The sequence below is a fragment of the Ranitomeya imitator genome, chromosome 4, assembly GCF_032444005.1.
Source record: "Ranitomeya imitator isolate aRanImi1 chromosome 4, aRanImi1.pri, whole genome shotgun sequence".
In the NCBI taxonomy this organism is placed as follows: Eukaryota; Metazoa; Chordata; class Amphibia; order Anura; family Dendrobatidae; genus Ranitomeya; species Ranitomeya imitator.
The window spans coordinates 649605929-649678017 of NC_091285.1; the positions used below are offsets into that span (position 1 = coordinate 649605929).

The following is a 72089-nucleotide window of genomic DNA, read 5'->3' on the forward strand; positions in this document are numbered from 1 at the left end:
TGTCGTCTTCTTTGGGGTGGTCTTCAGGGTCGTCGTCTCCAGGGTCGTCGTCGTCTTCAGGGTCAGGATCGTCGTCTTTAGGGTCTACGTCAGGGAGATCCAGAGTGATTACCAAAAATCATTTCAATATACCTAATAGGAATATACTCACCCTCGGACGCGCCCTGCTTCTTTCCGGCAGCCTTCCTTCCTAAGAATCAGCGCTTGCAGGACCTTGCGGTGACGTCGCGGCTTGTGATTGGTCGCGCGAGCGGTCACATGGGCGGTCGCGCAACCAATCACAAGCCGCGACGTCACCGCAAGGTCCTGCAAGCGCTGATTCGAAGGAAGGAAGGTTCCCGGTTAGTACCAGGGCGCGTCCGAGGGTGAGTATAGCGATATTTTTTATTTTAATTCTTTATTTTACACTTAAATATGGATTCCGATACCGATTTCCGATATTGCAAACATATCGGAACTCGGGATCGGAATTCCGATACCAGATTCAGAAGATCGCCGACTTCATGGCCGACCCCACACAGGGGTCGGGTTTCATGAAACCCGACTTTGCCAAAAGTCGGCGACTTCTGAAAATGGCCGACCTGTTTCGCTCAACCCTAGCGTAGAATAATAAAGCCACATGTACTAATAATTCTGGAATTCTAGTGATTCATCAGCGCAGAAATTTACCACAAATATCCCAATCTGTATCTATATGGAGATTAAGTCTTTGGTGACATTTGACTTAATATTCACTTTGATTTTGTGGTTGTGATTTTCTTCTTAACCCTTTTTATCCTACCTATAGCTATCTACATGGCAGGATTTTATGGGACTATATAATACCCATCAAGTCATCTTTCTATCGAATGACCTGTTTAAGCTCTATCTGAGATTGGTATTCTTAATTGCCATTCATTAAAAGCTATGCCAAAATATTTCCATTTGAGCTTTATTGACAGTGATTATTCCTCAAGGGACAACAAACCCTAGAGGGTTATAACATTACATAAGCAGGCTATTTCAGGTTTCACACGATGAGTGAAACCAAAGGATACTGATATTGAGGTATGTGGACTGCATAAAATTTTATCTCTTAAACTCATATTTTATGTAGATTATTAAAATGTTTTTCTTTTGTTTGTAGAATTTTAACTTGCGGTTCTTTCCTGATGACGGACTTTGCTCAGATCTGTAATGCATTGATCAACAAAACTACTCTTGGTTCAACACATCATCTCCATTGGATATCTTCCTGACCAGCAGCACTGCGGAATTATCCGTATATCCCCTTCTACTATTGGATTTACTGCTGATTATATACAGGATCTATACCTGCACAGAAGTGTCCCTGAGACAACCCAGCCAGGTGAGCAATAAATACCACACTATCTACAACATTTAATGCCGGGTGTTGCCCTATTGGGCTCTCATTGTCATTTTTACCTAAATCTAAAATTGAACTCAACATTAGCTGGGTTATAAATTATCTTGAAATGGAACATAGTTGAAAATCTGTGATGTTTTCCATTTCTACTTGACTTTTAAAAGAGCCAAAACCTACAAGAAACAAAATGAGCAAAAACCATGCTGTAACTAAAAAAGTAAAAAAGCAAAAGTGCATCAAAATAACACAGGGTTCTTAGTAATACTGTTTTTGATCAAAAATAGCATAAAAGCCATCCCACCATCGACAAGGTGACTCTGATCGGGACGGTCCTTCGCTGTCTAATATTAAAAACCTTACCATGTGTCAGAGTTGACCTCAGTCTGTGAATAAGGGCAGACAAAAGGACCGAGTCCCAACCAGTGGACACCAGTCTGGGGAAGCCTTTAAATGTAATTACCAGCTCAGGAGAGGGAGGCCACAACCGTTCTTGCACAGAGTACAAAAATACAAAGAAAAAAAACAAAAAAATTTAAATTGGTTTAAGTTGGTATACATACAGCACATAAACGCATGTTCACATTGGCCCATGCATGTATACCAACTTAAACCCACTAAAACTAAGCTCATTTTTTTTTAAAAAAAAAACAGCCAGTTCACCTCTACTGGGTGCACAGGTCATTTCAATAAATAAGGAACTGAAATAAGATTCTAGCAAAGCAAAAGTATACACAAGTATAGACGTAATTTTCCTGAACTCATAAAAGCATACAAATAGCAGTATTAGTGATGAAAGTAGTAGCCACTCTGCTTACAAATGTTGGACAATTTTTAGTTCTCTGTTATGTTTGGAGATGTAGCAGATAGCTTAATAAATGGCCATCTCCATGAGCACCCTACTTTTATTACACTGATATGAGTATAAATACAATAAAAACAATTAAACAGACACAAAAAGCACATCAACAGTTTAAATATGTAATGTCTAAGGATATATAGCATTTTGTATTAGTATCCATACCCATGACTAGTCAAAGCCTTTGGCTTGTCTGCAGACTAGAGTTAGTGTGAATCAGTTTGCAGAATCCGATCAATCTGCCGCATCATAAATATCAGTAATTTGTGGCCTCTGTAAAGGAGCACTGAAAAATGCTTCTTACTTGATGGCATTTGTGGTACTTTGTTTTATTAGCCAGCCAGGCACGCTGTCACTAGTGTTGAGCGATACCTTCCGATATCCAAAAATATCTGATCGGATTGGATCGGACCGATACCCAAAAAATATTGGGTATCGCCGATTCCGATACCGGAAACCAATGCTAGTCAATGGGACATTAATATCTGAATTAAAATAAACCCTTTCTTTCCTTGTAGGCTAATTCTACATGAAGGAAAACAACTAAGAATAATGTATAATGTATAGGGGGAGGTGGAGGAGACATTAAAGGCATAGAGGTTTAGCCCAATCAAATGGAATAGCAGGCACTAAATTTTTTTTTAAGATGTTCGGAGTTACAAAGATATTGACTATGTTAAGCTTTTGTCAGATACTTATGTTTCACTACTTCCATGCTCTTCACCTTCATTTTTACTTCTCCAACACTTTCTCTTTCATCATCCTCAGCAGCAGCATCTTTTTCATCAACTTCTTCTTTTTCACCTTAATGATCTTCTTCACCTTCTTCACCTTCTTCCTATTATTCTTTTTTTTACATTCTTCATATTCTTTTTATTCAACTATTATTCTTCTTCATATTCTACTTCTTCATCTTCATATTCTTCTTCTTCATCATATTCTTATTTGTGACAGGCATTCCTGTTGTTGTTATCTATAAAAGTTTGAAGATTACACCTTCCGTTCTGCCTGTCACAAAAGATTTACAACAGGATTTGTCCGCGTTCAGTTTGGCCTGCAGCAGCAGGTTTTTTCCAGGGGCACCACGAGGAGGAACAGACTCACCCCCTGTTAGGGCTAGCGGAACGCACCAAATAATAAGACAGATAGAGTATGGTGCGTTCGCAGCCCGGGGTCCACCGTGCAGAGATGGAACCTGCTGCCAAGTAATGGCGGACTATATGGCGGTACTCATAAGTATACACACGTGGGTTAAACTTCACCCAGCGTGAAGGAAGCGATCCTGTTGCGTCACAGGACCGAAGTACCGCACATAGAGCGCGAGCAAGTAGTCAGCGAACTCAACCCCAAGTCCGATTAGACCCTTGCTGGCACAAAACCGCAACTGGGTGTGTAAGGAAACTAAATAACCATATTAAGGCACAAGAGTGCATGCGGTGCCGCACTGACGAATGCCACTAACCACCCAGGCTTGGGTAAGGAAAGCACAGAGGAAGTGCACGGCGCCGTACTGGCGGTCACAGCAACTGGACGCTGTAATGTGTGATTCGTGCTGTAGGATAAGTCGGGCTCTAGATAGCAACCATACACCTTCCGCGAACAGACATTCAATAGGGTAGGGGTATCCAAGGACGACTTGCACTCACAACATACACACATTAACAATTGTACACTAGCGCATGGCCGTGCGGTCATGCGCAGTTTATATAGTTGCAGCACAGGAAGTGGCCACAGAAACTTTGCCCTTCCAAGACCTGCCAAGAGGACCAATGGAATGTGCTGCAGAGCCTGAGCACATGACCCTCGATCTCCAACGGGAGATCTTACCCTGGGCATGCTCAGTGTGTGCAGACAAGGACTTAGTCCCAGAGAAGTCCGCTCGCTGCTGACCAGCACTGGCTTTAATGGCAGAAGCTGAAGAAGCAGCAGTAACTCTCTGTACAGAGTGAGACTGAGCAAGACGCTTGGACCGACGTCCCTGCTGAGCAGACTCCACTGCGGCTGGATAAGAATGGGAGACCGCAGCGGAGATGGCTCGAGATTCCCCCTGTGCAGAAGCGGGAACTCGAGACCTAACACCCCCATACACTGCTTAGTCTTCTTCTGCTTATAATTTAGATAATATCTTTTGCTCTGATTTTTAGTCTTATGCTTAATGTTCTTCTGCTTTTTGTTCTGCAGCTTCTTGTTCTTCTGCTTCTTGGTCTTGTTCTTCTGTATCTTGGTGGTTGTCTTCTTGTTCTTTGTCCTTTTGGTCATCTTCTTCAGGGTCATCTTCTTGGTCTATTTCAGGGTGGTCTTCAGGGTCATCGTCTTCAGGGTCGTCATCTTCAGGGTCGTCGTCTTCTGGGTCGTCGTCTCCGGGGTCGTCGTGTCCAGAGTTGTCGTCTTCTTTGGGATGGTCTTCAGGGTCGTCGTCTCCAGGGTCGTCGTCGTCTTCAGGGTCAGGATCGTCGTCTTTAGGGTCTACGTCAGGGAGATCCAGAGTGATTACCAAAAACCATTTCAAAAAGCTTGAACTTGGAAATGTAGCAGAAGGTACAAGAAGGCTGAGGAACTGCCGAGAACCAGCTGACGGTACTGGAACACGGATAGGTAGCCGAAGGTAAAAGAGCCAATGGAACTACCGAGGACCAGCTGATGGAACTGGAACCCGGTTACTAAGCAGGAGGTACTCATGCCAGAAAGCACTACCAAGGACCACCAGATGTTGGTGGAACCCGGATACCAAGAAGGAGGCACCTAAGTCAAAGGTTTCGCCTGGAACCAGCTGATGGTACTGGAACCCAGGGGGCCTATTCAAGACCCCAATAACACTTTAGCATGCATTGACTGTGCAAACGACACTTCTGAGCAGCAACTGGCAGTATTGGAGCCCAGGGATTACTGGAGAAACAAAGTGTAGGCTGAGGCCTAATTGGAGGCAGTTTAATATCTGTAGTAGTGTGAATGTGGAGGGAGCAGGAGAAATTGCCGCACACACAGTAGGGGATCAGCAGACGTTAATGAACCCCAATAACACTGGAGCATGTGTTGACTGTGCAGACGGCAGTTCTAAACAGCAACTGGTGGTGTTGGAGTGCAGGGATTACAGGAGAAGCAGAGTGTAGGCTGAGGCCTAATTGGAGCCAGTTTAATATCTGTAGTGTGAATGTGGAGGGAGCAGGAGAAATTGCCGGATACACAGCAGGGGATCAGCTGACGTTACTGAACCCCAATAACACTGCAGCAAGTGTTGACTGTGCACACGGCACTTCTGAGCAGCAACTAGCAGTGTTGGAGCCCAGGGTCAATGCTAGACACAGAGTGTAGCCAGAGGCCTAATTGGAGCAAGTTTAATATCTGTTGTAGTGTGAGTGTGGACGGAGAAGGAGAAATTGCCAGATACACAGCAGGGGATCAGCTGACGTTACTGAACCCCAATAACATGATGGCAAGTGCTGACTGTGCAGACGGCACTTCTGAGCAGCAACTGGCGGTGTTGGAGCCCAGGAATTACAGATCAGGTGTTAGAAACATGAACACAACAGGAGACCTGGATACTGTTGCCAACCTATTATTTAATCTGGAAGAGGACTGGCAAATTCCTTCGAGATCCATGCCTTGTTCATTTTCAGAAAAGTATGCCAGTCAACGTTATTGTAGGATAGTCGCATGCAATGGTCTGTTATTATACCACCTGCGGCACTAAAGACGCGTTCCGATAATATACTAGCAGCAGGGCAAGCCAGCACCTCTAATGATTACTGGCTAAGCCCTGGCCATGTATCCAGCTTAGAGACCCAAAACTTGAAAGGGGAGGAGCCGTCTGGGAGTACACTGAGAGGGCAAGACATGTAGTCTGTCACCATCTGACGGAAACGTTGCCTCCTGCTGACTGGAGCTGTCTGTGATGGTGTAGACATTTGTGGCGGGGACACAAAACTTTGCCACATTTGGGCCATACTGGTCATGCCTTGTGCTGAGGTACTGCTTCTGCTCCCTCTTTGTGCAGATCTTCCTCCACTGCCTCGACACACTGAGCTGCTTTGTAAAGCACTAGCAACACTGCTCTCGGGTGAAATGGAGAACATGATGGAATGCACCAGTGTGTCTTGGTACTTCCGCATTTTACGCTCCCAGTTCAACGGTGTTATGAGGCTTTGTAAGTTGTCCCGGTAGTGAGGATCTAGGAGGGTGTACACCCATTAATCAGCCATGTTGAGAATGTGGGCGATGCGGCGGTCGTTTCTCAGGCACTGCAGCATGAAATCAACCATGTGCTTCAGACTGCCAACTGGCCAAGAAATGCTGTCCCCGGCTTGAGGCGTCATCTCTGCCTGCTCTGCATCACCCCACCCTCGCTCTACATACTGACTACTAGAGCATTGTTTAACTCCCTCCTCTGGACAGATGTCTTCCTCCTCCATTGACTCCTCCTCATCCTCCTCACAAAGTGTCCCCTGCCTAGGCCTTTGTGAGGAACCACATTGCGCAGACTGTCCAGAAGCAGATGGCATTTATGACTCCTCATCCTCCACCTCTTCCACAACGTCCTCCCCTAGTGCTTGCAGTGTTTTTTCAATCAGGCAGATATGGGGGATAGTCATGCTGACTAGTGCATCATCTGCACTCACCATCTGCGTGGAATCATTGAAGGGACGCAAAACGTGGCAGATGTCCTTCATAGAGGCCCACTCAGTGGTGGTGAAGTGTGAACGGTGCGCAGTGCGACTTGTTTGCGCCTGATGCAGCTGGTACTCCATTACTGCTGCCTGCTGCTCACACAACCACTGCAACATATGTAACGTTGAATTCCATCTGGTGGGTAGGTCACATATGATGAGATGCTCCGGAAGGTGGAATCGGTGCTGCAAAGCTGCAATGCGTGATCTTGCCATGCTGGAATGCCACAAGTGAGCTCACTCTAGGCAGACCTTGTGCAGGAGTGCATCAAGATCCGGATAGTCCTTCAAAAAACTCTGCATGACCAAGTTGTGCACATGTGCCAGACATGGGATGTGAGTGAGGTTGCCTAGGCCCAGAGCTGCCACCAGATTTTGGCCATTATCACACACTACCATGCCTGGCTGGAGATTCACTGGTATAAACCACATGTCGCTCTCCTGCTTGATGGCATTCCAGAGCTCCTGCGCCGTGTGGCTTCGTATCCCCAAAGAAATTAATTTCAATACGGCCTGTTGACGTTTGGCCATGGCTGTGCTCATATCGGTCATAACAGGTAAGCGTTCACGGGTCCATGTAGAGGTAGACTGTGACGGCTCCTGCTGCGCTGATTCAGAGGAGCTGGAGTATGAGGAGGAGTCAATGTGTACAGACTGGATTCCTGCAATCCTTGGAGTTGGCAGAAAACGTACAGCGCCACTCTCAAGATCTGTACCCGGCTCCACAACATTTACTGAATGGGCAGTGAGGGAGAGGTATCGTCCCTGTCCATGGTGACTGGTCCACGCATCGGTGGTGAGGTGGACATAGCTACTGACGGCGTTTAGTAGCACATATTTAATGTTTCCCTCCACATGCTTTTGCAGGGCAAGGACGGCTTGCCTGCTGAAATAAAAGCAGCTGGGCACATTGTATTGTGGGACTACCAATGCCATCAAGTTACGGAAGGTGTCAGTCTCTACCAGCCTGAATGACAGCATTTCAAGGGACAGTAGATTTGCAATACCAGCATTCAGAGCCTGTGCTCGGGGGTGGTTTGCCGAGTATGGCCACCTTTTCTCCCATGCGTGTGCTACCGATGGCTGTAGACTGGCCTGGGAGTGTGAGGATGACAGGGAACATGGTGCTGTGGGTGGAATTACACTGGGTCTCTGTACAACAGTGCCAGAGGTTCTTCCATGGTGATCCTGTGAGGAAGCCGAACCAGCTGTCTGTGAGCTGGAGGAAGAGGCTACAACGCGAGATGAAGAGGTGGTAGGTGGCGCTGTAGGTTGGTGTTATGAAAGGCAATTCAGAATCACAATGGACATGGAGGTCAGAGCACATACAGTGAACTGACAATAACCCAAAATAATCGAACGAGCTCTGAGACGTGGGAACTCTGCAGACCGCAATCCCTAAGCCTATCAAACCACACTAAAGGTAGCCGTGGAGCGCTCCTGACCAGAACCTAGGCGCCTCGTCACAGCCTGAGAAACTAGCTAATCCTGAAGATAGAAAAATAAGCCTACCTTGCCTCAGAGAAATTCCCCAAAGGAAAAGGCAGCCCCCCACATATAATGACTGTGAGTAAGATGAAAACACAAACATAGAGATGAAACAGATTTAGCAAAGTGAGGCCCGACTAGCTGAACAGAACGAGGATAGGGAAGATAACTTTGCGGTCAGCACAAAAACCTATAAAAAACCACGCAGAGGGGACAAAAAGACCCTCCGCACCGACTAACGGTACGGAGGTGGTCCCTCTGTGTCTCAGAGCTTCCAGCAGGCGAGAAAAACCAATAAAGCAAGCTGGACAGAAAAATAGCAACAAAATGACATAAGCAAAACTTAGCTTTGCAGAGCAGCAGGCCACAGGAATGATCCAGGGAAAAAACAAGTCCCACACTGAAACATTGACAGGAAGCATAGATCAAAGCATCAGGTGGAGTTAAGTAGAGAAGAAGCTAACGAGCTCACCAGATCACCTGAGGGAGGAAACTCAGAAGCTGCAGTACCACTTTCCTCCACAAACGGAAGATCCCAGAGAGAATCAGCCGAAGTACCACTTGTGACCACAGGAGTGAACTCTGCCACAGAATTCACAACAGGTTGGCCTAGGTCTTCAGTGTGTTTTTGTAACTCCACCACGTGCTTAGTCCACACATGTTTCCACATATTTGTGGTATTGAGGTTGCTGACACTTTTCCCTCTTTTCACTTTCTGATTACACAGCTTGCATTTGACAAAGCAAATGTCATCTGCAACTGTGTCAAAAAAGGGCCAGGCACTGCAAGTGTTGGGAGTGCCCATTTTGGGATTTGGAAGAGACAGGCTCCTAATGGGTGCCGAAGTGGAGGCTACCTACAGGCAACCCAGTCTGCCCCCTCCTTCTCCATCCTTTTTGGGCCATTCAGGGAATCTCTTCCTCAGAGCTGCTCCCACCACCTTCCTGTACCTCACGCCATGATGGGTCAAGGACCTCATCATCTACACTATCCTCTTCCAACAACTGCTTCTCCTGGGTAGTCTCGGCAGCACAGTACGCACCAGAAAGTGGCACCTGAGTCTCATCATCAGATGCGTACTGAGGTGTGCTGACCGTAGGCACTGGCCCATCCGCCTCTTCAGATTCAGAGAGGCAAAGCAGTTGCCATCACTGCATACTGCCTCTTCTTCCATTTCTCGAATGCTGCTTGGCTGGCCCCCTCTTTCCAAGCCAAGAGATTCAGAGAACAGAAGTAGAGATGGCTCCTGTCCTGGGCTCTCTGACTGCCTGGGCAATTTGGCAGGTGGTGAAGAGACAGATGGGTGCTCTTCAGTGCTCTGGACCTGATAGGATGTGGCACTAATTGAAGTCGATGCGTTAGCTGCCATTCATCCGACAATGGCTTCAATTTTTTCATCCTGCAGCAGTGGGGTACGGCAAGCTCATACAAAGCTGCGCATAAAGGACTGTTCCCTGGTAAAACTGGGGGATGCTGAGTCACTGGTTCCCGCAGCAGGCACAGAATCCCCACGTCCTCTCCCTGCAGAAACTCCATGCCCACGACCACGTGCCTTAATCCCTGCCTTCTTCATCTTGGTAGACTGATAAAGATAGGCAGAAAAGTACTAAGGGCTTAGTGTGCTTATTCCTGAACAGCTGCTAACACATATAAGAAACACTAATTTTATAAAGTGTAGACTAGACTTTAATATAAGCTAATGTGGCCTACATAACTGTAAAGTGGAGTGTTTGGTGAACTTTATTTAGGTTTTTTTTTTACAAAAAAAATGCATGTGTAAAACCAATAGTATCACAAACATTTTGTAGCTATTACAATGCAGGAAGGTAACCTACAATGCAATAGATGAGGCTCCAAAAAATAGGCTAATACTAATCTGGCTGGGGCCGCAAGGCACAAGGCTGCAGAAAGGCTCCTCTATCTACTCCTATATAGTGTTTGCACGCAATCTAGCTGGATACGGATGGAAACACACTAATAGGAGAAATCAGGAAAAATGGGCAGCAGCACTTATGAAAAAAGGACAATGTAACAGTATGAGGCAGTGACGCACGCTGATGAAACTACAACCAGATGTGGCTGCAGAACACACTGCAGCGTGAGCTGCACTCACACATACAGAAACCTTGCAGACAGCCGTGAACAGCGCTGCAAGGCAAAAAAAAGCTTTTCACACAGCGGTTGCTACAGTAGCCTGGGTAAAGCACAATGAAGCAAATTGCTATCTCAAACTGTCCCTCAGTCAGGACAGCAGCATCCTGTCCCTAACTGAATTCACAGCAGAGTGAACCCAAAATGGCGGCGGCGGCTTTTATAGTGCATCATGACATCATTTCAGCAGCCAATCACAGCCATGCCATTAGTTACAGGCCTAACATGCAGAACAGGATGTGCCCACACTTCTTAAGATTCCTCATTGGCTGAATTAAATCAAACTGGCTCATAGCATTATGGGAACTTCCGATTCCGGTATTCGATATTGCAAAAGTATCGGAACTCAGTATCAGAACTCTGATACCTGATACTTGCAGTATCAGAATGCTCAACACTAGCTGTCACACATGACTCACACCATAACAATGACAGTTTGCCAGGCCGGCTAATCAAAAGAAGAGCTGAGAAGGACATAAGGTAGGAGTTGGTTCTCAAGGCTCTTGACCAACAGACAAAGTTTATTGATGTGACCAAAGCACTAGGTCTAAAGGCAGAGACTGGAGGTAAGTCCTTCTCATTGTGAAGGATTTGTTATTTTATTGTAGGATTTTTTTCATAGTTTTTTAAATTTATGGTTGGTTTACAAGGTATTTCGGATATTATTCTTTTTCATATCCTCTACCCTAAAGCCGAAGCCTTCACAAATTTTTTCTATGGTAACCTGTGGAATCTTTGACCTTTTGTCTGGCAGTAGACTTTAAAAGGGTTGTCATATATAAGCAAACCTCTGCCTAAATGAGGACCCACTAGCCCTCCATTTTTTGCTGTAGGTCCGGCATTTGAAACATCTAGTGGTCAACAATTATGGTTGGACAGGGTTTTACAGAGTTGAAAAATAGGTCTGTTCCTTCTAAAGTGTGCTAAAATAAAGTATATTGACATAAGTTGTCCAAAAAGGACAAGCCATTCAAGTTTTATTGATTTATCTAAAGGTATGTCTGAATAGTTCTCTCATCAGCCTACATGTTTGCACTAGTTTTTTGTAATGTTTTTTATGGTTTTCCTTCACTGTACTATTTCAGTCATTTATGGAAATTATCTCTTTAGGAAAAGATAGGAGTTTCTGGGTTTTTTTTTAAGAAAATTGTTTTCTATTTAAAGCATGTAACACCCAAGATGTATGTTTTAGTTGTATTCTAGTCATGCCATGGTCTTGATAAATCCTTTCCAAGTCATAGGGGAGATAGGATAACTTAAAACGTTACATTTTTAATGTGATCATTTAGCTTTGCTTAAGTGCACATGGTCCAACACATCTGAGAATTTCAAACTCAAATTTACATTGCATTTTATGGATTGATGAATTACATGCATTAATTTATAACCAATATAACCTCATGAAGACAACATGGACGAGTGTCCAAATGGAAGCTCCAAACAAGAATTTCACATTGCCACCTTCTCAAAGTCTTCATTGGGCCAACTTGAGCTATTTTTCGGAATTCTGATTATTTATATCATTACTATGTTGGGGAACCTGACAATTATTTTTCTTGTGTGTTTGGTACCAAAATTACACACTCCAATGTATTTCTTCTTGAGTAACCTTGCCGTTGTAGATGTAACATCCATCTCTACTTCTGTCCCTAAACTATTTTTTATCACCCTGACTCAAGATCATAGGATCTCTTTTGGTTCCTGTATGACGCAGTTATTTTTCTACATTCTTTGTGGTGATGGGGAAGTTTTCATGCTGACAATAATGGCCTATGATCGCTATGTGGCGGTATGTAAGCCCTTGCAATATTACTCAATAATGAGAAAGAACGTGTACATTGCAATGGCTGCCTCCTGTTGGCTGTTTAGTGCTTTCAACTCTTTATTGCATACACTGCTTACCGCTCTTCTACAATTTTGTTCTTCTCATGACATTAATGATTTCTTTTGTGACCTTAATTCACTAATTGCTATTACAACTACCGACGTTCATGATCTGAAAATCTTCATGCTCTTCGAACTTTCTGGTAATATTGTACAATGTGCAATCATCATTGTCTCATACGTCTTTATCTTCTCCGCCATACTGAAGATCCGTTCTTCAGCAGGACGTATGAAAGCTTTCTCCAGCTGCACCTCCCATATCATCACTGTTATATTATTCTATGGACCAAGTATGTTTTTGTATTTGAAAACTGACTCAGAAAATTCAAAGGATCAGGATATGTTGCTGTCCATGCTTTATGTTGTAGTAGTTCCAATGTTGAATCCTCTGGTCTACAGTCTTAGAAATAAAGAGGTATGGGGGGCTATGGTAATGTTAGCAAATAAAAACAAATTTACGTATATTCAAAGATAGAACAGGAACAGAACATAACAGAATTGATGCTGTTTTGAAGGCAAAATGTTGTCACCTCAAATATTGATATGATTTAGATTTTTTATGTTCTTTGAATTTACATATTGTTAATTGATAAAATAAACTATTGACACCTCTATTTTTTAAAGCATTCTTGCTTCGAAATATTTTTTCCACACCTGCCCAAAATGTTCTTATATATAGTAGTAAAGCAAGGTAGGCTAGGTTTAAATCCAACAGGCTCTGATTAGGTGCACATGGCTAGCTTTGCATATGACAAGGCTAGGTGTTCAACTTAGTCAGTCAGTTGGGGGAAGTTGAGCAGAGAGGGTTGCGTTGTAGATAAAGAGCGAGAGAGATAAGTTAAGGTACCGTCACACTTAGCGACGCTGCAGCGATACCGACAACGATCCGGATCGCTGCAGCGTCGCTGTTTGGTCGCTGGAGAGCTGTCACACAGACCGCTCTCCAGCGACCAACAATGCCGGTAACCAGGGTAAACATCGGGTAACTAAGCGCAGGGCCGCACTTAGTAACCCGATGTTTACCCTGGTTACCATCCTAAAAGTAAAAAAAAACAAACACTACATACTTACCTACAGACGTCTGTCCTCCAGCGCTGTGCTCTGCACTCCTCCTGTACTGTCTGTGTGAGCACAGCGGCCGGAAAGCAGAGCGGTGACGTCACCGCTCTGCTTTCTGGCTGACCGACGCTCACAGCCAGTACAGGAGGAGTGCAGAGCACAGCGCTGGAGGACAGACGGCTGTAGGTAAGTATGTAGTGTTTATTTTTTTTACTTTTAGGATGGTAACCAGGGTAAACATCGGGTTACTGAGCGCGGCCCTGCGCTTAGTTACCCGATGTTTACCCTGGTTACCAGTGAAGACATCGCTGAATCGGTATCACACACGCCGATTCAGCGATGTCTACGGGGAGTCCAGCGACCAAATAAAGTTCTGGACTTTCTTCCCCGACCAGCGACAGCACAGCAGGGGCCTGATCGCTGCTGCCTGTCACACTGGACGATATCGCTAGCCAGGACATTGCAACGTCACGGATCGCTAGCGATATCGTCTAGTGTGACGGTACCTTTAGTCTTCCTCTGAGAAGAGACTGCACAGGCCATGTGCACCAAACTGCAAGTATTAGTGGTTGATATGGATTATAGTCTTTTTTATTTGGCTGGGACTAGCTCAACTATGTGTGAGTAGCCAGGGTCTATTTTCTTTACTTGACACCTTGACAAGTCTAGGGATTTTGAGTTTATGATTTTGTTTTTGGAGAATCGCAACCTGTAGAAATGAATGTCGCATTGTTTGGAGATAAGAATCTATTGCCAGTGTGAACATTACCTAATTCCTACCAGAGAGAGTTAATCCCTACACATTGGTGTTTAATTTCCTGCTAAAAGTTCCAAAGGGCACAGGGGATTACAGTTTAAAGATTAAGTGTGCTGGGTTAAGGAAACTACAGCACTTTCTGCCAGCCAAAGGGTCGGAATCCAGGCGAGAAGAACAGTATGAGAGGCCTTGCAGAAAATGACTCTAGAGGATGATGTGGGGGCTTTCCTGACTGTCTATGAGAGAGTGGCAAACATGGAGAAACAGTCCCAGAGCAAAGGGCAGAGATCTTACCTCCATACATTACTGGGGAACCACAGAAAGCATACTATGGCCTTGCTCTGCAAGATGCTAAGGAGTATGGCAAACAGAAGGCACATATAATGGCACAACTCTAGCAGTCAGTGCGCAATTTGTACACCTCCAGTGCTACCAAATGGAGAAGCCAACCCAGTCACAGATGTTTGACCTCTTGCAACTGGTGAAAAATATGGCTGCAGCCTGAGACCAACTCTCTAGCACAAATAGTGGAAAGAGTGAAAATGTAAATGCCCCCAGCCAATAGTGTGGAGGAATCAGGTATTATTATTATTATTATTATTATTATTATTAATTTATATAGCAACATTAATTTCATGGGGCTGTACATTAGACGGGGTTACATCAAAATACAAATATCACTGACAGTAAACAAAACTAACAATGGCAGACTGGTACAGCAGGAAGAGGACCCTGCCCTTGCGGGCTTACATTCTACAGGATTATGATGAAGGAGACAGTAGGTTGGGGGTTGCAGTAGCTCCAATGGTGTTGAGGTGACCGTGTGGTTATTACAGGTTGTAAGCTTTTTTGAAGAGATGGGTTTTCAGGTTCCGTTTGAAGGGTCCAAATGTGGTGGATAGGGTTGAGCGAAACGGGTCGTTCATTTTCAAAAGTCGCCGACTTTTGGCAAAGTCGGGTTTCATGAAACCCGATCCGACCCCTGTGCGGGGTCGGCCATGCGGTACGCGACTTTCGCGCCAAAGTCGCGTTTCAATGACGCGAAAAGCGCCATTTCTCAGCCAATGAAGGTAAACGCAGAGTGTGGGCAGCGTGATGACATAGGTCCTGGTCCCCACCATCTTAGAGAAGGGCATTGCAGTGATTGGCTTGCTGTCTGTGGCGTCACAGGGGCTATAAAGGGGAGTTCCCGCCGACCGCCATGTTACTGCTGCTGATCTGAGCTTAGGGAGAGGTTGCTGCCGCTTCGTCAGAAGCAGGGATAGCATTAGGCAGGGTCCATTAACCACCAAACCGCTTGTGCTGTAGCGATTTCCACTGCCCAACACCACCTTCGGTGTGCAGGGACAGTGGAAGCTACATTTTTTTTTTTTTCCCCTCAGCGCTGTAGCTCATTGGGCTGCCCTAGAAGGCTCCCTGATAGCTGCATTGCTGTGTGTACGCCGCTGTGCAAACCAACTGCTTTTTTCAAAGCACAAATCCTCTTGTTCCTTCCTTTCTGCACAGCTATCTTTTTGGTTTGTCCACACTTTTTATTTAATTTTTGCATCAGTCCACTCCTTATTGCTGCCTGCCATACCTGGCTGAGATTACTGCAGGGAGATAGTAATTGAAGGACACTCCCTGGTTTTTTTTTTTTTTTGTGGGAGATTAAGATTGACATTTCTGCTAGAGTGCCATCCCTGTCTGTGTCATCTCTCACTCAGTGGGCCATAGAAAGCCTATTTATTTTTTTGCTTGATTTGGGTTATAAAATCTACCTGAAAAAATCACTACATCAATCAGTGGGAGAAAAATATTGGCCTCAGGGCTTGTGTGCCACTCCTGACTCCTGTGTGCATCATCACTCACTCAGTGGGCCATAGAAAGCCCATTTTTTTTTTTTTTGCTTTATTTGGGTTCTAAATTCTACCTGAAAAAATCAATAAATCAATCAGTGGGAGATTAATATTGGCCTTTGGGCTTGTGTGCCAGTCCTAAGCGTGCCATCTCTCTCTCTCAGATAGTGGGCCATAGAAAGCCTATTTATTTTTTATTTTTTTTATTGGGTTTATAAATTTTCCCTGGAAAAAAAAAAAAGTGGGAGATTAATATTGGCCTCTGGGCTTGTGTGCCAGTCCTGAGCGTGCCATCTCTCTCACAAATAGTGGGCCATAGAAAGCCTATTTATTTATTTTTTTTTGGTTTTATAAATTCTCCCTTAAAAAAAAAGGGAGATTAATATTGGCCTTTGGGCTTGTGTGCCAGTCCTAAGCGTGCCATCTCTCTCTGTCTCTCAGATAGTGGGCCATAGAAAGCCTATTTATTATTTTTTTTATTGGGTTTATAAATTTTCCCTGGAACAAAAAAAAAAAAGTGGGAGATAAATATTGGCCTCTGGGCTTGTGTGCCACTCCTGACTCCTGTGTGCGTCATCTCTCACTCAGTGGGCCATAGAAAGCCTTTTTTGTTTTATTTGTTTTCTAAATTCTCCCTGAAAAAATCATTTTATTTTCTTTGGTTTCTAAATTCTTCCTGAAAAAATCATTTTATTCTATTTTTTTTTTCCTAAAGTCTCCCTGAAAAAAACAAAAAACAAATCAGTGGGAGATTAATATTGCCCTTTCTGCTTGTGTGCCAGTCTTGACTCCTGGGTGTGCCATCTCTCTCTCTCTCTCCAATTGTGGGCCATAGAAAGCCTATTATTTTTTTAGCTTGATTTGGGTTCCAAAATCTACCTGAAAAAATCACTACATCAATCAGTGGGAGATAAATATTGGCCTCTGGGCTTGTGTGCCACTCCTGACTCCTGTGTGCGTCATCTCTCACTCAGTGGGCCATAGAAAGCCTTTTTTTGTTTTATTTGTTTTCTAAATTCTCCCTGAAAAAATCATTTTATTTTATTTGGTTTCTAAATTCTTCCTGAAAAAATCATTTTATTCTATTTTTTTTTTCCTAAAGTCTCCCTTAAAAAAAAACAAAAAAAAAACAAATCAGTGGGAGATTAATATTGCCCTTTCTGCTTGTGTGCCAGTCTTGACTCCTGGGTGTGCCATCTCTCTCTCTCTCTCCAATTGTGGGCCATAGAAAGCCTATTATTTTTTTAGCTTGATTTGGGTTCCAAAATCTACCTGAAAAAATCACTACATCAATCAGTGGGAGATAAATATTGGCCTCTGGGCTTGTGTGCCACTCCTGACTCCTGTGTGCGTCATCTCTCACTCAGTGGGCCATAGAAAGCCTTTTTTTGTTTTATTTGTTTTCTAAATTCTCCCTGAAAAAATCATTTTATTTTATTTGGTTTCTAAATTCTTCCTGAAAAAATCATTTTATTCTATTTTTTTTTTCCTAAAGTCTCCCTGAAAAAAAAAAAAAAAAAAAAAATCAGTGGGAGATTAGTATAGCCCTTTCTGCTTGTGTGCCAGTCTTGACTCCTGGGTGTGCCATCTCTCTCTCTCTCTCCAATTGTGGGCCATAGAAAGCCTATTATTTTATTTAGCTTGATTTGTGTTCCAAAATCTACCTGAAAAAATCACTACATCAATCAGTGGGAGATAAATATTGGCCTCTGAGCTTGTGTGCCACTCCTGACTCCTGTGTGCATCATCTCTCACTCAGTGGGCCATAGAAAGCCTTTTTTTGTTTTATTTGTTTTCTAAATTCTCCCTGAAAAAATCATTTTATTTTCTTTGGTTTCTAAATTCTTCCTGAAAAAATCATTTTATTCTATTTTTTTTTTTTCCTAAAGTCTCCCTGAAAAAAAAACAAAAAAAAAACAAATCAGTGGGAGATTAATATTGCCCTTTCTGCTTGTGTGCCAGTCTTGACTCCTGGGTGTGCCATCTCTCTCTCTCTCTCCAATTGTGGGCCATAGAAAGCCTATTATTTTTTTAGCTTGATTTGGGTTCCAAAATCTACCTGAAAAAATCACTACATCAATCAGTGGGAGATAAATATTGGCCTCTGGGCTTGTGTGCCACTCCTGACTCCTGTGTGCGTCATCTCTCACTCAGTGGGCCATAGAAAGCCTTTTTTTGTTTTATTTGTTTTCTAAATTCTCCCTGAAAAAATCATTTTATTTTATTTGGTTTCTAAATTCTTCCTGAAAAAATCATTTTATTCTATTTTTTTTTTCCTAAAGTCTCCCTGAAAAAAAACAAAAAAAAAAACAAATCAGTGGGAGATTAATATTGCCCTTTCTGCTTGTGTGCCAGTCTTGACTCCTGGGTGTGCCATCTCTCTCTCTCTCTCTCTCCAATTGTGGGCCATAGAAAGCCTATTATTTTTTTTAGCTTGATTTGGGTTCCAAAATCTACCTGAAAAAATCACTACATCAATCAGTGGGAGATAAATATTGGCCTCTGGGCTTGTGTGCCACTCCTGACTCCTGTGTGGGTCATCTCTCACTCAGTGGGCCATAGAAAGCCTTTTTTTGTTTTATTTGTTTTCTAAATTCTCCCTGAAAAAATCATTTTATTTTCTTTGGTTTCTAAATTCTTCCTGAAAAAATCATTTTATTCTATTTTTTTTTTCCTAAAGTCTCCCTGAAAAAAAAAAAAAAAATCAAATCAGTGGGAGATTAATATTTACATTTGTGCTTCCGTGACAGTCCTGCGTGTGTGGCATCTCTCTCATTTGTTGCCACCAACAACAGAGTGTGTAACATTGTGCCTGATTTTCGTTGTGGTCTCACTCACCTGTAAAGGGGTAGCTAAATCATACTGAAGTTATAGCTCACCGTGTAATTTGTGTGACAGCAACAAATACCGTTAGTTTGTTTACGTTTTTAAAACAATGAGGAAGTATGGTGGAAGAGGTCGTGGCCGGGGGCGTTCATTGTCAGCTGGTAATGAGGGTAGTGGTAGTGGTGGAGCATCAGCTGGTCGTGGGAAAAAAAATATTGCACCTAAGTCTGGAGCTGTGGAGCCAGGTTCGTCGTCTGGCTACACAAGGCCTCGAACGCTCCCTTTTCTGGGAGTAGGAAAACCGCTTTTAAAGCCGGAGCAGCAAGAGCAAGTTTTGGCTTATCTTGCTGACTCAGCCTCCAGCTCTTTTGCCTCCTCTCGTGAAACTGGTAAATGTCAAAGCAGCGCGTCGTTAGTGGATGTTCACGGTCAGGGACAAGTCGCTTCCTTGTCCTCTTCAGCAAAAACAACAACAGAGAAGAATGCAGCAGGCGACACAACGGGTTACTCCATGGAGCTCTTTACACATACCGTCCCTGGCTTAGAAAGTGAAGCAGTTAACAGTCCATGCCCATTACAAGTTGAATCTGACATGGAGTGCACTGATGCACAGCCACAGCCAGACTACTATGCTGGTCCTTTGACTCAGACCACAACATTGCCCTCGCAGGGTGCTGATCAAGAATCAGACCCTGATGAGACTATGTTGCCCCATCACGAACGCTATACCACCGACCGACACGGTGACACAGACGAAGTTGCACACGAGCTACAAGAAGAGGTAATAGATGACCCAGTTCTTGACCCCGATTGGCAGCCATTGGGGGAACAGGGTGCAGGCGGCAGCAGTTCTGAAGCGGAGGAGGAGGGGCCGCAGCAGGCATCAACATCGCAACAGGTTCCATCTGCCGGGCCCGTATCTTGCCCAAAACGCGTGGCAAAGCTAAAACCTGTTGGAGGACAGCGTGGCCATCCGGTTAAAGCTCAGTCTGCAATGCCTGAAAAGGTATCCGATGCTAGAAAGAGTGCAGTCTGGCATTTTTTTAAACAACATCCAATTGATCAGCGCAAAGTCATCTGTCAAAAATGTTCAACTACCTTAAGCAGAGGACAGAATCTGAAAAGTCTCAATACAAGTTGCATGCATAGACATTTAACCACCATGCATTTGCAAGCCTGGACTAACTACCAAACGTCCCTTAAGGTTGTAGCACCCTCGGCCAATGAAGCTAGTCAGCAACGCAACATCCCTTCCGGCAGTGTAGGGCCACCATTTTCCGCACCACCTGCAGTATCTGTGCAGGTTTCTTTGCCAGGCCAAAGCCGTCAGGGTCAGGGAATCACCAGTTTCGTAGTAGGAAACACTGCATCTAGGGCACCGGTGGCAACAATACCATCTCCCACCGTCTCTCAGTCTGCCATGTCCACCGGCACCCCCGCTAGTTCCACGATCTCCAGCTCTCCAGTCCAGCTCACCCTACATGAGACTATGGTTAGAAAAAGGAAGTACTTAGCCTCGCATCCGCGTACACAGGGTTTGAACGCACACATAGCTAGACTAATCTCGTTAGAGATGATGCCCTACCGGTTAGTTGAAAGCGAAGCTTTCAAAGCCCTGATGGACTACGCTGTACCACGCTACGAGCTACCCAGTCGACACTTTTTTTCCAGAAAAGCCATCCCAGCCCTCCACCAGCATGTTAAAGAGCGCATCGTCCATGCACTCAGGCAATCTGTGAGCACAAAGGTGCACCTGACAACAGATGCATGGACCAGTAGGCATGGCCAGGGACGTTACCTGTCCATCATGGCACACTGGGTAAATGTGGTGGATGCAGGGTCCACAGGGGACAGCAAGTTTGGGACAGTTCTGCCTAGCCCACGGTCTAGGAAACAATTGGCTGTAGCCGTTCGCACCCCCTCCTCCTCCTCTTCGTCCTCCTGCAGAAGCGAGAGCTCGTCCACAGACCGCAGTCGCACAACCACTCCATCCGCAGCTGCCACTGTTGCACACCAGGTCTCCCATTATGGGGCAGCTACTGGCAAACGTCAGCAGGCTGTATTGGCTATGAAGTGTTTGGGCGACAACAGACACACCGCGGAAGTTCTGTCCGAGTTCTTGCAGAAAGAAACGCAGTCGTGGCTGGGCACTGTAGATCTTGAGGCAGGCAAGGTAGTGAGTGATAACGGAAGGAATTTCATGGCTGCCATCTCCCTTTCAAGCTTCAGGAGGCTAATTTGCATATTCCAGGTGCCTTCTGGGAGAAGCGAAGTCTCCCTAAGCTAGAAGATCGTTGGGTACAGCCGGGACCAGCTGCTTCGAAAGCATCACCAAACCAGGGATTCAAGCTTCAGGAGGCTAATTTGCATATTCCAGGTGCCTTCTGGGAGAAGCGAAGTCTCCCTAAGCTAGAAGATCGTTGGGTACAGCCGGGACCAGCTGCTTCGAAAGCATCACCAAACCAGGGATTCAAGCTTCAGGAGGCTAATTTGCATATTCCAGGTGCCTTCTGGGAGAAGCGAAGTCTCCCTAAGCTAGAAGATCGTTGGGTACAGCCGGGACCAGCTGCTTCGAAAGCATCACCAAACCAGGGATTCAAGCTTCAGGAGGCTAATTTGCATATTCCAGGAGCCTTCTGGGAGAAGCGAAGTCTCCCTAAGCTAGAAGATCGTTGGGTACAGCCGGGACCAGCTGCTTCGAAAGCATCACCAAACCAGGGATTCAAGCTTCAGGAGGCTAATTTGCATATTCCAGGTGCCTTCTGGGAGAAGCGAAGTCTCCCTAAGCTAGAAGATCGTTGGGTACAGCCGGGACCAGCTGCTTCGAAAGCATCACCAAACCAGGGATTCAAGCTTCAGGAGGCTAATTTGCATATTCCAGGTGCCTTCTGGGAGAAGCGAAGTCTCCCTAAGCTAGAAGATCGTTGGGTACAGCCGGGACCAGCTGCTTCGAAAGCATCACCAAACCAGGGATTCAAGCTTCAGGAGGCTAATTTGCATATTCCAGGTGCCTTCTGGGAGAAGCGAAGTCTCCCTAAGCTAGAAGATCGTTGGGTACAGCCGGGACCAGCTGCTTCGAAAGCATCACCAAACCAGGGATTCAAGCTTCAGGAGGCTAATTTGCATATTCCAGGTGCCTTCTGGGAGAAGCGAAGTCTCCCTAAGCTAGAAGATCGTTGGGTACAGCCGGGACCAGCTGCTTCGAAAGCATCACCAAACCAGGGATTCAAGCTTCAGGAGGCTAATTTGCATATTCCAGGTGCCTTCTGGGAGAAGCGAAGTCTCCCTAAGCTAGAAGATCGTTGGGTACAGCCGGGACCAGCTGCTTCGAAAGCATCACCAAACCGCGCGCCTTACAGCGCGCAAATTTTTGCCTGTAGGACATTATTGCAAGAGAGCTTGGTTGAGTAGATTACACAAGAAGGAAAACACACAGCAAGTCAGCAGGATCTAGGAGCAACATGGCAGATGTGACAACCTACATGGTGAGCTGCAGCATGTGCTACATGTTCACAGATCGACCAGAAGAAGAATCCAATTTCACCTGTCAGAAGTGTAGACTAGTGGCCCTTTTAGAAGAAAAGGTGCGGGGTCTGGAAGAAAGAATAGCAACTTTGAAACTCATCAAAGAGAATGAAGACTTTCTAGACAGAACAGAAGCATCTCTACTGGTCACAGAAGGTGCAAAAAGTGTCAGAGAACCTCCAAAAGCAGATGAGTGGAAGCATGTGACCAAAAGAAGCAAGAAGACCATGGAGAAATCACCAACCACACAACTGAAGAACCGATATCAAATCTTTGTAGAGGATGAAGATGGCACACCTAAGAATGAAGCAATACCAGCAAGCAAAAAAGAAAAGGGCACACAGCAACAAGTGACAGCAAAAAGTACAGCCAAGAAGCAACGAAGAGTGGTGGTGGTGGGAGACTCACTACTGAGAGGCACAGAAGCAGCCATCTGCAGACCGGACATAACTGCAAGAGAAGTATGCTGCCTTCCAGGTGCGATGATCAAGGATGTGACCGATAGGATACCAAAGCTCTTCAGCTCCAAGGACGTCCACCCATTTCTTCTGATACATGTTGGCACCAATGACACGGCAAGGAAGGACCTACCGACAATCTGCAAGGACTTTGAAGAGTTGGGGAAGAAAGTAAAGGAACTGGATGCACAGGTAGTTTTTTCTTCTATCCTTCCAGTAGATGGGCATGGCACCAGGAGATGGAACAGGATCCTTGATGCAAACAACTGGCTAAGACGATGGTGCAGACAACAAGGATTTGGATTCCTGGACCACGGTGTGAATTACTGGTATGATGGACTCCTCGCCAGAGACGGACTACACCTCAACAAACCTGGGAAACACACATTCGCCAGAAGACTCGCTACACTCATCAGGAGGGCGTTAAACTAGAAGAAGAGGGGACGGGAAGAAAAACATTAGACTCGAACAAAGACGACCCAGGAAAACATACTCAGAAGGGAGGTAAGAACATTTCTAAAACAATCCACAGTGAGGAGATTGGAACAAAACAAAATCCTCTAAACTGCATGCTCGCAAACGCCAGAAGCCTGACAAACAAGATGGAAGAACTAGAAGCAGAAATATCTACAGGTAACTTTGACATAGTGGGAATAACCGAGACATGGTTAGATGAAAGCTATGACTGGGCAGTTAACTTACAGGGTTACAGTCTGTTTAGAAAGGATCGTAAAAATCGGAGAGGAGGAGGGGTTTGTCTCTATGTAAAGTCTTGTCTAAAGTCCACTTTAAGGGAGGATATTAGTGAAGGGAATGAGGATGTCGAGTCCATATGGGTTGAAATTCATGGAGGGAAAAATGGTAACAAAATTCTCATTGGGGTCTGTTACAAACCCCCAAATATAACAGAAAGCATGGAAAGTCTACTTCTAAAGCAGATAGATGAAGCTGCAACCCATAATGAGGTCCTGGTTATGGGGGACTTTAACTACCCGGATATTAACTGGGAAACAGAAACCTGTGAAACCCATAAAGGCAACAGGTTTCTGCTAATAACCAAGAAAAATTATCTTTCACAATTGGTGCAGAATCCAACCAGAGGAGCAGCACTTTTAGACCTAATACTATCTAATAGACCTGACAGAATAACAAATCTGCAGGTGGTTGGGCATTTAGGAAATAGCGACCACAATATTGTGCAGTTCCACCTGTCTTTCACTAGGGGGACTTGTCAGGGAGTCACAAAAACATTGAACTTTAGGAAGGCAAAGTTTGAACAGCTTAGAGATGCCCTTAATCTGGTAGACTGGGACAATATCCTCAGAAATGAGAATACAGATAATAAATGGGAAATGTTTAAGAACATCCTAAATAGGCAGTGTAAGCGGTTTATACCTTGTGGGAATAAAAGGACTAGAAATAGGAAAAACCCAATGTGGCTAAACAAAGAAGTAAGACAGGCAATTAACAGTAAAAAGAAAGCATTTGCACTACTAAAGCAGGATGGCACCATTGAAGCTCTAAAAAACTATAGGGAGAAAAATACTTTATCTAAAAAACTAATTAAAGCTGCCAAAAAGGAAACAGAGAAGCACATTGCTAAGGAGAGTAAAACTAATCCCAAACTGTTCTTCAACTATATCAATAGTAAAAGAATAAAAACTGAAAATGTAGGCCCCTTAAAAAATAGTGAGGAAAGAATGGTTGTAGATGACGAGGAAAAAGCTAACATATTAAACACCTTCTTCTCCACGGTATTCACGGTGGAAAATGAAATGCTAGGTGAAATCCCAAGAAACAATGAAAACCCTATATTAAGAGTCACCAATCTAACCCAAGAAGAGGTGCGAAACCGGCTAAATAAGATTAAAATAGATAAATCTCCGGGTCCGGATGGCATACACCCACGAGTACTAAGAGAACTAAGTAATGTAATAGATAAACCATTATTTCTTATTTTTAGGGACTCTATAGCGACAGGGTCTGTTCCGCAGGACTGGCGCATAGCAAATGTGGTGCCAATATTCAAAAAGGGCTCTAAAAGTGAACCTGGAAATTATAGGCCAGTAAGTCTAACCTCTATTGTTGGTAAAATATTTGAAGGGTTTCTGAGGGATGTTATTCTGGATTATCTAAATGAGAATAACTGTTTAACTCCATATCAGCATGGGTTTATGAGAAATCGCTCCTGTCAAACCAATCTAATCAGTTTTTATGAAGAGGTAAGCTATAGACTGGACCACGGTGAGTCATTGGACGTGGTATATCTCGATTTTTCCAAAGCGTTTGATACCGTGCCGCACAAGAGGTTGGTACACAAAATGAGAATGCTTGGTCTGGGGGAAAATGTGTGTAAATGGGTTAGTAACTGGCTTAGTGATAGAAAGCAGAGGGTGGTTATAAATGGTATAGTCTCTAACTGGGTCGCTGTGACCAGTGGGGTACCGCAGGGGTCAGTATTGGGACCTGTTCTCTTCAACATATTCATTAATGATCTGGTAGAAGGTTTACACAGTAAAATATCGATATTTGCAGATGATACAAAACTATGTAAAGCAGTTAATACAAGAGAAGATAGTATTCTGCTACAGATGGATCTGGATAAGTTGGAAACTTGGGCTGAAAGGTGGCAGATGAGGTTTAACAATGATAAATGTAAGGTTATACACATGGGAAGAGGGAATCAATATCACCATTACACACTGAACGGGAAACCACTGGGTAAATCTGACAGGGAGAAGGACTTGGGGATCCTAGTTAATGATAAACTTACCTGGAGCAGCCAGTGCCAGGCAGCAGCTGCCAAGGCAAACAGGATCATGGGGTGCATTAAAAGAGGTCTGGATACACATGATGAGAGCATTATACTGCCTCTGTACAAATCCCTAGTTAGACCGCACATGGAGTACTGTGTCCAGTTTTGGGCACCGGTGCTCAGGAAGGATATAATGGAACTAGAGAGAGTACAAAGGAGGGCAACAAAATTAATAAAGGGGATGGGAGAACTACAATACCCAGATAGATTAGCGAAATTAGGATTATTTAGTCTAGAAAAAAGACGACTGAGGGGCGATCTAATAACCATGTATAAGTATATAAGGGGACAATACAAATATCTCGCTGAGGATCTGTTTATACCAAGGAAGGTGACGGGCACAAGGGGGCATTCTTTGCGTCTGGAGGAGAGAAGGTTTTTCCACCAACATAGAAGAGGATTCTTTACTGTTAGGGCAGTGAGAATCTGGAATTGCTTGCCTGAGGAGGTGGTGATGGCGAACTCAGTCGAGGGGTTCAAGAGAGGCCTGGATGTCTTCCTGGAGCAGAACAATATTGTATCATACAATTATTAGGTTCTGTAGAAGGACGTAGATCTGGGGATTTATTATGATGGAATATAGGCTGAACTGGATGGACAAATGTCTTTTTTCGGCCTTACTAACTATGTTACTATGTTACTATGTTTTCCCAACTGAAACACATTCCTTGCCTGGCTCACACCTTAAACCTGGTGGTGCAGTGCTTCCTGAAAAGTTATCCGGGGTTATCCGACCTGCTCCTCAAAGTGCGTGGACTTTGCTCACATATCCGCCGTTCGCCCGTACACTCCAGCCGTATGCAGACCTATCAGCGTTCTTTGAACCTTCCCCAGCATCGCCTAATCATAGACGTTGCAACAAGGTGGAACTCAACACTGCACATGCTTCAGAGACTGTGTGAACAGAGGCGGGCTGTTATGTTTTTGTGGGAGGATACACATACACGGGCAGGCAGTAGGATGGCAGACATGGAGTTGTCAGGTGTGCAGTGGTCGAAGATTCAGGACATGTGTCAAGTCCTTCAGTGTTTTGAGGAATGCACACGGCTGGTTAGTGCAGACAACGCCATAATAAGCATGAGCATCCCCCTAATGCGTCTGCTGATGCAAAGTTTGACGCACATAAAGGATCAGGCGTCTGCAGCTGAGGAAGAGGAAAGCCTTGATGACAGTCAGCCATTGTCTGGCCAGGGCAGTGTGCAGGACGAGGTAGCGGGCGAAGAGGAGGAGGAGGACGAGGAGGATGATGGGGATGATTATATTTTTAATGAGGAAGCTTTTCCGGGGCCACTGGAAATTGGTGGCGCGGCAAGGCCGGGTTCTGGTTTTTTGAGGGACACAAGTGACGTTGATTTGCCTGAAACTGCCCCTCAACCAAGCACAACCGCAGATTTGAGAACTGGAACTTTGGCCCACATGGCGGATTATGCCTTACGTATCCTCAAAAGGGACACACGCATAACTAAAATGATGAATGATGACGATTACTGGTTGGCCTGCCTCCTTGATCCTCGCTATAAAGGCAAATTGCAAAATATAATGCCACATGAGAACTTGGAACTAATATTAGCAACCAAACAATCAACTCTTGTTGACCGTTTGCTTCTGGCATTCCCTGCACACAGCGCCCGTGATCGTTCTCACACGAGCTGCAGGGGCCAGCAGACCAGAGGAGTTAGAGGGGCAGAAATCAGAAGTGGCGTTGGCCAGAGGGGTTTTCTGACCAGGTTGTGGAGTGATTTTGCTATGACCGCAGACAGGACAGGTACTGCAGCATCAATTCAAAGTGACAGGAGACAACATTTGTCCAGTATGGTTACAAACTATTTTTCATCCCTTATCGATGTTCTCCCTCAACCGTCATTCCCATTTGATTACTGGGCATCAAAATTAGACACCTGGCCAGAATTGGCAGAATATGCATTGCAGGAGCTTGCTTGCCCGGCAGCTAGTGTCCTATCAGAAAGAGTATTCAGTGCTGCAGGTTCAATACTAACAGAAAAAAGGACTCGTCTGGCTACCCAAAATGTAGATGATCTAACCTTCATTAAAATGAACCACAACTGGATTTCGAAATCTTTTGCCCCACCTTGCCCGGCTGACACCTAGCTTTCCTATGAAAAGGTCTTGCCTGTGGACTATTCTGAATGCCTTTTCCAATCTCGTAATTTTCTGCACCTGATTGTCCAGCATACGACATGTTTACACCTCACTAAATGGCCAAACTCCCCACACGGGGCCGTGGTATCGACACTTGGCGACAGCACCCGTGAGAGTGCAGTTTGTCTGAAGAGGTGGGTGAGCCCGCTTTTGGTCGACGGCACTGCCACTGGGTCCCTCCTAGTACAATAAAGTGTCTCTGGCGGTGGTGGTGCGCACCCAACGTCAGACACACCGTTGTAATATGAGGGGCCCTGGGCCTGTACCACCGGCCACAAGACAGTTTCCCCCCACCCCAGCTCAAACAGTGCTCTACCACTTGCAAAATTATCTCACAGCTCCACCAATGTTTAGTCTATGCGCTGACATCCTTCAATGCCTGCCACTGACAATACCATTGTATTGACATTTTTGTTATGTTAGGCCTTCGATGCCTGTCTGTGGTCACTCCTTCCACTAGGCCTCCACTGACCACACCACTGCTGCCCGTGTACCCCTGGAACCAATTTAAAATTGCCTACAGCCATGTGTTATTATTTTAGGCCTTCGATGCCTGTCTGCGGTCACTCCTTCCACTAGGCCTCCACTGACCACACCACTGCTGCCCGTGTACCCCTGGAACCAATTTAAAATTGCCTACAGCCAGCCCAATTTTTTTATTTTAGGCCTTCGATGCCTGTCTGCGGTCCATTCTTTCAACTACTACTACACTGACCAGGGCACTGCTGCCCGTGTACCCCTGGAACCAATTTAAAATTGCCTACAGCCATGTGTTATTATTTTAGGCCTTCGATGCCTGTCTGCGGTCACTCCTTCCACTAGGCCTCCACTGACCACACCACTGCTGCCCGTGTACCCCTGGAACCAATTTAAAATTGCCTACAGCCATGTGTTATTATTTTAGGCCTTCGATGCCTGTCTGCGGTCACTCCTTCCACTAGGCCTCCACTGACCACACCACTGCTGCCCGTGTACCCCTGGAACCAATTTAAAATTGCCTACAGCCAGCCCAATTTTTTTATTTTAGGCCTTCGATGCCTGTCTGCGGTCCATTCTTTCAACTACTACTACACTGACCAGGGCACTGCTGCCCGTGTACCCCTGGAACCAATTTAAAATTGCCTACAGCCATGTGTTATTATTTTAGGCCTTCGATGCCTGTCTGTGGTCACTCCTTCCACTAGGCCTCCACTGACCACACCACTGCTGCCCGTGTACCCCTGGAACCAATTTAAAATTGCCTACAGCCATGTGTTATTATTTTAGGCCTTCGATGCCTGTCTGCGGTCACTCCTTCCACTAGGCCTCCACTGACCACACCACTGCTGCCCGTGTACCCCTGGAACCAATTTAAAATTGCCTACAGCCAGCCCAATTTTTTTATTTTAGGCCTTCGATGCCTGTCTGCGGTCCATTCTTTCAACTACTACTACACTGACCAGGGCACTGCTGCCCGTGTACCCCTGGAACCAATTTAAAATTGCCTACAGCCATGTGTTATTATTTTAGGCCTTCGATGCCTGTCTGTGGTCACTCCTTCCACTAGGCCTCCACTGACCACACCACTGCTGCCCGTGTACCCCTGGAACCAACATCAGAAAATATAAAAATAAGTATTTTGCTTATAAAAAAGAAAATACTGGAGAGATATCAAATGCAGACATTTTAACATTAAAAACAAACACATACAACAAAAATCTGGTACAGTACTAAAAATGGCCACCAACTACAATAACTTTCTCCTGCAAGTAGTTAACTGAAAGGTTTTTTCAATTTTAAACACAGATATGGCATCCACCGAGTGTTGTCCTGTCGCGTCTTCTTTATATTATTGCCAAGAAGATGCAAAACAATGAAAATAACAAAATCATTATTTACCAAAAAAATAGAGTAAGTCAAAACCACATTGCCAATAAACATTCATTACAAATAAAGAAGCAGGGCGCGTCCGAGGGTGAGTATATACCTAATAAGAATATAATCACCCTCGGACGCGCCCTGCTTCTTTCCGACAGCCTTCCTTCCTAAGAATCAGCCCTTCCGTGGTGTAGAGAGAGGGTTTGTTACACTCCAAGGTGTTCCCCAGGTTGCCTTTCCTGAGCTTCGATCTTCCGGCTCTCGTTTAGTAGTTGTTGGAAACTACGCTGCATTGGGCCTACAAATTGGGTGTGGGGTGTAGAGAGATGGTGTGTTCCACTCCAAGGTGTTCCCCAGGTTGCCTTTCCTGAGCTTCGATCTTCCAGCTCTCGTTTAGTAGTTGTTGGAAACTACGCTGCATTAGGCCTACAAATTGGGTATGGGGTGTAGAGAGATGGTGTGTTCCACTGTAGAGAGATGGTGTGTTCCACTCCAAGGTGTTCCCCAGGTTTCCTCGCCAATGCTTCGATCATCATGCTCTCGTTTAGTAGTTGTTGGAAACTACTCTGCATTAGGCCTACAAATTGGGTATGGGGTGTAGAGAGATGGTGTGTTCCACTCCAAGGTGTTTTCCAGGTTGCCTTTCCTGAGCTTCGATCTTCCGGCTCTCGTTTAGTAGTTCTTGGAAACTACACTGCATTAGGCCTACAAATTGGGTATGGGGTGTAGAGAGATGGTGTGTTCCACTCCAAGGTGTTCCCCAGGTTTCCTCGCCAATGCTTCGATCTTCATGCTCTCGTTTAGTAGTTGTTGGAAACTACACTGCATTAGGCCTACAAATTGGGTATGGGGTGGAGAGAGATGGTGTGTTCCACTCCAAGGTGTTCTCCAGGTTGCCTTTCCTGAGCTTCGATCTTCCGGCTCTCGTTTAGTAGTTCTTGGAAACTACACTGCATTAGGCCTACAAATTGGGTATGGGGTGTGGAGAGATGGTGTGTTCCACTCCAAGGTGTTCTCCAGGTTGCCTTTCCTGAACTTCTATCTTCAGGCTCTCATTAAATTGTGGTTAAACGGAACAACTGCATTTGGCGTACTAGTTGGTTTGGGGCCTACTATCGGTGTCTGCCACTCCTTGCTGTTCTCCTGGTTTCCTGTCCTGAAATTCCGTTTTCAGGCGCTCGTTAAGTAGTTGTTAATGTTAGACTGCATTTTGCCTACTAGTTGGGTTGGGGCCTACTATCGGTGTCTGCCACTCCTTGCTGTTCTCCTCCACTGAACAAAGCTGTGCCGCCTGTTTACTACGGTTGCCAATTTTGAACTGCATTTCGACTACTTACTGATTTGGGCCTACTCTCTGTGTCAGCCTCTCATTCCAGTTGTCCTCCACTGCAATGCCCCCTGGTTATTCCTGTGTTACCAATTTTGAACTGCATTTAGCCAACTTTATTCTTTGGGCCTATATCTGTGTTTCCTCCTCATCCTGCCCATTGCCCAGCCAGTGATAGATGAGTCTGCTGGTACATTGACCCATAACGCAACATTCCCCGTGCACGCTACACAACAACATTGTGACCCTGCTGAAAGTCAGGTTGCTCTTCCCGCATACCATACCACCTTACACGGGGACAAAGAGGAAGGTGCAGATGAAAGTGCAGGTTCCTTCATCAGGTGGGGGGGAGGAATACTAGTTGGCGACATCACTGGCACAGGGCCTCTCATAGTACGCAAAAGTGTTGCTGCCGGTGGGAGGCGCCCCCGCCGTGCAAACACACCGCTGTACTTTGAGGGGCCCTGTGCCAGTGCCAATGCCAACGAGTGGGCCCCCCCTGCTTGCTCAGGTTCACAGCACTTGCAAAGATGAAATACTTACCTCTCCCTGCTCCACTGCCGTGACGTGGTCCAGATTTCCTGGGCCCACTAATTACTTGAACCAGCCCTACCCACCACAACTTTAGCCAAATGACCCCCAATTTCAAATGCCTTCCAATTATTATAAGGTAAATTACGCTTGACAAGCTTCATTAGGAAGAATGGATGGTTTTGACATTAAAATGGGCACTCTAGGTGTTTTCCTGGCCCCCACTCACTGCCGACTATGCTGCCCCATTGACTTGCATTGGGTTTCGTGTTTCGGTCGATCCCGACTTTACGTCATAATCGGCCGATTTCACTCGACCCGACTTTTGAGATAGTCGGGTTTCGCGAAACCCGGCTCGACTCTAAAAAGGTCAATGTCGCTCAACTCTAGTGGTGGATAACCGGACGTGTTGGGGCACAGAATTCCAGATCATGGTGAATATTCGGGAGAAGTGTTGGAAGCAATTGGGTGAGGAGCGAATAAGCGTGGAGGAGTGAAGGAGGTCTTGGAGGACCGGAGATTACGTGAGGGAAGATATTGAGAGATTAGTATAAAAATATACGGAGGAGAAAGGTTATGGATGGCTTTGTAGGTCAGTGTTAGTAGTTTAAACTGGATACGCTGGGAAATTGGGAGCCAGTGAAGGGATATGCAAAGAGGGGAAGCAGGAGTGTAGCGAGGAGAGAGATTAATTAGTCAGGCAGGAGAGTTAAGGATTGACTGGTGGGGTGTAAGAGTGTTAGAAGATAGGCCACAAAGGAGGATGTTGCAGTAGTCGAGGCGGGAGATGATTAGGGAATGCACAAGCATTTTGGTAGAGTGAGGGTTGAGGAAAGGACGGATTCTGGAAGTATTTTTGAGCTGGAGGGGACAGGAGGTGGCGAATGCTTGGATGTGCAGTTTGAATGACAGGGCAGAGTCAAGGGTTACTCTGAGGCAGAGGATTACTGGGACAGGGGAAAGTGTGAATTCATTTATTGTGATATATAGAACAGGTAGGGAAGGTGTGCGAGATGGAGGAAAGATAATTAGTTCAAATTAGAGTTGAGCGACTTTTACTTTTTTAGGATCGGATCGGGTTTTGCAAAATCCGACTTTGTCAAAAGTCGGGTTGAGTGAAATTCGGCCGATTATTGCGAAAAGTCGGGGGCCAACTGAAACACGAAACCCAATGCAAGTCAATGGGGAATCAAAGTCGGCAGTGAGTGGAGGAGAGGAAAACACTTACAGTGCCCATTTTAATGCCAAAAACATCAATTCTTATTACTTAAGCTTGTCAATCTTAATTTACTTTATAATAATAGTTAGCCATTGAAAACTGGGGGTCATTTGGCTAAAGTTGTGGGGGGGTAGGGCTGGCTCAAGATTTTTGTGGGCCCAGAAAACGCGGAATACGTCACGGCGGTAATGTAGGGAGATGTAAGTATTTCAACTTTGCAAGTGCTGTGATCCTCAGCAAGCAGGGGGGCCCACTCGTTGGCACTGGCATAGGGCCCCTTATAGTACGGCGGTGTGTTTGACAGCGGGTGGTGCCTCCCACTGCCAGAGACACTTTTGAAAACTATGAGGGGCCCTGTGTCAGTGCCAACGAGTATGCCCCCCCCCCACACCTGATGGAGGAACCTGCACTTTCATCTGCACCTTCTTCTTTGTCCCAGTGTAAGGTGGTATAGTATGCGGGAAGGGGAACCTGACTTTCAGCAGGGTCAGATTCTGGCTGTGTAGAGTGCAAGGGGAATGTAGTGGTCTGGGTAAATGTACCAGCAGACTCATCTAGCAGTGGCTGGGCAATGGGCAGGATGAGGAGGAAACACAGATATAGGCCCAAAATAAAAAAAAGTAGGCTAAAAGCAGTTCAAAATTGGTAACAGGACTAAACAGGCGGCATAGCTTTGTTTAGTGGAGGACAACTGTAATGAGTGGCAGACACAGTTAGTAGGCCCAAATAATAAAGTAGGCTAAATGCAGTTCAAAATTGGTAACAGGACTAAACAGGCGGCATTGCTTTGTTCAGTGGAGGACAACTGTAAAGAGTGGCAGACACACAGACACAGTTAGTAGGCCCAAATGATAAAGTAGCTTAAATGCAGTTAAAAATTGGTAACACGACTAAACAGGCAGCATTGCTTTGTTCAGTGGAGGACAACTGTAGTGAGTGGCAGACACACAGACACAGTCAGTATGCCCAAATGATAAAGTAGGCTAAATGCAGTTCAAAGTTGGTAACAGGACTAAACAGGCAGCATTGCTTTGTTCAGTGGAGGACAACTGTAATCAGTGGCAGACACAGTTAGTACGCCCAAATAATAAAGTAGGCTAAATGCAGTTCAAAATTGGTAACAGGACTAAACAGGCGGCATTGCTTTGTTCAGTGGAAGACAACTGTAATGAGTGGCATACCCACAGACACAGTTAGTAGGCCCAAATTATAAAGTAGGCTAAATGCAGTGCAAAAATTGGTAACATGACCAAACAGGCGGTATTGCTTTGTTCAGTGGAGGACAACTGAAATGAGTGGCAGACACACAGACACAGTTAGTATGCCCAAATGATAAAGTAGGCTAAATGCAGTTCAAAGTTGGTAACAGGACTAAACAGGCAGCATTGCTTTGTTCAGTGGAGGACAACTGTAATCAGTGGCAGACACAGTTAGTACGCCCAAATAATAAAGTAGGCTAAATGCAGTTCAAAATTGGTAACAGGACTAAACAGGCGGCATTGCTTTGTTCAGTGGAAGACAACTGTAATGAGTGGCATACCCACAGACACAGTTAGTAGGCTCAAATTATAAAGTAGGCTAAATGCAGTGCAAAAATTGGTAACATGACCAAACAGGCGGTATTACTTTGTTCAGTGGAGGACAACTGAAATGAGTGGCAGACACACAGACACAGTTAGTAGGCCCAAATGATAAAGTAGCCTAAATGCAGTTAAAAATTGGTAACATGACTAAACAGGCGGCATTGCTTTGTTCAGTGGAGGACAACTGAAATGAGTGGCAGACACACAGACACAGTAAGTAGGCCCAAATGATAAAGTAGGAAAAATGCAGTTCAAAATTGGTAACAGGACTAAACAGGCGGCATTGCTTTGTTCAGTGGAGGACAACTGTAATGAGTGGCAGACACAGTTAGTAGGCCCAAATAATAAAGTGGGCTAAATGTCTGCCAAAAAATAGTTCATAAATAAACAGGTGGCATAGCTAGGTACAGGGGTGAGCTCCTCTGCTGAGTAGCAGACAGTGGTAGTAGGCACAAAGTGTTAACTGGTCTAAATGGAGGCCAGGGCACCTGTATATTTTAACTATCATCTATAATTTCAACAAATTTGTATTGGCAGTGCCATTGAAGGATTTAACAGCACAGACTACACTGTGGTGGAGCAGGGAGAGGTAAGTATTGCCAGTGGTAGAGCACTGTTCGAGCTGGGGGGAACACTCTCTCGTGGGCGGCGGTACTGGCACAGGGCCCCTCATATTACGACAGTGTGTCTGACGTTGGTTGTGCACCACCACTGTCAGAGACACTTCATTGTACTATGAGGGACCCTGTGCCAGTGCCGTCGCCCAAGAGTGGGCGCACCTACCTGTCCAGGCAAACGGCACTCGCACGGGTGCATGCGCCAGATGGTGACCACGGCCCTGTGGGGGGAGTCAGCCCATTTAGGGAGGTATAAAAATGGCCTATGGTGGACATTCAGCAGCTGCAAATGGAGGAATTGGAGAAGTCAGTAAGAGGAGGCCAAAAGCAAGACATTTTTCTGGCAAGCTACGTGTCAGCAGAAGAAGGTGAGGCAAAATATTTTGAAATCCATGATTGGTTCATTTTAATGAAGGTTAGATCATCAACATTCTGGGTAGCCAGACGTGTTCTTTTTTTGGTCAGTATTGAACAAGCAGCACTGAAGACTCTTTCTGATAGCACACTAGAAGTGGGGCATGCGAGCTCCTGTAATGCATATTCTGCCAATTAAGGCCAGGTGTCTATTTTGGATGCCCAGTAATCAAAGGGGAATGACCTGTGAGGGAGAACATCGATAAGGGAAGAAAAGTAGTTTGTAACCATACTGGACAAATGCTGTCTCCTGTCACTTTGAATCGATGCAGCAGTACCTGTCGTGTCAGCGGTCATTGCAAAATCACTTCACAACCTGGTCATAAAACCCCTCTGTCCAACGCCACTTCGGATTTGTGCACCTCTAACACCTCTACCATGTTGCCCTCTACTAGGGTTGAGCGACTTTTACTTTTATAGGATCGGGTCGGGTTTCACGAAACCCGACTTTTTCAAAAGTCGGGTCGAGTGAAATCGTCCGATCCTATAAAAAAGTCGGGGTCGGCCGAAACACGAAACCCAATGCAGTGCATTGGGTTTCCAATGGTTCTCAGGGTCTGAAGGAGAGGAAACTCTCTTTCAGGCCCTGGGATCCATATTTAAGTGTAAAATAAAGAATTAAAATAAAAAATATTGCTATACTTACCCTCTGACGCGCCCTGGTACTAACCGGCAGCCTTCCTTCCTTAGAATCAGCGTGTGAAGGACCTTAGATGACGTTGCGGCTTGTTATTGGTCACGCGACCGCTCATGTGACCGCTCACGCGACCAATCACAAGCCGCGATGTCACCGAAGGTCCTTCAAGCGCTGATTCTTAGGAAGGAAGGCTGCCGGAAAGAAGCAGGGCGCGTCCGAGGGTGAGTATATTCCTATTAGGTACTAGATTCCTTGATAGGGCATTGATCCAGGGAACTAGTCTGATTGCCGTATGTGGAGTCGGGAAGGAATTTTTTTCCCCAAGATGGAGCTTACTCTTTGCCACATGGTTTTTTTTGCCTTCCTCTGGATCAACATGTTAGGGCAAGTTAGGTTAGGCTATGGGTTGAACTAGATGGACTTAAAGTCTTCCTTCAACCTTAATAACTATGTAACTATGTAACTATGTAACTATGTTTTTTATTTATATTTTTTACTGGAGACCAGGGTTTCAATGAAATGGGCATTAGGTGAGTATTTTTGTTGGTTTTTTTTTACAGGGGACGTGGGTTTCAGTGGAATGGGTATAAGGTGAGTATAACTGTGTTTGTTATTTTTAAATAAAAAAGTAAAACTGTGTGAATTTTATTTCAAACAATATACTAAATTCTTGGTGAGTGTTTATTTACAATATCACTATAGGATTAATAATGAATAGGCATCTTATACCTCTCCATTACTAACCCATGGGCTTGATGTCACCTGACAATACAAAGGTGGCATCAACCCCACAAATATTACCCCACTTGCCACTGCAACAGGGCAAGTGGGAAGAGCAGGTCAAAGCTCCAAAATTTTCTGGGCATTTGAGGACTGCTATTTTTAGGCTGAGGGGCAATATCCATGGCACCTTACCAGCCTGAGCATTCCAGCCCCCTGCTGTCAGCTTTAGCTTGGCTGGTTGTCAAAAATGGGGTGACATCATGCCATTTTTAAATATGTATTTATTTGAATAATTGAAAAAGAACGGCATGGTGACCTCTCTATTTTTTATAAGTAGCCTTGCTAAAACTGACAGCTGAGGGTTTCAACTCGCAGCTGTCCGTTTTGCCCTGCTGGTGTTAGGTGTCGAGTTCCCGCCTCTGCACAGGGGGAATCTCGAACCATCTCTGCTGCGGTCTCCCATTCTTCTCCAGCCGCAGTGGAGCCTGCTCAGCAGAGACGTCGGTCCCAGCGTCTTGCTCAATCCCACACTGTAAAAAGAGTTACTGCTGCTTTTCCGGCTTCTGCCATTGAAGTCAGTGCTGGGCAGCGGCGAGCAGACGCTTCTGGGACTAAGTCCTGCTTTTCTCGTTCTGAGCATGCCCTGAGTAAAATCTCTCAGTGGAGATCGAGGGTCACATGGTCAGATACTGCAGCTAAGTCCATTGGTCCTTTCAGGAAGGTCCTTTAAGTGCTAGGACTAAGTCCTGCTTTGCACGCACTGAGCATGCCCAGGGCAAGATCTCTCAGTGCAGATTTAGGGTCACATGCTCAGGTATGGCAGTCTCTCATTGGTCCTTCTAGGAAGGTCTTTTACTTGCTGCAGCTATATAAGGTTCGCATGGCCGCACGGCCATGCGCTAGTGTACATTTGTATACGTGTGTTTGTTGTGAGTGCAAGTCGTTCATTAAATACCCCTACCCTATTGTATGACTGTTCGCGTAAGGAGTATGGCTGCTACCTAGCACCCGACTAACCACTCAACGTGTTACACACGAAACAGCGCCTACTGCTGTGACCGCCAGTACGGTGCCATGCGCCTTTAGAGCGCTTCTTTAACCCTAGTCAGGGTGGTTAGTGACGTCCGCCAGTATGGCACAGTTCGCACTCTTGTGCTATTCAATTATTAGTTTTGTTACGTGCGGTACCGCGGCCCTGTGACTCAACAGGGTTCGCTTCCTTCACACAAGGTGAAGTTTACCCATGTGTGTATTCATATTGTACCGCCATATAGTCCGTCATTACTTGGCAGCAGGTTCCATCTCTGCATGGTGGATCCCGGGCTGCGAACGTACCTTTCTCTATCTGTCTTATTATTTGGTGCGTTCTGCTAGCCCTAACATTACACTAGCGCCAGGGCCTGGCTAGTATCGACGGACATACAGCAATCCTTGCGGTATATCCAGCAGCTGGAGGGTAGGTTGGCGGCTCTCGAGAGCTCAACCTCAGCTGTGGATGTTACCGCAGTTGTTGTACAGGCTGCTAGCGTGGCTGCAGCAACCTTGTCCACTGCCACCCCTGTTCCAACATTATCTCACCTCCCGCTGCCAGATAAATTTTCTGGATATAGCAAATCTTGTAGGGGATTCGTGAGTCAGTGCTCTATTCACCTCGAGCTCCTGGCTGCACTTTTTCCCACAGAGCGGGCTAAGGTGGGATTTATTGTGTCTCTCTTGTCGGACAGGGCGTTGGAATGGGCTACGCCACTGTGGGAGCGTAGCGATCATGTGGTGCAGAGTGCTCCGCTGTTCCTGAGCACTCTGAAACAGGTCTTTTTAGGACCTCAAGTCACCCATGATACTGCGCTCCAACTGTTGGCATTAACTCAGGGTGAGTCCTTGGTCAGCCATTTTGCCGTCCACTTCCGCACTTTAGCTTCTGAGCTGGAGTGGTCGGATAAAGCCCTTATCCCCATATTTTGGAAGGGGCTGGCTGATCATGTGAAGGACGCTATGGCCACTAGGGAGATTCCTGGCACACTGGAGGAGTTAATAACTGTCTCTACTTGTATTGACCTCCGTTTTAACGAGCAGAGGTTAGAACGAGCCCAGTGTAGGCAGAGGTTTCGGCTGGCTCCTACCTTCGCCAAACCTCTGGAATCTCCGGTCCTGGTTCATGAGTCACATGAGGCCATGGAAGTATCACGAGCGGGATATAAGTCCCGGACCGCTTGTGCACTCAAGGTCTGTCATGTTTGCCAGCAGTCAGGACACCTTGCCACCAGATGTCCTCAGCGGTCGAGGAAACGTCAGCGTCTAGTGGTAGTGGGTAGAGGTACACTAGACACGGCGATGTTTGCCTCCAAATTGTCCTTTAAGTACTTTCTCTCAAACCATTTTCGAGTGCTTTTTGAAGTGTGTTTTGGGTCATTGTCCTGCTGGAAGACCCATGACCTCTGAGGGAGACCCAGCTTTCTCACACTGGGCCCTACATTATGCTGCAAAATTTGTTGGTAGTCTTCAGACTTCATAATGCCATGCACACGGTCAAGCAGTCCAGTGCCAGAGGCAGCAAAGCAAACTCAAGACATCAGGGAACCTCCGCCATGTTTGACTGTAGGGACCGTGTTCTTTTCTTTGAATGCCTCTTTTTTTCTCCTGTAAACTCTATGTTGATTCCTTTGCCCAAAAAGCTCTACTTTTGTCTCATCTAACCAGAGAACATTCTTCCAAAACCTTTTAGGCTTTTTCAGGTAAGTTTTGGCAAACTCCAGCCTGGCTTTTTTATGTCTCGGGGTAAGAAGTGGGGTCTTCCTGGGTCTCCTACCATACAGTCCCTTTTCATTCAGATGCCGACGGATAGTACGGGTTGACACTGTTGTACCCTCGGACTGCAGGGCAGCTTGAACTTGTTTAGATGTTAGTCTAGGTTCTTTATCCAACATCGACACAATCTTGCGTTGAAATCTCTTGTCAATTTTTCTTCTCCATCCACATCTAGGGAGGTTAGCCACATTGCCATGGGCTTTAAACTTCTTGATGACACTGCGCACGGTATACACAGGAACATTCAGGTCTTTGGAGATGGACTTGTAGCCTTGAGATTGCTCATGCTTCCTCACAATTTGGTTTCTCAAGTCCTCAGACAGTTCTCTGGTCTTCTTTCTTTTCTCCATGCTCAATGTGGTACACACAAGGACACAGGACAGAGGTTGAGTCAACTTTAATCCATGTCAAATGTCTGCAAGTGTGATTTAGTTATTGCCAACACCTGTCAGGTGCCACAGGTAAGTTAAAGGTGCTGTTAATTACACAGATTAGAGAAGCATCACATGATTTTTCGAACAGTGCCAATACTTTTGTCCACCCCCTTTTTTATGTTTGGTGTGCAATTATATTTAATTTGGCTTTAGGACAATTATTTTTGTGTTTTTTTCATTTAAGACAAATTAAATAAAATTATAATACCAAACAATTTGTGTTTGCAATCATTTTCAGGTAGAAAATGAGTATTATCTGCCAGAATTGCAGGGGTGTCAATACTTTTGGCCATGACTGTACTAAGGGCACAGTGGTAAGAAAATGACATATACAAGCTGAAGTTGGAATAAAGTACAGGATTGGCCATTTATATGGATACACCTGGGTGGGCCATTTATAAAGTTGGATCCAAAATGGCCGACTTCAAAATGGCCACCATGGTCACCACCCAACTTGAAAAGTTTCCCCCCTCTCATATACTAATGTGCCACAAACAGGAAGCTAATATCACCAACAATTCCCATTTTATTTAGGTGCATCCATATACGAGGCCCACCCAGGTTTTTCAATATAAATGGCCAACCCTGCAAATATATCTATTATATAAGGTAACTTTTGAAATAAAAATTCCTTTGCATTTTTAATAGCTTGATAAGTTGCTTGTTTTTCCAAGCACTTTGCAATTTTATCCATTTAACAACAGTATACAACCCGTTTAAGTACATTATGAAATTTATGATTACTGTATCACATACAGTGCATTGATTTATCTTGTGTCTTTATTGTGATCGTGTACATACATTTTTATCTTCTTTTATCCTATATTGAAAACATTTTTTCTGTGTTAATTATCATAATAAAGTCTATCTATGTTGTTATTCCTCAATGGACCCCATTCCTTAGAGCTTTATAACATTATATAAGCCTGCTTTTTTCAGTTTTCACCAGATGAGCAAGACCAAAGGATGTAGAAATTAAGGTAAATGTGCTGCATCAAACAAAAGACACTTTACATATTGTCTATAATTAATGTATTTTTCTTCTGTTTCCTTAATGAAAAAGAACGTTGATGTCTTGTGTTTTTTTTAAGGATTAGGTTACAAGTAATTAAATTGATTCTTGAAATGGAGTAATAATTGACAAGCTGTGGGATTTTATATTTTGTTCTTAGATGCCTTGCACTTTATGAGAGTTTTGTATAGCACAATTTCAATAACATTACCTCTTGTATAAAAACAAAAACTACATAAAAAAAGTGCATGAAAAAGAGCCTCTTTGAAGATACATTCTTCATGGATAAAATTGCATAATTTGCATAATGTTTCCTATAATATTAAAATAAAACACAAAAAATACAAAGTACAAAAAAAAATACAAAATAGACAATAAGCATAAACGTATAAAATGCAGATGGGCAATAGAAAAATCAATAAAAATATGTATATCAAATTCCAAAGTCAAAGTAAATTCACCTCTGATACTATCAAAATATTCCTAAAAAGATAATTACCTACTGATGACTTAGATAAAATACAAACTGAAGGGAATGGCATGCATCAAATATTATAAAACACAGTGTTCGGTTACTTTACTATTTTATCAAATTCATGAACTCGCTCCACAACACCCTTATGTGTGACCATGATATTGCTGGGTTGAGTTCTGCTACATTTGGTATTTGTTAGGCCTCGTTCACACATCACTTTTTCCTGTTTGAGTGGAAACCGTGCTTTTCACAGGTAGCATTCTTTCCTAAAATAGTGAAAGGGGCCGATCACATGACCTTAATTTTTACTGGAAGAAAAAGTAGTCTGATCCAAATGTCTAAGCAAAATCATCAATGCAAGTCCATAAATCCGCAAAAACAAAATTGGGCAACCATTCGAGTGAGAACCATTTTTCATGGACTGCTAGATAGAAAAAGATTTTTGGTTTGTTTCTCATCCACGAAAATTTGGTGAAACTCGGTCCAATTTCTGGTGGTAAAAACTAATACACTGACCAAACTCTGATGAAACTGCTCAAAGAAAACCACTGACATGGCTGACTTATTTTCCTATACGAGAACTTTATTGATGTGTGAATGAGACCTTATGTGATGAAAACGTTCAATCCTGGTTTAGGGTAATGTTTTTCTGTGAAGAAATGGTTAGTTCTTGACTTGAAGATCAATGAAGACATGTAAATTCAACTCATATACCATCAAACTATTACTAACAAGATAATTACCTGTTCATGATCTTAGATAAAATAAAAAATGAAGGGAATGGGATGCATTAAAAATCATGAAACATAGTGTTCAGTTACTTTACTATTTTATGAAACTCATGAGCATTCCACAACACCCTTATGTGTAACCATCATATTGTAGTCTATTCTGGGTTGAGTTGTACTAACTCTGATGTCTATTAGGCTTCATGCACACGTCAGCTTTTTTTTGCGGAACGCACTGTTACCTATAATATCATCTCCCATAATAACATAGAATCATAGAATGTTAGAGTTGGAAGGGACCTCCTGGGTCATCTGGTCCAACCCCCTGCTCAAAGCTAGATTCACTAAATCATCCCAGATAGATGTCTGTCCAGTCTCTATTTGAAGACTTCCATTGAAGGAGAACTCACCACTAGGGTGGAGCGAAACGGGTCGGCCATTTTCAGAAGTCGCCGACATTTGGCAAGGTCGGGTTTCATGAAACCCGACCCGAGCCCTGTGTGGGGTCGGCCATGAGGTCGGCGATCTTCTGAATCTGGTATCGGAATTCCGATACTGATTCCCGATATGTTTGCAATATCGGAAATCGGTATCGGAATCCATATTTAAGTGTAAAAGAAAGAATTAAAATAAAAAATATTGCTATACTCACCCTCTGACACGCCCTGGTACTAACCGGCAGTCTTCCTTCCTTAGAATCAGCGCTTGAAAGACCTTCGGTGACGTCGCGGCTTGTGATTGGTTGCGCGACGGCTCATGTGACCGCTCACGTGACCAATCACAAGCCGCGACGTCACCGAAGGTCCTTCAAGCGCTGATTCTTAGGAAGGAAGGCTGCCGGAAAGAAGCAGGGCGCGTCCGAGGGTGAGTATATTCTTATTAGGTATGCATTGGGTTTCGGGTTTCGGCCGACCCCGACCCCGACTTTTTTATAGGATCGGCCGATTTCACTCGACCCGACTTTTGAAAAAGTCGGGTTTCGTGAAACCCGACCCGATCCTATAAAAGTAAAGGTCGCTCAACCCTACTCACCACCTTTCGTGGCAGCCTGTTCCACTCATTAATCACCCTTAGGGCTCCTTTTCACTTCCAAGAAACACGTGCGAGTCTCGCATGTTAAAATCAAGCTATGGCGCCGGCACTCCAGAGCGGAGCGTGCAGCCGCGCAGCAACACATGGAGGTGCACGCTCCGCTCCCAAGTGCCGGCACCAGAAGAGGGTTTTAACCTGTGAGACTCGCATGTATTTCTCGCAAGTGAAAAGGAGCCCTAACAGTGAAAAGTTTTTTCTAATATCTAATCTGTGTCTCCACCCATTCAGTGTCATCCCATTACTTCTAGTCTTTCCTTCTACAATGTGACAGCCCTTGAGATATTTGTAGTCAGCTATTAAGTCTCCTCTCAGTCTCCTTTTTTGCAAGCTAAACATTCCCAAATCCTGTAACCGTTCCTCACAGGACATGGTTTGCAGACCGGTCACCATTCTGGTCGCTCTTCGCTCCAGTTTGTTGATGTCTGAACTTGCTCCAGTTTGTTGATGTCTTTTTTAAAATGGACACAGTATTCCAGATGAGGTCTGACCAAAAAAGACTAGCGGGCAATAATGACTTTGCATGATCTAGACTGTATGCTTCTGTTACTACATCCCAGAATTGCTTTTACCTTTTTTGCTGCTGCATCACACTGTTGACTCATGTTCAGTATGTGAGCTATTAGTATACCCACTTCTTTTTCACATGTGCTGCTGCTTAGCCCTATTCCTCCCATTCTGTATATACTTTTTTCATTTTTATTGCCCAGATGTAGTACTTTGCATTTTTCCTTATTAAAAACCATTCTGTTAGTTGCTGCCCACTGCTCCAGTTTATTTATATCTTTTTGAATCCTCTCTCTCACTTCTCTAGCATTAGATATCCCTCCTAGCTTTGTGTCATCAGCAAATGTAATCAGTTTTCTCTCAATTCATCTAAATCATTGATAAAGATGTTAAACAATACAGGGCCCAGGCAGAACCTTGTGGTTCTTGTCCATCATTGTCCATCCAAAATCATGTCTATGATTTTTCACAGAACAAAAAATCACAGCCGTGGCATGCGATTAGAGATCAGCTGACGCTGCACAGTCTGAATAAGGCGGAGGGAGAGGAGTGAGAGGCAAAGATATGCACTGCGCATGCCCAAGAATCCCAGTCCCGCAATGTGAATAAATCAGATGACACTGCGGGGCGGGATCTCGGGCAGCGCGACGGCACAGGCGCAGTCAGTCTGACATCAAATGATGTCAGAAGACGGGCAGTGCTAACTGCGCATGCCCAAGGGATAACATAACAGTGCAGGCTCCAGGACAGATTTAAACAATGCTGAGGAGGTGGCGCCGAGAGCCAAGGTGGTATGAATAACGGCTGTGCTGCGTCTGATTAGGTAGGAAAGTCCCGCCTCCCTGTCAATTTCACGGTATGAGAGGGCACATTTTATAAGTGTTTATTTCAGCGTGTGCAAGGAGCATAACTAAAAGAGCCAACTTGTCCAAATGCAGCATTAGTGCTGCACAAGGTGGCTCTTTTAGTTACAAACACCTGGGGGGTGACAGGTTCCCTTTAAGGCCTGGACGGCATGCATCACTACTACCAGAGTGTTCGGGTAAATGACAGTGACAGGTACACGAATAACTGTGACGCACCACAGGACAGAATAAGAAAATACAGACTCTTGTATCTATTGTAAATGTTTAATGTCTTGCATGATAGGGTTTAATTGTTAAAGGGACACTGTCACCTGAATTTGGAGGGAACAATCTTCAGCCATGGAGGCGGGGTTTTTGGGTGTTTGATTCACCATTTCCTTACCCGCTGGCTGCATGCTGGCTGCAATATTGGATTGAAGCTCATTCTCTGTCCTCCATAGGACACGCCTGCGCAAGGCAAGATTGCACCTGGTGCAGGCATGTACTACGGAGGACAGAGAATGAACTTCAATCCAATATTGCAGCCAGCATGCAGCCAGCGGGTAAGGAAAGGGTGAATCAAACACCCAAAAACCCCGCCTCCATGGCTGAAGATTGTTCCCTCCAAATTCAGGTGACAGTGTCCCTTTAAATCCGGTACTGCTGCTTCAGCCAGAAGAAGTGACTTACATTTAAATTGTAAAATATTTTATCGCACTCTAATAACCTGTCAGTCTTATTTAATTTGGTGCCTGAATCATTCAAATTGCTGTTGGAGTAATAAATAATCCTTGTTTAATTTGCTGCTGCAGCCTCATCTTCTGCCCTAATGCATCCCAAGCTCCGATTTACATTTTTTTAGCATTTTTATATATTGTTGGTTTTCTATTTTTTTAAGATTTTTTTGTTGATATTTTATTATTTTATGAAATACTGGTTATGGTTGTGCAGAATTTTGTACATTAAAAATATGGAAAATATTGTGAGAACTGGCCTTTTTTTTCCTTGTACATTTGTAAGTGGCTTTTTGCTGTGTTAACCCATTACTTGCCAAATTAGCAATTTTCTTTATTATTTTTTTTTTAAATGACAGATTTTTAATGATTTGGGGTCCTAATGAATCAGAAACATAATTTGCCAAATTTTTACAAGTACAGATTTTTCAGAAAAGGGCGTCCCAATATTCAAGTAAAAATGACAATGACATGATGTTAGGACTGGCGGAACGCACCAAGACAGATGATAAAGGTGCGTTCGCAGTCCGGGGTCCACCGTGCAGGTGAGAACCTGCTGCTAGCAATTAGCAGACAATATGGCGGTATACACGCGTGGGTTAAACCTCACCCAGCGTGAAGAAAGCGATCCTGTTAATTCACAGGACCGCCGTACCGCACTAGTGCGCGAGCAAGTGGTCAGCGGACTTAACCCCAGAAGGGATTGGAGCCCGATTAGACCCTTGCTGGCGTAACACCGCAACTGGGTGTGTAGAGAACCTTAAGCAATCTAAGTGCACAAGAGTGCGAGCGATGCCGCACTAACGGACGCCACTAACCACCCAGACTCGGGTATGGAAAGCGCAAGGCAGGCGCACGGCGCCGTACTGGCAGGCACAGCTACAGGACGCTGTGATGTGTGTTAGTGCTGTAGGCTAAGTCGGGCGCTAGGTAGCAGCCATACACCTTCCGCGAACAGACATTCAATAGGGTAGGGGTTTCCAAGGACGACTTGCACTCACAACATACACACATAAGTAATTGTAAGAAAATACTAGCGCATGGCCGTGCGGTCATGCGCAGTTTATATAGCAGCAGCACAGGAAGTGGCCACAGCACTTTTGCCCTTCTAGGACCTGCCAAGAGGACCAATGGAATGTGCTGCAGAGACTGAGCACATGACCCTCGATCTCCAACGGGAGACCTTACGCTGGGCATGCTCAGTACATGCAGACAAGGACTTAGTCCCAGAGAAGTCCGCTCGCTGCTGACCAGCACTGACTTTAAAGGCAGAGACTGGAGAAGCAGCACTAACTCTCAGAACAGAGTGAGAATGAGCAAGACGCTGGGACCGACGTCCTTGCTGAGCAGGCTCCACTGCGGCTGGACAAGAATGGGAGACCGCAGCGGAAGTGGCTCGAGATTCCCCCTGTGCAGAAGCGGGAACTCGACCCCTAACACATGATTTCCTGTTTTGAAAACGTTCACTTTACAAACACAACACAAAAAAATGGACCTAATTATAAAAAATTATAAAATCTTAGCTGCTAGAAGCAAAAGATTAGGCGTCCCAAAAAAAAAGGACATTGGTAGATAAAGGGTTAAAATTACAGTTGCTTTATAAGGTACACTATGTTGGGCAGATATTGTCCATTCAAGCTCAAAGAGGGATCAGAAAGATCAACATTCACAAACATTATAAGGCTAGGTTCAATTTAATTCTGTGCTCTCCGCTGAGCAAGATTCAGACGGAAACCCAGACTGAACCCCAGGTGGAAACATCCACTATAATGGTTCAGATGGAGTCACTTTGTACTCTGTCTGTCCTCTGATCTAGCAGTGCCTGTATTTTTTTGGGTGAATACAAAAACTTTTTTGACTACCTGATTATGTTAAGAATTCTCTGGCAGAATAAGAAAAGCGCAGCAGGGTGTTATCCAAATTGCAGCGTTTAAGCTAAAGGTGGTACCGTTCACCTGATGAAGTTGTGTGAAACACAACACTGTAAAAGCTACCAAATAAGGATTCCAACTGCTGCATCTCCACACCCGGGCATCCTCAACCAACAGCGGTGGACACCGCGTCCTGACCTGGTCTCCTACAGCCTACAGCCGGGATATTCACCAAAGGCGGTCATCTCCTAAGGGACGACCCACGGATCTACCACGCTTATTGAGCGCATTCTCAGACACTTCTAAGTACGTAACTGACGAAGGCCAGACCAGGCCGAAACGTTTTTCGTACTACGGAATAAAAAAACCTTCAGTTTGACTTAAGTTGAGTGCCGGGTTCTTTATATCTACATATATACGGCTTGGGAACCTACCCGTGCACCTTAGTAGCTGTGCTCACGTTTTTTGATTCACTGAACCCCAGGTGGAAACATCCACTATAATGGTTCAGATGGAGTCACTTTGTACTCTCTCTGTCCTCTGATCTAGCAGTGCCTGTATTTTTTTGGGTGAATACAAAAACTTTTTTGACTACCTGATTATGTTAAGAATTCTCTGGCGGAATAAGAAAAGCGCAGCAGGGTGTTATCCAAATTGCAGCGTTTAAGCTAAAGGTGGTACCGTTCACCTGATGAAGTTGTATGAAACACAACACTGTAAAAGCTACCAAATAAGGATTCCAGCTGCTGCATCTCCACAAGTTGGCAAACCAACATAGTCTTAGCGTATTTGGAAGTTGTGAGTAATCTGCGCTGCTGGTATTATATCCAACAAAGGAGTCCAATTGAGAGAGAGTAACAGTGCGGTTTACTCTACGCATTTCGAAGTATCCTTACTTCTTTAGGAGAAGATTGTGCACGGCATCATCAAGCAGCTTTAAATAATGCAACAATTGAAATCTGAGCACCAAAAAAAGGCAATAATATTTGCGTATGGTAAAACTCTTGTCAATACAATCAATGTTCAAATTGCAAAGAAAAAAAGTTTAACCTCTTTCTGACTTCAGATGTACTATTCCGTCCAGGTGACCCGGGCCAATTTGACCACGGACGGAATAGTACGTCTGAGCGATTGGCCGCGATCACAAGGGGAGTGTGGCCGATTACCAACGGGGCGTCAACTGATTCTGACAGCTGGCACCCTGCACTAGGTGCCAGGAGTGGTCACAGACTGCTCCCGGCACTTTAACCACCAAAATACTGCAATAGAACATGATCGCAGCATTCCGGGAGCAGGCAGAGGGGCTGACAACCCCTCTGCCTTTGGATCAGAGACCCCACAGAGTGACGTGGGCTCCCGACCATTGCCATGGTGAACCGATGTTGTCATGATAACATCCGGGTCTCTAGAGTTAGGAAACTTGGTGATCATGCGCAGTGCATGATCACCAAGTTTCCCTGTCAGTGCAGCACTGACAACTTATATGGCATGCAGATGCTGCTTCATCTGCATGCCATAGAAGTGATCAGCCTGCAAAAAATGATTGTCCCATAGTGGGACAAAGTAAAAAAGTAAGAAAAAAGTCTAATTTTTTAAAAATAATTGTAAAAATATATTTTAAAAAAAATCTAAAATAGTAATGAAAAAATCAATATTTATTCCATCTCTAAATAAATATTTTAATTGAAAAAAATCTAAACGATAAAAGTACACATATTTGGTATCGCCACAGCCACAACGACCCGACCTATAAAACTATACCATTAGTTAACCACTTTAGTGAACACCATAAAAAAAAGACAAAAAACAATGCTTTATCATTGTACCGCCGAACAAAATGTGGAATAACATACGATCAAAAAGACAGATATAAATATACATAGTACCGCTAAAAACACCATCTTATCTTACAAAAAAAAGCCCCCATACAGCTCCATCAGCGGAAAAATAGCTCTCAGAATAAAGGGATGCAAAAAATAAATATTTTTTATATAATATAGTTTTTATTGTATAAAAGCACCAACACATAAAAAAAATGATATAAATGAGGCATCGCTGTAATCGTACTAACCCAAAGAATAAAACTGCCTTATCAATTTTACCACACATGGAAAGATATAAACACCCCCCTCAAAAGAAATTCATGACTTGCTGGTTTTTGTTCATTCTGCCTCCCAAAAATCGGAATAGAAAGCGATCAAAAAATGTCAAGTGCTCGAAAATGGTACCAATAAAAACATCAACTCATCCCGCAAAAAAACGAGACCTCGGCCAAAATATAAAAATTTATATATTTCCGGTACTGGAGATGTCAGTGTCCATGTGTGTAATACTTGCAGCACATGTCTGGCATGCGTATGCCACATCAGTAGCATAAGGACAGGTACCAGGGAAGAAGCATTACAGTAAGCGCTGTTCCCAGCGTCGGGTGCTGAACACAGCTCTCATCATTCTCCCCTGCTTTGCTGGCAACCGACACTAGCAGGGTAGAATGATGAGAGTTACATTTAAGTAATGAAAGAGACAACAGGAGGCAGCTGATGTGACTATTACTCCCATCAGCCTACCCCTGCTGCTGCTAATAACAGTGACGCTGTAAACAAATACAATAATTTAAAAAAAACTGCCTATTTTTGATAACCAGTCAGACAAAACTCACAGCTGGGGGCTGCAGCCTCCAGCTGTCAGCTTTAGCAAGGCTGGATATAAAGAATAGAGGGGTCTCCACGCCATATTTTTTAATTATTTAATCATTTTTGACAACCAGCCTTGCTAAAGCTCACAGCTGGGGGTTGGTATTCTCAGGCTGGTAAGGGGCCATTGATATGGACCCCTGCAGCCTAAAAAAAGCACCTCGCAGCTGCCCAGAAAAGGCACATCTATTAGATGTGCCAATTCTTGCGCTTTTCCCGACTCTTCCCACTTGCCCTGTAGTGGTGGCAAGTGGGGTAATATTTGTGGGGTTGATGTGACATCAAGCCCATGGATTAGTAATGGAGAAGCGTCTATAAGACACCTATCCATTACTAATCCTATAGTTGTATAGACGCGTGTCACATGGATGACACCCATGTGTGTTATGTGCATGCACGTGTGCGGGACGTTTTATGGCCTGTGCTGACATAAAAAAATTGACATGTCAGCGTGTTTTGCTCATGGTCCGTGGAAACACACTGGCATGTGCACAGACCCATTCGCTCGAATAGGCAAAGAGCGCTCCATTCCTCCCGAGTCTCTCCACATGGCTAAGTAGCACTGTACAACCACATATGGGGTATTGCAACGTGCAATAGAAATTTTGGGACAATTTTTCTTGCCATTTTTACCCCCTTCTTGTGTGAAAATGTAAAGGCTTTGGCTAAAACAAAATTTGGGATGTAAAAATGTAGTTATTTAGGTCTCACTGCCCAATGGCATAAATTTCTGCGACACACCCATGGTGTCAATATGATCACTGCACCCCTAAATGAATTCATTGAGAGGTGTTCTTCATAAAATGGGATCATGTGTGGGGGGTTGTGCTGTTTTAGCACCTCATGGGCTCTCCCAGTGGGTCACGGCACCAGCAAACCATAACAGTAAAATCTGGCGCTCCTTCCCTTCTGAACTCTGCCATGCACCCAAACAGTGGTTTACACCCACACATGGGGTATCAGCATACTCAGGACAAATTTCAAAACAACGATAGAGGTCCATTTTCTCTTGTTACCCTTGGGAAAATAAAAAATTGGGGAGAAAAGGTCATTTTTGTGAAAAAAACATGATATTTTATTTTTACAGCTTTACATTATAAACTTCTGTGAAGCACTTTGGGGTTCAAAGTGTTCACCATACATCTAGATAAGTTCCCTAGGGGGTCTAGATTCCAAAATGGTGTCACTTGTGGGGGTTTCCACTGTTTAGCACATCAGGGGCTTTCCAAACGTGACATGGCATCCGATCTTAATTCCAGCCAATTTTGCGTTGAAAAAGAAAAATGGCACTCCTTCCCATCTGAGCTCTGCCATGCGCCCAAACAGTGGTTTACTCCACATATGGGGTATAAGCTTACTCAGGACAAATTGAACAAGAACTATTAGGGTCTAATTTCTCATGTTACCCTTGGTAAAATAAACAAAATTTGGTCTGAATTAAACATTTTTGTGAAAAAAAATAAATGTTCATATTTTTTTAAACATTGCAAATTTTTTTGCCAAATTTCTGCTTTTTTCACAAATAATCAAACGTCATATCAAAGAAATTTTACCCCTAACGTGAAGTACAATATGTCACGAGAAAACAATGTCAGAATCACCGTTTCAGAGTTATCATCTCATAAAGGGACAGTGTCAGAATTGTAAAAATTGGCCTGGTCATTAACATGAGAACCACCCTCAGGGTAAAGGGGTAGAATTGAAGAGAGAGAAAAACAAAAAAGCAATCACATAAAAAATATTTTTCTTTTTTTCTCAGAGGAGTCAGTGTGAAATGTGTATATCAAAAGTAGTAGGCTGCATGAATTAAAATTTTGTGGAAATAGATACACATTAAAATAAAATTTAATAAACATAAAATAATATGTTGGAAAAAGAGAAAAATTGAATTAGACATGTGTGAGGAAAGTGTGGGAAGGAAAAAATTATTTTCTGGGCTGAAGCCTTGGGAAGGGAGAAGTACTCGCTAGGGAGCAATGCTTGTATTTTTTAGGTGGATGCAAAAGCTTGGTTAACTACCTGATTATGTTACAATACTCTGTCAGGAGAGATTTATGAAAAATGTTTTTAGTTGAGTCCACTTAAAGGATGTTCTATGAATTTCAGCCTCTCGAGGAGTCTTGTTAGCATCTCATGAGAATGTATTGAATTTTTATCATGAGAAATTGGAATGCTTAACCTAAGATAAGGTAGAAGTAAGGGCAGACACATCTGTAAGTTCATCTGTTAATGTCATCATGTAGCAATAAATGAGCAATTGTAAATTTTAAATTTTAAATGTAGATTTGTATTGAATCAGAAATAACTGTGAATAAGAGACAATTATATACATATGCGTATATCTTATTAAAGACAACATGAATAACTGTTCGAATGGAAGCAACGAATTTCACATTGCCGCCTTCTCAATGTCTTCATCAGGCCAACTTAAGGTATTTTTTTGTATTTTGATTATGTATTTCTTTACCATGCTGGGAAATTTGACAATCATTCTTCTTGTGTGTTTAGTACCAAAATTACACACCCCAATGTATTTCTTCTTGAGTAACCTTGCTGTTGTAGATGTCACATCCACTTCTGCTTCTGTCCCTAAATTACTTTTTATCACATTGACCCAGGATCACCGAATATCTTTTAGCTGGTGTATAACCCAGTTATTTTTCTTCCTTATAAGTGCTACTAGTGAAATGTTCATGTTGACATCAATGGCCTATGATCGCTATGTGGCGATATGTAAGCCCTTACAATATTACTCAATAATGAGAAAGAACGTGTACATTGGCATGGCCGCTTCCTGTTGGATAATCGGTGTAATAAATTCTCTATTACATACCTTATTGACATCTGTTCTACAATTTTGTGAATCACAAGTTATTAATAATTTCTATTGTGACTTAAATTCACTTGTTGATCTTTCCTCTACTGACACTTACAGCCGAAAACTCTTTTTGTACATTGAAATTTGTGTTATTTTCCTTGTGCAATTCATACTCACCATTATCTCCTACATCTATATCTTCTCCACCATATTGAAAATCCCTTCCTTAGCTGGACGTATGAAAGCTTTCTCCAGCTGCATCTCCCATCTCATCACAGTTATATTATTTTATGCACCGAGTTCCATCTTGTATATGAAAGCAGACTCAGAAGATTCTAAGGACCAGGACGTGTTCCTATCAATGCTCTACATGATTGTGGTTCCAATGTTAAATCCTCTGGTCTACAGTCTGAGAAATAAAGATGTATGGGGGGCTATTGCAATGTTAACAAATAAAAAAAGGTTTAAGATCTAGGTGTTGTGATAAAGTAAGCCAAAGCAGATCTCTGCGTCCTTCTGACAACGGATTATGAGTTTAGATCTTCCTAAGGCTTGGGTCAGACAAGCGTGTATTCTCTCTTCTGAGAGAATCGGACCACTTACAGTAATCACACTCTGACCAAAGTTTGATCAAAGTGCAATCAGATTGTGATTCGATTTTTTCCAGTAAGGAGATGATGTTGAAAAAAATTCATCTTCTCCATTCTGCCAATCCATGAAAATCAGACTTCACTCAGATGTCATTATGATTTTTTCACAGACTCATTGACTATCATGTCTAGGTGCGATACAATAATCAAATCCAACTCGGGCATGCTGCAATTTTTTCCCCAGACCGGAGTGGTCCGAGGAAACAATCAGACATGTTCATGGCTACATAGAATAACATTGGTCAGAGTGCAACCGAAGTTTTGTTGGATCGCATTTGGACTGATAATATCATTGTCTGCACCAGCCCTAAAAGATCCCATTTTTAAAATCTGATGTATCAATTTTGTGTTAACAAGTTTGTAATGCTTTCACTTAACCAAATAAATGTTAGTTTATTTTTTATGATTCATTATACTTTATTATAGCAGTAAATGTAGGTCTATAATGTTTCACATGTACATTGTGTGGGAAAGTATTTAGTCAGCGACCAGTTGTGCAATTTTTCCCACTTAAAAAGATGATTGAGACCTGTAATTGACATCATAGGTAAGCTACAACTAAAAAAATCAAAATGAGAAAACAAATCCAGAAAATCACCTTGTCTGATTTGGCAGGATTTATTTTTCAAATTACGTTTGAAAATAAGTATTTGATCATTAACAAACGTTCATCTCAATATTTTGTTAATATCCTTTGGTAGCAATGAGAGTGGCCAAACGTTTTCTGTAAGTCTTCACAAGGTTGCCACACACTGTTAGTGGTATGTTGACCCATTCCTCCATGCAGGTCTCCTCTAGACCAGTGTTGTTTTGGGCCTGTCGCTGGGCAACATGGACTTTCAACTACCTCCAAAGGCTTTCTATGGGGCTGAGATCTGGAGACTGGCTAGGCCACTCCAGGATCTTCATATGCTTCTTACGAAGCCACTCCTTCATTGCCCTGGCGGTGTGCTTGGGATCGTTATTATGCTAAAAGACCCATCCACGTTTCATCTTCAAGGCAAACAGGATCATAGAGTGCATTAAAAGAGGTCTGGACACACATGATGAGAGCATTATACTGCCACTGTACGAATCCCTGGTTAGAACGCAAATAGAGTACTGTGTACAGTTTTGGGCACAGTGGCTCAGGAAGAATATAATGGAGCTAGAGCTCCAGGCGGAGCAACAAAATTAATAAAGAGGATGGGGGAACTACAATACCCAGAGAGATTAGCTAAATTAACATTCTTTAGTCTAGAAAAAAGACGACTGAAGGACCATCTAACAACCATGTATAAGTATGTAAGGGGATAATACAAATATCTCTTCGAGGTTCTGTTTATACCAAGGAAGGTGACGGTGACAAGGGGGCATTCTCTGCTTTTGGAGGAGAGAAGGTTTTCCCACCAACATAGAAGAGGATTTTTTACTGTTAGGGCAGTGGGAATCTGGAATTCCTTGCCTGATGAGGTGGTGCTGGCGAACTCAGTCGAGTGGTTCAAGAGAGGCCTGGATGTCTTCCTGGAGCGTAACAACATTGTATCTTACAGTTATTAGGTTCTTTAGAAGGACTTAGATCTGGGGATGTATTCTGACAGAATATAGGCTGAACTGGACGGACAAATGTTTTTTTTCAGCCTTGCTAACTATGTTACTACTAGATTGTGGCCCGATTCTAATGCATCGGGTATTCTAGAATATGTATGTAGTTTATTTATGAAGTTTTCAGAATAATGCAATTTATACACAGGATTTGGCCGGCCAGGTGCGACGAATTAGCGAAGCGTGGTTCAAATTCCACGCCAATTCGCGGCCGGAATGCGCCTGTCACTGATTGGTCACTCCCGGCCGGCCTCAAACAATCAGTGAAGCCAGGGCCTGCTGCAGGTTTTTGAGGGCCCCAGGTGAAAGAGTTTCAGTGGACCCTGCCCTTTAACACATACCACGATTCATGATGCACAGATAAAGCAGAGAAATATACCACAGCCAAGTAGCATATACCACAGCCCACGTAGCATATAACACAGCCCATGTAGCATAAACACAGCCCACGTAGCATATAACACAGCCCACGTAGCATATAGCACAGCCACGTAGCATATAACACAGCCCATGTAGCATATAGCACAACCACGTAGCATTTAGCAGCCCACGTAGCATATAACACAGCCTACGTAGCATACAGCACAGCCACGTAGTATATAGCACAGCACACATAGTATATAGCACAGCCCACGTAGTATCTAGCACAGCCCACACAGTATATAACACAGCTCATGCAGTATATAGCACAGCCCACGTAGTATATAACACAGCCCACGTAGTATGTAACACAGCCACATAGTATATAGCACAGCCACATAGTATATAGCACAGTCACGTAGTATATTGCCCAGCCACATATATTGCATAGCTACGTAGTATATTGCACAGCTCACGCAGTATATTACACAGCCACGTAGTATATTGCCCAGCCACGTAATATATTGCACAGTCACGTAGTATATAGCACAGCCCATGCAGTATTTAGCACAGCCCGCGTAGTATCTAACACAGCCAATGTAGTATATAGCAATATGGGCACCATATCCCTGTTTAAAAAAAATTAAAATAAAAAATAGTTGTATACTCACCTTCCGTCGGCCTTGGGTTCCAGGCGAGGCATTTAGCGATGTCTTCGCGATGCTCCAGTCCCAAGAATGTATTGAGGTCTCGCGAGATGATGACGTAGTGGTCTCGCGAGACCACTATGTCATCATCTAGCGAAACCACAATGCATGGGCTGGAGCATCGCGAGAAGCGGGAAAGGCACCGGAAGGTGAGTATATAATGATTTTTTATTTTTTTAATTATTTTTAACATTAGATCTTTTTACTATTGATGCTGCATAGGCAGCATCAATAGTAAAAAGATGGTCACACAAGGTTAATAGCAGCGTTAACGGACTGCGTTACAACCCTGTGTGAGCGTTGACTGGAGGGGAGTATGGAGGGGGCACTCACGGAGAGTAGGAAAGGGCGAATTCATGGCCGGACTGTGCCCGTCACTGATTGGTCGCGGGCCTGAGGGCCGTGACCAATCAGCAACGCAGGATTTCCGTTAAAGACAGACAAACAGACGGAAGAACCCCTTAGATGATTATATAGATAGATGTTACTATGTACAGTTTGTAAATATTCTTCCCAGTAATATGTGCTCCTGAAGGATGATGATGGCACTCGACATTCTGATTCATGGATAATTTTTATTTCAAACTAAAATACATCTAGTTTCGACTTCTTAGAGTCTTCCTCAGGCATAATGTCATGCATAGGGTTGAGCGAAACGGGTCGAACATTTTCAAAAGTCGCCGACTTTTGGCTAAGTCGGGGTTTCATGAAACCCGATCCGACCCCTGTGCGGGGTCGGCCATGCGGTACGCGACTTTCGCGCCAAAGTCGCGTTTCAATGACGCGAAAAGCGCCATTTCTCAGCCAATGAAGGTAAACGCAGAGTGTGGGCAGCGTGATGACATAGGTCCTGGTCCCCACCATCTTAGAGAAGGGCATTGCAGTGATTGGCTTGCTGTCTGCGACGTCACAGGGGCTATAAAGAGGCGTTCCCGCCGACCGCCATCTTACTGCTGCTGATCTGAGCTTAGGGAGAGGTTGCTGCCGCTTTGTCAGAAGCAGGGATAGCGTTAGGCAGGGTCCATTAACCACAAAACCGCTTGTGCTGCAGCGATTTGCACTGTCCAACACCACCCTCGGTGTGCAGGGACAGTGGAATTTTTTTTTTTTTTTTTTTCCCGTCAGCGCTGTAGCTCATTGGGCTGCCCTAGAAGGCTCCCTGATAGCTGCATTGCTGTGTGTACGCCGCTGTGCAAACCAACTGCTTTTTTCAAAGCACAAATCCTCTTGTTCCTTCCTTTCTGCACAGCTATCTTTTTTGTTTGTCCACACTTTTTATTTCATTTGTGCATCAGTCCACTCCTTATTGCTGCCTGCCATACCTGGCTGAGATTACTGCAGGCAGGGAGATAGTAGCTGCCTGCCATACCTGGCTGAGATTACTGCAGGCAGGGAGATAGTAATTGTAGGACATTCCCTGTTTTTTTTTTTTGTTTTTTTTTGGTGGGAGATTAAGATTGGCAATTTGGCATTTCTGCTAGAGTGCCATCCCTGTGTGTGCCATCTCTCTCACATAGTGGGCCATAGAAAGCCTTTTCATTTTTCTGTATTTTTTTTTGTGGGGTGTATAAATTCTCCCTGATAAAAATACAGTGGGAGATTAATATTGGCCTTTGGGCTTGTGTGCCAGTCCTGAGTGTGCCATCTCTCTCACAAATAGTGGGCCATAGAAAGCCTATTTTATTTTTTTTGGGGTTTTATAAATTCTCCCTGAAAAAAAGGGAGATTAATATTGGCCTCTGGGCTTGTGTGCCAGTCCTGAGCGTGCCATCTGTGCCAGCCCTAGGCGTGCCATCTCTCTCACAAATAGTGGGCCATAGAAAGCCTATTTATTTTTTTTTTTGGTTTTATAAATTCTCCCTGAAAAAAAGGGAGATTAATATTGGCCTCTGGGCTTGTGTGCCAGTCCTGAGCGTGCCATCTGTGCCAGCCCTGAGCGTCCCATCTCTCTCACAAATAGTGGGCCATAGAAAGCCTATTTTATTTTTTTTTTGGGTTTTAGAAATTCTCCCTGAAAAAAGGGAGATTAATATTGGCCTCTGGGCTTGTGTGCCAGTTGTGAGCGTGCCATCTGTGCCAGTCCTGAGCGTGCCATCTCTCTCACAAATAGTGGGCCATAGAAAGCCTATTTAAATATTTTTTTGGTTTTATAAATTCTCCCAGAAAAAAAGGGAGATTAATATTGGCCTCTGGGCTTCTGTGCCAGTCCTGAGCGTGCCATCTGTGCCAGTCCTGAGCGTCCCATCTCTCTCACAAATAGTGGGCCATAGAAAGCCTATTTTATTTTTTTTTTGGGTTTTAGAAATTCTCCCTGGAAAAAAAAAGGGAGATTAATATTGCCCTTTGGGCTTGTGTGCCAGTACTAAGCGTTCCATCTCTCTCTCTCTCTCAGTCAGTGGGCCATAGAACGCCTATTTTTGGTTTTATTTGTTTTCTAAATTCTCCCTGAAAAAATCATTTTATTTTATTTGGTTTCTAAATTCTTCCTGATAAAATCATATTTTTTTTATTATTTTTTTTTCTAAAGTCTCCCTGAAAAAAAAAAAAAAAAAACAACCAAAAAAACAGTGGGAGATTAATATTGGCCTTTCTGCTTGTGTGCCAGTCTTGACTCCTGGGTGTGCCATCTCTCTCTCTCTCTCTCTCTCTCTCTCTCTCTCTCTCCAATTGTGGTCCATAGAAAGCCTATATTTTTTTTCCTTGATTTGGGTTCTAAAATCTACCAGAGAAAATAACTACATCAATCATTGGTAGAAAAATATTGGCCTCTGGGTTTGTGTGCCACTCCTGACTCCTGTGTGCGTCATCTCTCAGTCAGTGGGCCATAGAACGCCTATTTTTGGTTTTATTTGTTTTCTAAATTCTCCCTGAAAAAATCATTTTATTTTATTTGGTTTCTAAATTCTTCCTGATAAAATCATATTTTTTTTATTATTTTTTTTTCTAAAGTCTCCCTGAAAAAAAAAAAAAAAAACAGTGGGAGATTAATATTGGCCTTTCTGCTTGTGTGCCAGTCTTGACTCCTGGGTGCGTCATCTCTCAGTCAGTGGGCCATAGAACGCCTATTTTTGGTTTTATTTGTTTTATAAATTCTCCCTGAAAAAATCATTTTATTTTATTTGGTTTCTAAATTCTTCCTGATAAAATCATATTTTTTTTATTATTTTTTTTTCTAAAGTCTCCCTGAAAAAAAAAAAAAAAAAACAACCAAAAAAAACAGTGGGAGATTAATATTGGCCTTTCTGCTTGTGTGCCAGTCTTGACTCCTGGGTGTGCCATCTCTCTCTCTCTCTCTCTCCAATTGTGGTCCATAGAAAGCCTACATTTTTTTTCCTTGATTTGGGTTCCAAAATCTACCAGAGAAAATAACTCCATCAATCATTGGTAGAAAAATATTGGCCTCTGGGCTTGTGTGCCACTCCTGATTCCTGTGTGCGTCATCTCTCACTCAGTGGCCCATAGAAAGCATATAGTTTGTTACATTTGTTTTCTAAATTCTCCCTGCAAAAATCTATTTTTTTTTTTTTTGGGGGGGTTTCTAAAGTGTTCCTGAAAAAAATAAAAATAAAAAAAAAATAATAGTGTGACATTAATATTAACATTTGTGCTTCAGTGACAGTCCTGCGTGTGGGGCATCTCTCTAATTTGCAGCCACCAAAAAAAGAGTGTGTAACATTGGGCCTGATTTTCGCTGTGGTCTCACCAACCTGTAAAGGGGTAGCTAAATCATACTGAAGTTATAGCTCACCGTGTAAGTTGTGTGACTGCAACAAATAACGTTAGTTTGGTTACGTTTTTAAAACAATGAGGAAGTCTAGTGGAAGAGGTCGTGGCCGGGGGCGTTCATTGTCAGCTGGTAATGAGGGTAGTGGTAGTGGTGGAGCATCAGGTGGTCGTGGGGGAAAAAATATTGCACCTAAGTCTGGAGCTGTGGAGCCAGGTTCGTCGTCCGGCTACACAAGGCCTCGAACGCTCCCTTTTCTGGGATTAGGAAAACCGCTTTTAAAGCCGGAGCAGCAAGAGCAAGTTTTGGCTTATCTTGCTGACTCAGCCTCTAGCTCTTTTGCCTCATCTCGTGAAACTGGTAAAAGTAAAAGCAGCGCGTCGTTAGTGGATGTTCACGGTCAGGGACAAGTCACTTCCTTGTCCTCTTCAGCAAAAACAACAACAGAGAAGAATGCAGCAGGCGACACAACGGGTTACTCCATGGAGCTCTTTACACATACCGTCCCTGGCTTAGAAAGTGAAGCAGTTAACAGTCCATGCCCATTACAAATTGAATCTGACATGGAGTGCACTGACGCACAGCCACAGCCAGACTACTATGCTGGTCCTTTGACTCAGACCACAACATTGCCCTCGCAGGGTGCTGATCAAGAATCAGACCCTGATGAGACTATGTTGCCCCATCACGAACGCTATACCACCGAACGACACGGTGACACAGACGAAGTTGCGCAGGAGGTACAAGAAGAGTTATTAGATGACCCAGTTCTTGACCCCGATTGGCAGCCATTGGGGGAACAGGGTGCAGGCGGCAGCAGTTCTGAAGCAGAGGAGGAGGAGGGGCCGCAGCAGGCATCAACATCGCCACAGGTTCCATCTGCCGGGCCCGTATCTTGCCCAAAACGCGTGGCAAAGCCAAAACCTGGTGGAGGACAGCGTGGCCATCCGGTTAAAGCTCAGTCTGCAATGCCTGAAAAGGTATCCGATGCTAGAAAGAGTGCAGTCTGGCATTTTTTTAAACAACATCCAATTGATCAGCGCAAAGTCATCTGTCAAAAATGTTCTACTTCCTTAAGCAGAGGTCAGAATCTGAAAAGTCTCAATACTAGTTGCATGCATAGACATTTAACCACCATGCATTTGAAAGCTTGGACTAACTACCAAACGTCCCTTAAGGTTGTTGCACCCTCGGCCAATGAAGCTAGTCATCAACGCAACATCCCTTCCGGCAGTGTAGGACCACCATTTAGCGCACCACCTGCTGTATCTGTGCAGGTATCTTTGCCAGGCCAAAGCAGTCAGGGTCAGGGAATCACCAGTTTCGTAGTAGGAAACACTGCATCTAGGGCACCGGCGGCAACAATACCATCTCCCACCGTCTCTCAGTCTGCCATGTCCACCGGCACCCCCGCTAGTTCCACGATCTCCAGCTCTCCAGTCCAGCTCACCCTACATGAGACTATGGTTAGAAAAAGGAAATACTTAGCCTCGCATCCGCGTACACAGGGTTTGAACGCCCACATAGCTAGACTAATCTCGTTAGAGATGATGCCCTACCGGTTAGTTGAAAGCGAAGCTTTCAAAGACCTGATGGACTACGCTGTACCACGCTACGAGCTACCCAGTCGACACTTTTTTTCCAGAAAAGCCATCCCAGCCCTCCACCAGCATGTTAAAGAGCGCATCGTCCATGCACTCAGGCAATCTGTGAGCACAAAGGTGCACCTGACAACAGATGCATGGACCAGTAGGCATGGCCAGGGACGTTACGTGTCCATCACGGCACACTGGGTAAATGTGGTGGATTCAGGGTCCACAGGGGACAGCAAGTTTGGGACAGTTCTGCCTAGCCCACGGTCTAGTAAACAGTTGTCTGTAGCCGTTCGCACCCCCTCCTCCTCCTCCTCCTCGTCCTCCTGCAGAAGCAAGAGCTCGTCCACAGACCGCAGTCGCACAAACACTCCATCCGCACCTGCCACTGTTGCACACCAGGTCTCCCATTATGGGGCAGCTACTGGCATACGTCAGCAGGCTGTATTGGCTATGAAGTGTTTGGGCGACAATAGACACACCGCGGAAGTTCTGTCCGAGTTCTTGCAGCAAGAAACGCAGTCGTGGCTGGGCACTGTAGATCTTGAGGCAGGCAAGGTAGTGAGTGATAACGGAAGGAATTTCATGGCTGCCATCTCCCTTTCCCAACTGAAACACATTCCTTGCCTGGCTCACACCTTAAACCTGGTGGTGCAGTGCTTCCTGAAAAGTTATCCGGGGTTATCCGACCTGCTCCTCAAAGTGCGTGGACTTTGCGCACATATCCGCCGTTCGCCTGTACACTCCAGCCGTATGCAGACCTATCAGCGTTCTTTGAACCTTCCCCAGCATCGCCTAATCATAGACGTTGCAACAAGGTGGAACTCAACACTGCACATGCTTCAGAGACTGTGCGAACAGAGGCGGGCTGTTATGTTTTTGTGGGAGGATACACATACACGGGCAGGCAGTAGGATGGCAGACATGGAGTTGTCAGGTGTGCAGTGGTCGAAGATTCAAGACATGTGTCAAGTCCTTCAGTGTTTTGAGGAATGCACACGGCTGGTTAGTGCAGACAACGCCATAATAAGCATGAGCATCCCCCTAATGCGTCTGCTGATGCAAAGTTTGACGCACATAAAGGATCAGGCGTCTGCACCAGAGGAAGAGGAAAGCCTTGATGACAGTCAGCGATTGTCTGGTCAGGGCAGTGTACATGACGAGGTACCGGGCGAAGAGGAGGTGGAGGATGAGGAGGATGATGGGGATGAGTATATTTTTAATGAGGAAGCTTTCCCGGGGGCACGGGAAATTGGTGGCGTGGCAAGGCCGGGTTCTGGTTTTTTGAGGGACACAAGTGACGTAGATTTGCCTGCAACTGCCCCTCAACCAAGCACAACCGCAGATTTGACAACGGGAACTTTGGCCCACATGGCGGATTATGCCTTGCGTATCCTCAAAAGGGACACACGCATTACAAAAATGATGAACGATGACGATTACTGGTTGGCCTGCCTCCTTGATCCTCGCTATAAAGGCAAATTGCAAAATATTATGCCACATGAGAACTTGGAACTAATATTAGCAACAAAACAATCAACTCTTGTTGACCGTTTGCTTCTGGCATTCCCTGCACACAGCGCCCGTGATCGTTCTCACACGAGCTCCAGGGGCCAGCAGACCAGAGGTGTTAGAGGGGCAGAAATCAGAAGTGGCGTTGGCCAGAGGGGTTTTCTGACCAGGTTGTGGAGTGATTTTTCTATGACCGCAGACAGGACAGGTACTGCAGCATCAATTCAAAGTGACAGGAGACAACATTTGTCCAGTATGGTTACAAACTATTTTTCATCCCTTATCGACGTTCTCCCTCAACCGTCATTCCCATTTGATTACTGGGCATCCAAATTAGACACCTGGCCAGAATTGGCAGAATATGCATTGCAGGAGCTTGCTTGCCCGGCAGCTAGTGTCCTATCAGAAAGAGTATTCAGTGCTGCAGGTTCAATACTAACAGAAAAAAGGACTCGTCTGGCTACCCAAAATGTAGATGATCTAACCTTCATTAAAATGAACCACAACTGGATTTCAAAATCTTTTGCCCCACCCTGCCCGGCTGACACCTAGCTTTCCTATGAAAAGGTCTTGCCTGTGGACTATTCTGAATGACTTTTCCAATCTCGTAATTTTCTTCACCTGATTGTCCAGCATACGACATGTTTCCACCTCACGAAATGGCCAAACTCCCCACACGGGGCCGTGCTATCGCCACTTTGCGCTTGGACCCTTGAGAGTGCTGTTTGTCTGAAGAGGTGGGTGTGGCCGCTTTTGGTCGACGGCACTGCCACTGGGTCCCTCATAGTACAATAAAGTGTCTCTGGCGGTGGTGGTGCGCACCCAACGTCAGACACACCGTTGTAATATGAGGGGCCCTGTGCCTGTACCGCCGGCCACAAGACAGTTCCCCCCCCAGCTCAAACAGTGCTCTACCACTAGCAAAATTATCTCTCACAGCTTCACCAATGTGTAGTCTAGCCGCTGACATCCTTCAATGCCTGGCACTGACAATACCATTGTTTTGACATTTTTGTTATGTTAGGCCTTCGAAGCCTGTCTGCGGTCCCTTCTTTCTACAACTACTACACTGACCAGGCCACTGCTGGCCGTGTTACCCTGGAACCAATTTAAAAGTGCCTACAGTCAGCCCAATTTTGTTATGTTAGGCCTTCGAAGACTGTCTGCCGTCACTCCTTCCACTAGACTTCCACTGACCATACACTGCTGCCCATGTACCCCTGGAACCAATTTAAAGTGCCTACAGCCAGCCCAATTTTGTTATGTTAGGCCTTCGAAGCCTGTCTGCGGTCACTCCTTCCACTAGACTTCCACTGACCAGACCACTGCTGCCCGTGTACCCCTGGAACCAATTTAAAAGTGCCTACAGCCAGCCCAAGTTTGTTATGTTAGGCCTTGGAAGCCTGTCTGCGGTCACTCCTTCCACTAGACTTCCACTGACCAGACCACTGCTGCCCGTGTACCCCTGGAACCAATTTAAAAGTGCCTACAGCCAACCCAATTTTGTTATGTTAGGCCTTCGAAGCCTGTCTGCGGTCACTCCTTCCACTAGACTTCCACTGACCAGACCACTGCTGCCCGTGTACCCCTGGAACCAATTTAAAAGTGCCTACAGCCAGCCCAAGTTTGTTATGTTAGGCCTTGGAAGCCTGTCTGCGGTCACTCCTTCCACTAGACTTCCACTGACCAGACCACTGCTGCCCGTGTACCCCTGGAACCAATTTAAAAGTGCCTACAGCCAGCCCAAGTTTGTTATGTTAGGCCTTGGAAGCCTGTCTGCGGTCACTCCTTCCACTAGACTTCCACTGACCAGACCACTGCTGCCCGTGTACCCCTGGAACCAATTTAAAATTGCCTACAGCCAGCCCAATTTTTTTATTTTAGGCCTTCGATGCCTGTCTGCGGTCCATTCTTTCAACTACTACTACACTGACCAGGTCACTGCTGCCCGTGTACCCCTGGAACCAATTTAAAATTGCCTACAGCCATGTGTTATTATTTTAGGCCTTCGATGCCTGTCTGCGGTCACTCCTTCCACTAGGCCTCCACTGACCACACCACTGCTGTCCGTGTACCCCTGGAACCAATTTAAAATTGCCTACAGCCATGTGTTATTATTTTAGGCCTTCGATGCCTGTCTGCGGTCCATTCTTTCAACTACTACTACACTGACCAGGGCACTGCTGGCCGTGTACCCCTGGAACCAACATCAGAAAATATAAAAATAAGTATTTTGCTTATAAAAAAGAAAATACTGGTGAGATATCAAATGCAGACATTTTAACATTAAAAACAAACACACAACTAAAATCTGGTACAGTACTAAAAATGGCCACCAGCTACAATTACTTTCTCCTGCAAGTAGTTAACTGAAAGTTTTTTTAAATTGAAAACACACATATGGCATCCACCGAGTGTTGTCCTGTCGCGTCTTCTTTATATTATTGCCGAGAAGATGCAAAATAATGAAAATAATAAAATCATTAATTACCAAAATAATAGAGAAAGTCAACACCACATTGCAAATAAACATTCATTCCAAATAAAGAAGCAGGGCGCGTCCGAGGGTGAGTATATACCTAATAAGAATATAATCACCCTCGGACGCGCAATGCTTATTTCCAACAGCCTTCCTTCCTAAGAATCAGCCCTTCCGTCGTGTAGAGAGACGTTGTGTTACACTCCAAGGTGTTCCCCAGGTTGCCTTTCCTGAGCTTCGATCTTCCGGCTCTCGTTTAGTAGTTCTTGGAAACTACTCTGCATTAGGCCTTCAAATTGGGTATGGGGTGTAGAGAGATGGTGTGTTCCACTCCAAGGTGTTCCCCAGGTTGCCTTTCCTGAGCTTCGATCTTCCGGCTCTCGTTTAGTAGTTGTTGGAAACTACGCTGCATTAGGCCTTCAAATTGGGTATGGGGTGTAGCGAGAGGGTGTGTTACACTCCAAGGTGTTCCCCAGGTTGCCTTTCCTGAGCTTCGATCTTCCGGCTCTCGTTTAGTAGTTCTTGGAAACTACACTGCATTAGGCCTTCAAATTGGGTATGGGGTGTAGAGAGAGGGTGTGTTACACTCCAAGGTGTTCCCCAGGTTGCCTTTCCTGAGCTTCGATATTCCGGCTCTCGTTTAGTAGTTGTCGGAAACTACGCTGCATTAGGCCTACAAATTGGGTATGGGGCGTAGAGAGAGGGTGTGTTACACTCCAAGGTGTTCCCCAGGTTGCCTTTCCTGAGCTTCGATATTCCGGCTCTCGTTTAGTAGTTGTCGGAAACTACGCTGCATTAGGCCTACAAATTGGGTATGGGGTGTAGAGAGAGGGTGTGTTACACTCCAAGGTGTTCCCCAGGTTGCCTTTCCTGAGCTTCGATCTTCATGCTCTCGTTTAGTAGTTGTCGGAAACTACGCTGCATTAGGCCTACAAATTGGGTATGGGGTGTAGAGAGAGGGTTTGTTACACTCCAAGGTGTTCCCCAGGTTGCCTTTCCTGAGCTTCGATCTTCCGGCTCTCGTTTAGTAGTTGTTGGAAACTACGCTGCATTAGGCCTTCAAATTGGGTATGGGGTGTAGCGAGAGGGTGTGTTACACTCCAAGGTGTTCCCCAGGTTGCCTTTCCTGAGCTTCGATCTTCCGGCTCTCGTTTAGTAGTTCTTGGAAACTACACTGCATTAGGCCTTCAAATTGGGTATGGGGTGTAGAGAGAGGGTGTGTTACACTCCAAGGTGTTCCCCAGGTTGCCTTTCCTGAGCTTCGATATTCCGGCTCTCGTTTAGTAGTTGTCGGAAACTACGCTGCATTAGGCCTACAAATTGGGTATGGGGTGTAGAGAGAGGGTGTGTTACACTCCAAGGTGTTCCCCAGGTTGCCTTTCCTGAGCTTCGATATTCCGGCTCTCGTTTAGTAGTTGTCGGAAACTACGCTGCATTAGGCCTACAAATTGGGTATGGGGTGTAGAGAGAGGGTGTGTTACACTCCAAGGTGTTCCCCAGGTTGCCTTTCCTGAGCTTCGATCTTCATGCTCTCGTTTAGTAGTTGTCGGAAACTACGCTGCATTAGGCCTACAAATTGGGTATGGGGTGTAGAGAGAGGGTTTGTTACACTCCAAGGTGTTCCCCAGGTTGCCTTTCCTGAGCTTCGATCTTCCGGCTCTCGTTTAGTAGTTGTTGGAAACTACGCTGCATTAGGCCTTCAAATTGGGTATGGGGTGTAGCGAGAGGGTGTGTTACACTCCAAGGTGTTCCCCAGGTTGCCTTTCCTGAGCTTCGATCTTCCGGCTCTCGTTTAGTAGTTCTTGGAAACTACACTGCATTAGACCTTCAAATTGGGTATGGGGTGTAGAGAGAGGGTGTGTTACACTCTAAGGTGTTCCCCAGGTTTCCTTGCCATTGCTTCGGTCTTCCGACTCTCGTTTAGTAGTTGTAGAAAAGTACACTGCATTAGGCCATACAAAATGGGTATGGGGTGGAGAGAGATGGTGTGTTACACTCCAAGGTGTTCCCCAGGTTGCCTTTCCTGAGCTTCTATCTTCAGGCTCTCATTAAATTGTGGTTAAATGGAACAACTGCATTTGGCGTACTAGTTGGTTTGGGGCCTACTATCGGTGTCTGCCACTCCTTGCTGTTCTCCTCCACTGAACAAAGCTGTGCCGCCTGTTTACTACGGTTGCCAATTTTGAACTGCATTTCGACTACTTACTGATTTGGCCCTACTCTCTGTGTCAGCCTCTCATTCCAGTTGTCCTCCACTGCAATGCCCCCTGGTTATTCCTGTGTTACCAATTTTGAACTGCATTTAGCCCACTTTCTTCTTTGGGCCTATATCTGTGTTTCCACTTCATCGTGCCCATTGCCCAGCCAGTGATAGATGAGTCTGCTGGTACATTGACCCATAACGCAACATTCCCCGTGCACGCTACACAACAACATTGTGACCCTGCTGAAAGTCAGGTTGCTCTTCCCGCATACCATACCACCTTACACGGGGACAAAGAGGAAGGTGCAGATGAAAGTGCAGGTTCCTTCATCAGGTGGGGGGAGGAATACTAGTTGGCGACGTCACTGGCACAGGGCCTCTCATAGTACGCAAAAGTGTTGCTGCCGGTGGGAGGCGCCCCCGCCGTGCAAACACACCGCTGTACTTTGAGGGGCCCTGTGCCAGTGCCAATGCCAACGAGTGGGCCCCCCCTGCTTGCTCAGGTTCACAGCACTTGCAAAGTTGAAATACTTACCTCTCCCTGCTCCACTGCCGTGACGTGGTCCAGATTTCCTGGGCCCACTAATTACTTGAACCAGCCCTACCCCCCACAACTTTAGCCAAATGACCCCCAATTTCAAATGCCTTCCAATTATTATAAGGTAAATTACGCTTGACAAGCTTCATTAAGAAGAATGGATGGTTTTGACATTAAAATGGCCACTCTAGGTGTTTTCCTGGCCCCCACTCACTGCCGACTATGCTGCCCCATTGACTTGCATTGGGTTTCGTGTTTCGGTCGATCCCGACTTTACGTCATAATCGGCCGATTTCACTCGACCCGACTTTGGACATAGTCGGGTTTCGCAAAACCCGGCTCGACTCTAAAAAGGTCAAGGTCGCTCAACTCTAGTCATGCATATAAACAGATCTATTTGAACACATTTTAGAGCAGATATCCCTGCGTGTCATTTTGGGTGGGGGCTGAAAGGTCTGTTTTTCAAACACACCCAGATACTCAGATATGCAGTTTTTTGCACTCTGAGGAATCTAACAAAATTCTAATACCAAATAAATTTTATACACTAGTCTTTTCACACAAGAAAAAAAAAATGTAAAAATTTCACACAGAAATTTTTTTTTACGCACAAATTTTCCACTCAAAAGTATTTTTTCTTTTCTAAAAACACTATAAATAAAATTATACTATATATAAAATTTCATTTAAAATGTTATTAAACATACTAAAGTGTGACGCAGGGATATCTGCTATAAAATGTGTTCACATACATCTGTTTATATGCATGACATTAAACCTGAGGAAGACTCTAAGAAGTTGAAACCGGTTGTATTTCAATCATCCTTGAATCAGAATGTCGAGTTCCATAATCATCCTTCAGGAGAGCATATTGCTGGAAACAATATTCACAAAGTGTTATCGCCTATGAAAGCACTGTTCAGTGTGCTCATCAGTTCCCAGATCTCTGCAGCAAACTGAATGGAAAGAGGAATGGAGTGGATCTTTGCGCAGCATATCAAGACACCGAAAAGGTGAGTGGATTCATGCTGAGTATAAACCTTGGGAAACTAACTACTACACTCAGAAGTGTGCGCTTCCCATTTCTCTCCCTATGCCAGTGTAAAGGTAATAAAGTGATCACTGGTGACATTGTACACAGGACCTCTGTATATATTATACAGTGTATAATGTCAGTGTACAGGTAACACACTGACTGACCAGTGACATCTCTAGGTGAAGTCCTTCATCTTCGCTTTTCATCTTCATCCAGCACAGATCGCCATCACTTCTTCCAGCCAGGAATCATCTCTGCAGGAAATAACATAGTTATCTGGCGCACTGCTTGCAGAGCAGATACCGTATGTACTCGAGTATAAGCCGAGAATTTCAGCCCTTTTTTTAGGCTGAAATTGCCCCTCTCAGCTTATACTCTAGTCTTACCCAGGGGTCAGCAGGGGAGGGTGAGTGGCAGCTGTGTAATAATACTCACCTGCTCCTGGCATGGTGTCCCTGGTTCTCCAGCGCCGACAGCTTCTTTCTGTAGTGAGCGGTCACATGGTATCGCTCATTACAGTAATGAATATGGACCCAACTCCACTCCCATAGGGGTGGGGCCACATATTCATTACTGTAATGAGCAGTACCATGTGACTGCTCACAACAGGAAGAAGCTGCAGGCACCGGAGAACCAGGGACACCATGCCAGGAGCAGGTGAGTATAACGCAGTGCATGATATTCACCTGCTCCCGGTTCCACCGCTGCCGGCCACCGCTGCGTCTTCCCCGTCCTCTGCACTGATGCATAGGTCAGAGGGTGCAATGAAGTGATTAGTGTGTGCACCGCCCTCTGCCTGAACACTCAGTGCAGAGGACGCGGAAGACACTGCGGCGTTGATGGTGGAAGGCGAATCAGGTGAATATAGCAAGTGTCGGGGGCCTGAGAGGTGAGTATGTCATTTTTTTTTAATTGCAGCAACAGCATATGGGGCAAATGTCTGTATGGAACATCTTATGGGGCCATGTGTAGCGTTATATGGGGCAAATATCTGTATGGGGCCATGTGCAGCATTATATGGGGCAAATATCTGTATGAGGCCATGTGCAGCATTATATGGGGCAAATATCTGTATGGAACATCTTATGGGGCCATGTGCAGCATTATATGGGGCAAATATCTGTATGGAGCATCTTATGGGGCCATAATCAGCATTTGTGCAGCATTATATGGGGCAAATGTCTGTATGGAGCATCTTATGGGGCCATAATCAACATTTGTGCAGCATTATATGGGGCGTATTTTGTATGGAGAATCTTATGGGGCCCATCATGAACTTTATGGAGCATTATATGGGGCTCCTGATTCAATATGGGTATTCAAAAACACTTAATCTACTGATGTCTCAATTAATTTTACTTTTATTGGTATCTATTTTTATTTTTGAAATTTACCAGTAGCTGCTGCATTTTCCACCCTAGGCTTATACTCGAGTCATTAAGTTTTCCCAGTTTTTTGTGGAAAATTAGGGGTCTCGGCTCATACTTGGGTCAGCTTATATGCGAGTATATACGGTAGCTTAATCTTTCCCCAACTTTAACACTACAATAGATGAAGAAAAAAAGGCAACATAGTGTCGATCTGCACAGTAACTTGACCCCCCCATTGAAAACAGTATCCTGGAAAAATGTAATACATCACTGCAGTAATAACATCCCTTAATTAGCCCCTAGGGTAACAATATCCTCCATCCTGGCCCCCTTGTGTCTCATTTTTGGCTCCATTCATATGTTCTCCCATCCTGCCCCCATGAGTATCTATTCTCCCCAGAGATGTCCCATCCTGCCCATCACATCATCCTGTCCCATCTGTCTCCATCCTGCCCCATTTCTCTATCCTGCCCCACGATCCAGCACCATGTGTCTCCATCCTGCACCACGTGTCTCCATCCTGCCCCATGATCCTATACCATGTGTCTCCATCCTGCACCACGTGTCTCCATCCTGCCCCATGATCCTATACCATGTGTCTCCATCCTGCCCCATCTATCTCTGTCCTGTCCCATCTGTCTCCATCCCGCCCATGATCCTGCACCACATGTCTGCATCCTGCACTATTTTCCTGCCCCATGTGTCTCCATCCCTTCCTGTCTGTCTCCATCTTGCTCCATGATCCTGCACCGTGTGTCTCTACCCTGCCCCATGATCCTGGACCATGTGTATCCATCCTGACCCATGATCCTGCACCATGTGTCTCCATCCTGCCCCATGATCCTGCACCATCTGTCTCCATCCTGCCCCATGATACTGTACCATGTGTCTCCATCCTGCCCTATGATCCTGCATCATCTGTTTCCATCCTGCCCCATGATACTGTACCATATGTCTCCATTCTGCCCCATGATCCTGCACCATCTGTCTCCATCCTGCCCCATGATCCTGCATCATGTGTCTCCATCCTGCCCCATGATCCTGCACCGTGTGTCTCCATCCTGCCCCATGATTCTCCATCTTGGCCCATGATCCTGTACCATGTGTCTCCATCCTGCACCATGTCACATAGCAGAGGATCATGAGGCAGGAAAGAGATACATGGGGCACGATGGAGACTCATGGTCTGTGTTTCTCCATCACGCCGCCCAAACATATTGCGGCTTGCCGCTGTCATTTTTAAAAAAAACACTTCCTCCTTACCTGACCGTGCTCCAGCGGTGGTGTCCATCCCAGGCAACCTGTACTCTCCGGCGAATGACAATGACGTCATACACCAGCGAGAAGCCCCACAGCAATAGAGTTTAACAGAACCTGCGCCTCAGATGCAGCTTCAGTTACTGCAGTGCACAGGAAGAATTCTGCCGCTGGGGCCCAGTGAGCAGAAGAGCTGGGGCCCCCTCTGCTCATCCAGCCCCATATGCTAGTCAGGGCAGTAATGCCCTGGTGGCAGCCCTGAGTTAGACACAAAAACACAAAGGGGGGTGAGGAGGGCTGGATCTAGGTGA

At 44.7% G+C, this 72089-nt stretch overlaps 2 protein-coding genes across 2 annotated transcripts; both read left to right on the forward strand.

Moving 5' to 3' along the window:
* Window positions 1-11936: 11936 nt before the first annotated feature.
* LOC138674647 (olfactory receptor 1G1-like) lies at window positions 11937-43442 on the forward strand. Its single transcript, XM_069762464.1, has 2 exons — window positions 11937-12824; window positions 43284-43442. Exons 1-2 carry the CDS (start codon window positions 11937-11939, stop codon window positions 43440-43442), a joined length of 1047 nt encoding a protein of 348 aa, XP_069618565.1.
* Window positions 43443-52305: 8863 nt separating this feature from the next.
* Window positions 52306-53819, forward strand: LOC138674648 (putative olfactory receptor 1F12P). The gene has a single exon (XM_069762465.1). The coding sequence runs from the start codon at window positions 52306-52308 to the stop codon at window positions 53239-53241; it is 936 nt and encodes a 311-aa protein (XP_069618566.1). The 3' UTR covers window positions 53242-53819.
* The last annotated feature ends 18270 nt before the right edge of the window (window positions 53820-72089 follow it).

What these genes read in the sequence shown, in the direction of transcription:
- LOC138674647 (XM_069762464.1), top strand. Translation starts at nt 11,937, where the DNA reads ATGGACGAGTGTCCAAATGGAAGCTCCAAACAAGAATTTCACATTGCC. An exon ending in ACAGTCTTAGAAATAAAGAG is followed by an intron (nt 12,825 to 43,283) that starts GTATGGGGGGCT and finishes AATCACCCTTAG; the next exon opens with GGCTCCTTTTCACTTCCAAG.
- LOC138674648 (XM_069762465.1), top strand. Translation starts at nt 52,306, where the DNA reads ATGAATAACTGTTCGAATGGAAGCAACGAATTTCACATTGCCGCCTTC.